Genomic DNA, 60948 nt, shown 5'->3' on the forward strand with positions numbered 1-60948 from the left:
ACATTCAACTGTCTTGCACAGTAATATATATATAGGTAGGTAGGTAGGTAGGTCATTCATTCTCTACATTCAACAATCTTGAGTGGCATAGGCGCAGGAGTGGCTGTGTGGTAAGTAGCTTGCTAACCAACCACATGGTTCCGGGTTCAGTCCCACTGCGTGGCACCTTGGGCAAGTGTCTTCTACTATAGCCTCGGGCTGACCAAAGCCTTGTGAGTGGATTTGGTAGACGGAAACTGAAAGAAGCCCGTCATATATATGTATATGTGTGTGTGTGTGTATCTGTGTTTGTCCCCCTAACATTGCTTGACAACCGATGCTGGTGTGTTTATGTCCCCGTCACTTAGCGGTTCGGCAAAATAGACCGATAGAATAAGTACTAGGCTTACAAAGAATAAGTCCCGGGGTCGATTTGTTTGACTAAAGGCGGTGCTCTAGCATGGCCACAGTCAAATGACTGAAACAAGTAAAAGAGTAAAAGAATGTATATGTAGGTAGGCTCATCCGTCTGTCCGTCCATACTGGGGAATACCAGTGCTGATGAAGGCAATAGGGAATATATTTTTACTTTAAGCTGGAAACAGAATCTTGTATACAGTTAACTGAAAGTTCTAATTCATTTTCTTTCTTTTACTAGCCTATTATGTGGTGTGTTATTCTCGGGGAATTTTGACGTCTATTTTTCAGTGCGTGGTGAGGCACAAGCCAAGCCTTTATTATAATTATGTATATAATTATAATATATATATATATATATATATATATATATATGTATATATATATATATATATATATGTGTGTGTGTAGAGAGAGAGAGAGAGAGAGAGTGGTAGATGTGATGTACAGAAATTGAATATTGAGAAAAAAGTTGGCAGTATTTTGGAAAAAAAACCTTTTATTTCTTCACTATTATTAACGCTTGCATCCCTTTCTAGAACTTGTCAAATAAAATTATGTCAATGTACAAATAGCTTGTTCATTTATATAAAACATGTCTTTTGGGGGTTTTGTTTAGAAGAGAATATTGTATTTGTTTTTGGGGTGAGGTTCCATGATAATGAAGATGGATAGATAGATAGATAGACAGATGGACAGATAGGTAGAGAGAAAGAGAGATAGAATGGGTATCCACCTTCCTATTCACCATTCATTTATTTAGTCTTTTACCATTGTATTGGAATGGGTTTAAAGATGGTGACCTCTTCAAAAAAAAAAACAAAAAAAAAAAAGAAACAGGTTCGGTTTGGTCATCACTGAAAGTCATTTTGCTTTCTTTCTCTCATCCCCCTTCTTTTTTCTTTTTCTTTTTTCCTTCCTTTTCCCTCCTTTCTTTTTATCCTTTTTGAGTTATATTTAGAAAATACCCCTTACAAACATTCATTTTAGGGTGGAATTTTTTGATAAAGTGTTGTTCTGTATGAAAATACATTAGCATAATATTTGCAAGTTAACAATTTAAAAAATCAATCAGTAAATAAAATAAAACGAAAATATATATACATACACACATGTATATACATATACATACACACATATATATGCATATATACACATATATATACATATACATATTCACATATATATACGTAAAGCTAGAACATCCCAATGCTACACATGTATATCTGAATATTTGTAGAGATGAGCCACATTTGGAATAAAGAATTCAAATTCTCCACTTTACCGTCAAACATTCAATTTTAGGGAGAATCCTTTGATGAAGTGTGTGTGTGTGTGGTTGGAAACATGTCCATGTTTATACTGTGTAACTTTGATCATGCCTCTTTCAATTCCATGATTTTGCATTAGAGAACATTAATATAACACTTACAAAATGTACTGTCTATGCTTTTCTTTCAAACATTCAATTTTGGAGATTATTTTTTGATGAAATGTAATTCCATTGCTTTTTGGTACTGTGGATCATCCCGTGCACATTTGTAAAAGGGAAAAATTTTGAATTTTCTGTTGCTGTATATTTCCAAATTCTTACTTAATGGAATTTTGTGTAATTCTTCTTGTCGGATTTTTTGCCTGTGGATTCTTGCTAGTTGGCAGAGGGAATTATCTGTTTTGCCAATGTAATTTTCTTTGCAGTTTGGGCAGGTAATGCAGTATATACATTATGCTAATGTATTTTCATACAAAACTACACTTTATCAAACTAGAAAATCACTCGGTGAGCACAGACCTCCGCCAAGCAGCTCATTTCCACCCATATACATGCATGCTGAAAATCGCCCAATTTCCCAAACCAACGCCGTCAGAAACATAACCTCCTCCCATACTTATCTCGACCATCGTCATCATCAACACTGTCTCTCCTTTCACCACAATCACCGTCAAAACTATGATCACCACAATCAGTTTCTTTACACAGTTGAAAATCCATTATCTGATACTTATGGGACCGAGATTGTTGCAGATTTTTGATTTTTCTAATTTCGGAGTGCTTTATTAAAAAAAAAATTGCATCTACAAAACGGAAAAGTCTGAGGATAAAAACCAGGTCTAAACACAATAGATTATAGACATACTCTGAATGTAGTTCTATATAAATCTTTAATAATTTTTTTTATACTTAAGACCATCAGAAATATTAAGATATCAGCCTCTACCCACGTTGTTATGCTTTGATTAAAAGGTTACAGCATAGATTAGATTACTTAGATAAGTTTTGATCGAAGTTGAGTCAGGCTATGTCTAATTTAATAGCACCATCTGGAAGAGATACACAGTCTGGGGAACCGTAGCCCATTCAAGCAGAGGGTTATTGTTTTCAGAGACATATGTGGGTGCAGGTAGTTTATCTAGTATTTGTTGGGATTAATCATCTAGGTATCATTTGAATGCTGTGAAGTCACTTTCCTCCTCTATGTGTGTCTGGCACGATGTTGAAGAGAGCTGGGCCAATTGAAGTGAAATAGTTCTGTCGTAGTGTTGTGATATGACACGTGCATTTCTGTAGTGGATGGCTGGCACAGGGGCCAAGCTTCGGACGAATTTTAAAGATAGGCAATGTTGATGGAATATTTTCCACATCATACAGATGATATAGAGCTCACAGCAGCAATGGAGGGAACAAAGCCTGAGCTTTTTGAGTCAATCCCAATAGTCAAGGCTTGTCATGTCATCCTCTGCAGACCTCTGCCAAGCAGCTCATTTTAAGATAGATACGCGAGTAGAATTACTAATAGAGAAACGAAAATAAACTTTGGAAACAGCAACGCCACCATAGGTTATGTAGAAACGATGAACGTGTTTTCAAGGGAGATAATCAAAGAACGTAACATCATAATACTTCATGTAAAGTAAATATAACAAATGAAAAATCCTTCATGAATCCATAAAAATTTCCGGATCACTCCCAAAATTTCATCATCTGTTCCTTGTGTCATTACCAACTTTTCCTGCAAGTTTCATTAAATACCGTTCACAACTTTTTGAGTTATTTTGCACACAGACGGACAAACCAACGCTGATGAAAACATAACCTCCTTCCTTGGCAGAGGTAAAAATTCCCTCCAAAAATGAATGTTTGGAAGGGGTATATTCTAAATATAACTCAAAGAGGAGAAAAATAAAGAAAGGAGGAAAAAGGAAGGGGGAAGAGAGAAAGAAAGCAAAATGACTTTCAGTGATAACCAAACCACACCCGTTTCTTTTTTTTTTTTTTTAAGAGGTCACCATCCTTAAATCCATTCCAATACAATGGTAAAGGACTAGATAAATAAATAAATGAATGAATAACGTAGAGCATAGGAAGTAGAATAGTGTCTTACAGCTGTTTCAGCCAAGGGGCCATAGTACCCCACTTTACTTCCATCCGTTCAGTGAACTGAAGCATTTGGTAGATAAGATTAAAGTACTTGGGTGTGCCTCTAGGCTTCGTCAGAGAGTTTAGAAAGTTCATAAGGTTAAGTTATAAATATAAATATATACACACTTTTACATCATCATCATCATTATCATCGTTTAATGTTTGCTTTCCATGTTAGCATGGGTTGAACGATTTGACTGAGTACTGGTGAACCAGATGGCTGCACCAGGCTCCAATCTGATCTGGCAGAGTTTCTACAGCTGGATGCCCTTCCTAACGCCAACCACTCCGAGAGTGTAGTGGGTGTTTTTACATGCCACCGGCACAAGGGCCAGTCAAGCAGTACTGGCAACGGCCATGTTCAAAATGGTGTTTTTACGTGCCACCTGCACAGGAGCCAGTCCAGCGGCACTGGCAATGACCTCGCTCGAATGTTTTCTAACGTGCCACCGGCACAAGTGCCAGTAAGGTGACGCTGGTGACGATCATGCTCAAATGGTACTATTTACATGCCACTGGCACGGAAGCCAGAGAGCTGCTCTGGCAATGATCATGCTCGGACGGTGCTGTTAGTGCTCCACTGGCACAGGTGCCACTCATCGAATATGGTTCAATTATGATTTCGATTTCACTTGCCCCAACAAGTCTTTGCAAGCAGAGTTTAGTGTCCAATGAAGGAGAGGTTGGCATGGGTGCCAGTTGTCGAATTCGGTTCGATTTCGATTTCACTTGCCTCAACAGGTCTTCGCAAGCAGAGTTTAGTGTCCGATGAAGTAAAGATATGCATAAGTGAGCTGGCTACATTTCTGGCAGAGGCCACGGATTATGGTCTCACTAGGCTTGCCGGGTCTTCTCACGCACAGCATATTTCCAAAGGTCCTGGTCACTGGTTATTGCCTCGGTGAGGCCTAATGTTCGAAGATCGTGCTTCACCACCTCATCCCAGGTCTTCCTCTTCTACAGGTTCCCTCAACCGCTAGGGTGTGGCACTTTTTCACACAACTATCCTCATCCATTCTTGCCACATGACCATACCAGGGCAATCGTCTCTCTTGCACACCACAACTGATGCTTCTTAGGTCTAATTTTGCTCTCAAGGTACTTACACTCTGTTGAGTATACACACTGACATTACACATCCAACGGAGCATACTGGCTTCGTTTCTTGCAAGCTTACGCATGTCCTCAGCAGTCACAGCCCATGTTTCACTGCCATGTAGCATGGCGGTTCGTGCACATGCGTCATACAGTCTACCTTTTACTCTGAGCGAGAGGCCCTTTGTCACCAGCATCTTAGGCTATTCTTATTCTAGCAACTACACTTTCAGCGCACCCTCCCCTGCTACTAAATTGGTCACCTAGATAGCGGAAGCTATCAACTACTTCTAGTTTTTCTCCCTGGAATGTGGCAAACGTTGTTTTCTGCACATTTTCAGTGTTTATTGCTTCTGAGCATCTGTCGCATACAAAAACTATCTTGCTAGTTAACCTTCCTTTGATATTGCTGCACCTCTTATGTGTCCATAGCTTACACTGGGTACATCTTATGGAGTTTCTACCTATGCTTTTTCTACAGATTGAACAAGGCCATCTACCTGAAGGGGTTTGTGTTTTGTCTACCTTCCTACTTATTAGGACTTTGGTTTTAGCTAGGTTGACTCTAAGGCCCTTTGATTCTAGTCCTTGCTTCCACACCTGAAACTTCTCCTCTAGTTCTGATAGTGACTCAGCAATTAGGGCAAGGTCATCAGCATAGAGGAGCTCCCAGGGGCATCCTGTCTTGAATTCCTGTGTTATTGCCTGGAGGACTATGATAAATAAGTGGGGGCTGAGGACTGAACTTTGGTGGACCCCTACCTCTACCCGGAATTCTTCACTGTACTCGTTGCCAACCCTCACCTTACTGACAGCGTCTCTGTACATGGCTTGCACAGCTCTCACTAACCATTCATCTATCCCTAGTTTCCTCATTGACCACCAGATAAGGGAGTGGGGGACCCTGTCAAAGGCTTTCTCCATGTCAACGAAAGCCAAATACAGAGGTTTATCTTTGGGTAGGTATTTCTCCTGCAGCTGTTTTACCAGAAATATAGCATCAGTGGTGCTTTTCCCTGGCACGAACCCAAACTGCATCTCATCTAAACTGACTCTCTCCCTAATTAGTTGACCTATGACCCTCTCCGTGACTTTCATTACCTGATCCAACAACTTGATATCTCTGTAATTATATATATATATGCATAAATACATATCTATACATTTATATGCATATGTATATGCACACAAAGGAATCAATTATTATTCTTATTAGGTGTATTATATTATTCTTATTAGATAAAGTATAAACAGAGGAAAGAAGAATTATCAAAAGAGAAATAATAGTGGGATTTAAATAATCAATATATCTTAAGATTATTATAGTTATGTAGGAATGAAAAGGTATATAAATGAGGAATACATATATATTGGGTTGTCCGGAAAGTTCGTGCCGATTTATAGTAGCTTACCTTTTGACTTATTTTAGAACATGGTTTAGTCCATAAAATAGGATTAGACTACACCTCCATTTAGAGCACAGTTTAAGCCATCTTTTCGTGGAAGAAGGTTTATGTTCCTATAACTTGTGTTAAGTCTGTAACCCTTTAAAATGGAAGATAAGAAAGTTCATTTTCGGCACTTGATGCTCTTCTTTTTCCGTAAAGGGAAAAATGCCTCACAAGCAACCAAAGAAATATGTGCAGTTTACAGTGATGTTTCTTTATCCGAAAGAACTGTACGGAAGTGGTTCGCAAGGTTCCAAGCTGGAGATTGTAGCCTTATTGATAAAGAGCAATCAAGCAGACCATCCACTACAGATGATGACCAAATCAAGTCATTAATTGAGAATAACCCACATTGCACAACCCGAGAATTGGCAGAAAGCCTCAACCTATCAAAATCCATTGTTCATGAGCACCTGGTAAAGCTTGGGTACACAAATCGCTATGATGTTTGGGTACCACATGAGTTGAGTAAGAAGAACCTTTTGGAATGCATTTCCATCTGTGATTCACTTTATAAACGGAATGAAAACGCGCCTTTTTTAAAGCAAATTGTGACAAGTGATGAGAAATGGATTATCTACCAAAATGTTCAGAGAAAGCGATCCTGGAGTAAGCGACATGAACCACCTTTAGCCACCCCAAAAGCGGGTCTTCACCCTAAAAAAGTCTTGCTTTGTGTCTGGTGGGATTGGAAAGGAATTCTGTACTATGAGCTTCTCCCAAGTAAACAGACAATTAATTCTGAGAAATACTGCACACAACTGGATGAGTTAAAAGCAGCAATTCAAGAGAAACGTCCAGAATTGGCCAACAGGAAGGGTGTTGTTTTCCAACATAGTAATGCAAGACCGCACGTTTCTTTGGGAACCAAACAAAAATTGCTGCAGCTCAGCTGGGATATGTTACCCCACCCTCCATATTCACCAGATATTGCTCCTTCAGATTTCCACTTATTCAGGTCTCTGCAGAATAGTCTTAACAGTAAAAATTTCAATTCCTTGGATGACATAAAAAGATACCTTGATGAATTCTTTGCCATGAAACCCTAAATTCTGGGAAGAAGGTATTTTCAAATTAAAGGAAAGATGGAGACGTATTGTGCAACAAAATGGTTCATATTTGGTTGATTAAAAATGTAATGGCAAGTATTTATTGACCTTTTTGTTTCCTTTAAAAAATCGGCATGAACTTTCCAGACAACCCAATATATACATATATAAGCTGTAAGATACTATTCTACTTTCTATGCTCTACGTTATATATTTTAATAATTAATGGTATTTTTATATTCTATATATTATATACATAAAACATAATATGTTATACATGTATGTATATTGTTATAATTGTTTTTTTTTAATAAATAAATATACTTAATATAATGTCTAAAAGTTGATGAATACCACCTCTTGATCTCCTCCATTTTCTTATTGCTGCATAATTAAGGGTAAAACAACTTTTTACCCTCACCCATTTATTACATTCAGTAGTGTAATTACCATGCAATGAAAAAACACTTATGTATTAATAATTGAGTATTCTACCTGCAGTATATTGGATAGATATTATCCCTTAGTTGGTTAGATTCACAACCTCTAACTCTCTTGGAATTATATATATATACTTATATATATTATTTATTATTATTATTATATATATATATACTTTATTGATAAAGCTGCAAAGACATCACAAAATCTGTTATTCAGAGTTTCACATTCCTGTTCATTGGACAGTTTTAATCGAGGATCTCTACCAAAACTGTCCGACAAATGATGTCCTTGCTGCTTTATTGATAAAGCATATTACTCTACTTTCAATATTCAAGTGCTATTTTTTCCACCTTGTTTCACACTTATGTGCTTACTCTGGTATGCATGTGTGTGTGTGTGTGTTTGTGTGCGCGCGCGCGCGCGCATGCATTAATGTGTATACAAATACACACTCACTCTCATATATAAAAAAACAAAAGAATTGAAAAAGTATTTCACTACCTTTTATACACATGTTTGCTATCAGACAGAAATGTTAAATCATGGCAATAGTTACTGCCATTATTAACAGTATAAATGCAATCCATTTGGCAAATTGCTGATCTCTCAGTCATCGAGTTTTTCAGGTTTTGAAGCAGACACACTCACTGTAATTTTTAACATCTTCACAGTCAATAAACTCTTTTCCCTCTAAACAGTTTTGCAATGACCTGAAAAGATGATAGTCAGCTGGATGAATGTCAGGAAAAATAAGGATGGATTAGGCAAAACTTCCATATTTAGTGCCATAACCTCTTCCTGAGTGACTTACACAATATATTGTGTTGATTTATCATGTGAGAGCATCACCCCTTTATGACTGACCAACAATGGAAACATTTGCTGCAAACATTTTGTGATACTTTCAATTGCTTTGGTTTAATGCTTAGTGATAGAGGACACCCTTTGTATTCCACCAAACACAAACCATAATTTTTTTTTTTTTTTTGTGAAGTGTGATGCTAGTGTGGAGATGGATTCTCCTTTATCGTTGACTTATGAGTATTATTATCTCCCTTGGACGTCATTATAGAGATCCCACTTTTCATTGCTTTTGGAAGTGATCACGTCAAAAATGGGACACAACGGATCAATGGATTGATAAACAAACGTATTCATATATATATTAATGCATACACATAGACAAGAAGATTGATTGACTGATTGATTAACTGACTCAAAATATACATGCATATAGTACACAGTGAAACTGCAGCTAAGGATATTAAAGCCATTTCATTGTCGTAAGATACGAAGCTGTGGCTAAATATGATAGAAGATATAAGAAGGTCAACGTTCGAAATTTAAGCGTACGAAACTGTAGACAGTCCTGTCCGAAAAAATGCTTGTGTTTGTTTGGGTAAGAAGTACAACTTTCGGATTATCTGCTTAAGGCTGAAAACGGTAAGTTGACAAATATTTGTTTGAAAATATCCTTGGGTGCTATATACTTTAGAATGATATCCGGCATAACTACAGATTTCTCCCCCCTCCCGCCGACTTTGGATGATCATAACTTACAGAAAAATGGATATTTTTTTAATGAAATTTTCTACGAATATGTGTTATATCTTGTAGATTCCGAATATACAAAATTTTACGAGGGGGTGTGGTGAGGAATTTCGGAAAATTCACCAGAGTTCACTTCAATTCGTCTTAACTTTCAAGAAAATGAATGTTTTTAAATGAAATTAGGCATTCTTTCCATATAATTCGATGGACCAAAACACTGAAATCTGCTCTTTCCGTGGCTGTTGTCGACTGTCAGTTGACGAAATGGAAGAAGAAAGCTAATGGGTGGTATGTTTGTGCGTGTGTATGTGCTTGTTCCTCTGTCTGTGTCTGTCCTGTTTTTATGTATTTATGTGTTGTGGACTAAAGATATAACGAAATTTTGCCAGCAATGTCGCATTTTAAATTTGAAGAAAAAGGCTTTTTTTCTTCATGTTTAAAATGCGACATTGCTGGCATAATTTCGTTATATCTATATTCCACAACACATAAAAACAGGACAGACACAGACAAGAACAAATCTCTACAAATATACCTCGAACTATGTAGTTTCGGAGTATATACCAATTTTGGGGGGGGGGGGAAACAATTGAGGGTTAATTTGGCGCTTCTTTAGAAGCGCACCTCTCCAAGAAAATGACGCTTACTTGTAAAAAAAAAGTTAGGAAAATGGGAAATATATCAAAAATAAATTCAAAAAATTAGGAAGATTCATCAATTTTTAAATATTTTATATAAAAAACCCCCCGAAAACGGGCACTCGTGAATATAAACATAAATGTCGGACGATACAGGGGGCGGTAACTTGCTTTTACCAGTGAGATATTAATGATACAAGGGGCCCGACAATATCCTCTGCGAATCTTTTTCTTAAAAGTCAATTTATAACTAATACTATTCTTAATGCTATGATCTTATTACATCCACCCTCTCACCGTCTCCACCTCATCACATAGTGTTTCCACTGACTTCGCCAGCCTTCCAGCTCCTTTTTCACATCTTCCATAAACAAACTCTCTTGCCAGTCTTGGGGTTACCTTCTTCATTTTTGTACATCTACCCTGAATCCATTTCTCACATCTTGTACACACCGCATTTGCCATTACCTTCCTCTCACATACACCACATCAATCCACCTTACTAACACTTCTCCTTTCACCCCACTCACCATCACCTTTGTCTTCCTGAGGTTTACCTTCAAACCTTTGCTTTCAGACACCTTCTATTTCCAAAACATCTCCCTCATCTCACTCATCAGAACAAGGTCATCTGCATACAGTATCTCCATTAGCAGTCCCTCTCTTGCACTCTCCCTCTCCATATCAACCACTATTGCAAACAACAACGGCGACAACACAGATCCCTAATACACACCAACTTTCACTGCAAACTCCAACAGCTCTCATCCAATTCTCACTCTTATCTTTACCCCCTCATACAAATTCATTACTGCTCTCTATATTACCTCTAGTACAACTCTCTTTCTCAGTGCCCACGCAATCACCTTCCTTGGAACCCTTTCGAATGCCTTCTCTAGATCTCGGTATTCCTCCTGCAATCTACTTACAATGAACACTGCATCTATTGTCCCACTTCCTGGCATAAAACCAAATTGCATCTCATCCACATCCACCCCTTTCCAAATTCTCCTCTCCAACACCCTTTCCACTATCTTCATTGCATGCTCCAATAACTTCACTTCTCTATACGCCCCACAACTCATTGCATCCCCCTTCCCCTTGAAGATCATACCACCACACTTAGTGCCCAATCATCTGGCATTCTTCTTCCATCCAGCACGCCTTGCAGAGCTCCATCATCATAACAATCCCTATCTCCCCTCTTGCAGTTATCATTTCCACACGTACTTCTGATTGACCAGCTGCCTTTCCTGTTTTCATTTCCTTCATTGCCTCCACTACTTCTTCCCGACTAACCCTCTCCACTGGCACCCTTTACCACAGCAACTTCCACCCTCTGATTCCATTCATAATTCCCTCCATATGCTCCTTCCGAACTCTTCCCCTGTCCTTCTCACTAAAATTCAACCTTCCATCACTCCACCTCATGCATCTTCCTCCCTCAACATCTCTTCCATCATTTTTCATTGATTTAATAAGCCTAAACACTCTATCTGGGTTCTCATCAAACCAAATCAACCTCTCCTCAGCTTCCTTCCTCATAGATCTCGCAACCATCCTTTTTTCACAATTCTTCATGTTATACATTTTTAAAAAAATGAATTTTTCACTTGTAAATGTGGCTTCCATCTTGGACATAGTACAACCAACAGGATATTCACTTAGTTGCAGGTTTTTGAGAAATCGTGGGAATATTAACAAGTCTATGGTTGCTTTGTAGACCTTACAATGGAATTTGACCACATGCCAAAGAAAATGTTGTGGAAGATTTTGCAGGAGTTGAGATTAAAGACCAATTCTGTTTGCTGTGAAGCCCCTATATAAAAATCTAATGACTCTTCCAGGTAAGTCAAAATCTTCTAACAAGAGTGATAAACGTGGTGCATATTGTCACCTCTCCTCTTTTTCATGAACTGGATTGATATGTGCAGCCATTGTGGAATTGGTAGATAATGGAAATAATTATATTTGTTTTATTATGTGTGGTGGTTCTAGGCTGGGAATGAGGGAGGGTAAATTAAAGAAGACATAGTTGTGAAGGGTAGTAGAAGAGAAAGTGATGCAGCTGTAAGAGTCCTCTGTAATTGGGGAAGGGGGTATGGCAAGAAATGGGATGGTGGAAAAAGATTAGCGATGGTTTATTGTGGAAGGTGTTGGATAGAGTGGAAAGGTAACAGTGTGAATAGTGTAGGACTATCATATTTTAAGTGTTATGGAAAGGGGGAATGAAGAGAGCTACATAGCTGGATAGAGCAACATCTTGTGACGTGAACAGCGTGGAAAGACATTGGGTACAATAGAGGTAGGGGTATGGGAAGAGGAAGAGCAGGGGGATAATGCCATGACAACATTCCAGAAGAAGATACAGTGATGGGATCACCAATAGGAAGAGAGTATGGTGAGAGGTATAGAGAAACAGTGGAAAGGCCTGTAATGAGAGAACAGTTAATGGAGGTCGAGAGAAAGAGTTTTGAGTGATGAAGAGATGAAGTCATGGAGTTTGGAGGACAGAAGGTAATGGGACAGTGAGGTGTGCTTGCGTTAAAGCAAATACATACATGTACATGCATGAGGGTCATACCTTCTTCATTATAGGTAAATGATGGATTACAAGCAGGAGCAATGTGCTATCATTGAATCTTGAGAGAGGAAAGGTGCAAACTATCTTGTATCTACAGAAGAACAGATTCATGTGGACAGATGAGTCACAATGTGTGAGTTTGTTATACAATTGGACTAGGGTCATAATGAATTGCATAAGATGATGGAAGTCTGAGTATTGTTTCCAATACCCCCATGTATGTGTAAAGTACATACCGCAGCAGTTGACTCCTGATTTAAAGGATGGAAAGGTGGATGTGATTAAAGCCAATGATAACATGGTTTTTCTTTATCTGTTTAATAGAAAATGAAAACTCGGCATATTGTTGTGATCCAGAAACAAAATTTTGGGCTATGGAATAGCATCACATGTCTTCTCCAAAGCCTAACAAGTTCAAGAGCCACTGATTAGTATTGAAATCATGTTGACTTGTTTGGGCTGACAAGGGCTGTACTATGAAAAGTGAATAGTACACAGAAACACTTACAAAGCTTAGATATTCCATTAAGAGGACATAATAGAACAAGAATCTGAAGACGACCTATGTTCACCATGATAATGAATGACCACATATATCGTTGTCAACAAATCAGGTAGTTGGGAATTTGGGATTTTAAGTGGTCCACCAGTCAGCTTGGATGTGGTGTCCTCTAACTTTAACCCTTTCAGAGTAATGAAGGACAGTGTTTGGTAACAAAATATAATACATCCTTTGATGCAGGTAGAGGAATCTTTATATTATTGTTTGATTTTTTTAAATGGCATCCAATTTTCCCTCAAATTAACCCCTACAATCCTGAAAAATGATGGATATGTTGGACTAGTTGAAATGTTCAGATAAAGGTTTATATCTTCAGTTTATTAACATTGAAATGTAAAATTTTCATTGTTGAATTTCCTCTTCTTTATATCCTCCTATCTTATACAGTATTTATCATTTCTATTTCAGAATATTGGATGAGAGTGCCTTAAAAGTATCATCAGTTTTTATCTTCTATTAAAGACACAAAAAAGATGTTATGCAGAACTATTCTAACACTGTTTATGTAAATATGTAGTGAATTAGGATGAAATATTTCTTCACATCATTTATTAACAGCCTATGTTTACTTCATTGTCTGAGCTGTTTACATGATCAATTCACAATCTTAGGGAAAATTTCCCAAAAAAGTTTACATCTTCACAAACTGTGAAGCATAAATATAGCAGTAGAATTATTTCTTTGCAAGAAAATAGAAAATACAAAGCAGAACAGCATCTGTACATTGTGGTGAAATACAAAGAATTATGGAGAAAGAAATATGTGAGAACCAGCAAAAATGCAAATCACAATCAAAGGTGATTGATTTTCCTGCTGAGAAATTGAAACTGAAAGGGACAAGTAACCTACCTACTCAAAAATGTAAAAATAGTAGAGAGAAATACTATCACTGTGATATCTGTGGTAAGTCATTCTTTCGAAAGTATGAGGTTGCTATACACAAACGTATTCATACAGGAGAGAAACCTTATCACTGTGAGATCTGTGGTAAATCATTCTCTGTAAATAGTTCTTTAACTAAACATAAACGCATCCATACAGGAGAGAAGCCATATCACTGCAATATTTGTGGGTATTCGTGCTCAGAAAAAGGGGCTTTGGTGCAACATAAACGAGTTCATACTGGTGTGAAACCATATCATTGTGATATCTGTGACAAATCATTTACTCAAAGAAGTAATTTAACTAAACACAATGTTATTCATACAGGAGAAAAGCCTTATCACTGTAATATCTGTGGAAAGTTATTCTCCTCAAATGCTAACTTAACTATTCACAAACGTGTTCATACTGGTGAAAAGCCATATCACTGTGATGTATGTGATAAATCGTTTGCTCAAGCTACTGATTTAACTAAACATAAACGCATTCATACAGGTGAGAGACCATATCAATGTAATATTTGTGGTATATGTTTCTCTGCGTGTACTCAGTTAATCATTCATAAACGTGTTCACACAGGAAAGAAACCATATCGTTGTGATATTTGTGGTAAATCTTTCTCCCAAAGTAGTTACTTAATTCCTCATAAACGTATTCATACAGGTGAGAAGCCATATTGCTGTGCTATCTGTGGTAAATCGTTTTCTTATAGAATTTCTTTTACAAACCACCAACGTATTCATACAGGACAGAAGCCTTACAACTGTGATATCTGTGATAAATCATTCTCACGCAATGATTACTTAACTAATCACAAACGCATTCATACAGGAGAGAAACCATATCATTGTGATATCTGTGGTAAATCATTCTCGCTGTATTGTCAAATAGGGATTCATAAACGCATTCATACAGGTGAAAAGCCCTATCACTGTGATATATGTGGTAAATCATTCCCACAGACATGTGGATTAACTACTCACAAACGTATTCATACTGGAGAAAAACCATTTCAGTGTGATATCTGTAATAAATCATTCACTGTGAATAGTACTTTGACTAAACATAAACGTCTACATACAGGAGAGAAGCCACATCACTGTGATGTCTGTGGTAAATCATTCTCACAAACTGGCAACCTAACTCAACACAAACGGCTTCATACAGGTGAGAAGCCATATTGCTGTGATGTCTGTGGTAAATCCTTTTCTAAAAATTGTTATTTAACTCAACATAAACGCATTCATACAGGAGAGAAGCCATATCACTGTGATATCTGTGGTAAATATTTCTCTCGTTGTGCTAACTTAATTAAACATAAACGCATACATACAGGAGAGAGGCCATATCACTGTGATATCTGTGGTAAATCATTCTCAGAAAGTGGTACGTTAATTAAACATAAACGTGTACATACTGGAGAGAAGCCATATCACTGTAATATCTGTGGAAAAGCATATTCAAAAAAATGTTCTTTGGTTAAACACAAATGCAATCCTACAAAAGACTAAAATTATCCATGTCAAAAGTCATTCTCTGAAAAAAAAAAGAAATTATATATATATATATATATATATATATATATAAAACAATAAATGTATTCACAGAAGAAATAAGATGTGTAGGATAACCTCTCTGAACAGTATATATAGTACTCAATTAGATGTGTTTTGGTGAAATGTCTTACAACTGTAATATTTTCAATAAAAAACATTATTTCTGAGGTGTTGTGTATACGAGGTCTGATCAATAAGTATCCGGTCTGTTGCCATAGTAACGAAGCTAAAGCATGCAGAGTAAAGCTGCTTAGCACAGATTGACCTTGACCTCTGCTGGGCATGTGCACTAAGTTTTAACATTCTAGCTCACTTCTACTGTTTACAGCAGTGCTTTGAAGTAACATGATTGTTGCATTGACCATGACAGAAAAAGTTGTCATGGTGAGACCTACTCAGAGACCTGTGCAGTCTTGATGCAATCAGAGAAATTCCAACATATATGACAGCTATTCCAAAAGTCTACTTTTCCAGTTTCCTATTAGGAGAGGTGGAATGAGTAATATTTACAGCATTTTTCACTTTGAGAAAAAAAGGAGTGGCTGTGTGGTAAGAAGCCTGCTTCCGGTGAACCAGAATGGACGTAAGTTTGTTATGCTCCGTTCATTGAAAGAAAAAAAGAACAAAATAGAGAAGGTCGGCAAGGTAGGTGATTTTGTTTTATTTGAGCTGTGCGTAATTTATTATATTGCAATTTTTGTTAATAAATTCCGTACAGCTCTGGACAATTTCTCCTGCTCTCGGTGGCTGCTGTTTTTGTATATTGCGAATTCTATGGATTTGTTTCAAAAAATGGGGGCGTATCCTCGCCCGAATGAATAGAACCTGATACAGTTGCAGTTACCGTTGGCTGTAGCCTGTATTCGTGTTTGGATTTATTGAATTTATTTTACCAATTACCAGAAAAAAAAAAAAGATTCACGCCAAGGACCCTATCCACATTGGCCAGGAAATTGGATTTTTGCTGTGTTTTTCTTTCTCCGTCTACCTTTCCTGATTTTTTCTTTCTTTTTGAACTGTTTATTTATTTTTTGGACTTCTTTGTCTTATTTTTTTTTTTTTTTACTGATCTGTTAACTATTTGTGTATTTTTTTTTCTTTTGGATTTTTTTTTGATCTTTCTTTGAACTTATAAGACTTATTTCTTTTTGCACATGGCAAAAATAAACAGTGCCGCTGCTTTGGAGTGTTAGGTGGTCCCACCCAAACATTGGATTAAAGATCTTGAGAAGAGGACGGTGGTACTACAGACCTTTTCCAGATCACGTGGTGCCATCGCCCTCTTCGACGAGAATGTGATAGAGGAAGAGTTAGCAGACTACCTGCCAACTATAAAATTTATTTCTCAGCGGATCAAATATGCAACGGTATGGTTGCTGTTTGGTACCCCCGAGGAAGCTGGTAAATTTGCCAGCAGGCCCTTTGAGGGGCAAGAAATTTTGTTTCTCCCCACTTATTGTAGGAGGACAGTAATAAGAGCCTGGGTGTGTGGGCTACCTCCGGGTACAGAAGCGGGATGGATCGGTGATACCATCTGGCAGGGCCTAGGAGATAGCGGGCCTAGGCTCTTAAATGTGAGGATGACGCCTGCTGTTGATTGGGAAGGGGCAAAAGCAATTTTGACCCTATGGACGCCACCGGCCGCAGGCGAAATCGTGTTCCCACTGATACTTGAGGGTCGACCTCCCAGGTGTCACTCCTGCCTGCAGTTAGGCCACATTAAGAAGGACTGCCCCCAGGGCCGTGGGAAAGCCCCGGAGAAGGTGATGGAAAATGTGCCTGCCGTCCCCCCCATTGGAGAGGGAGACGGAGAGGGTCGTGGAGGCTTCCGCCTCCACAAAAAGAAAAGGGAAGGTGAGCAACGACAGTTGCTCACAAGTAAAAGTACAGTCTGCAGGAGAAGAGGAGGGTCACTCGGGTGTGCTGATGGAGGCCCCAGCTCCCGCAGAAGAAAAAAAGAAAAAAAACGGGAGACGGTCGGTGGAAAGCACTGTGCCGCCGACCGAACCCGCGATCCCTCCGGTGGGAAGTGTGCCAGCGGGAACGGTGCCACTGTCAGAAGACTCTTCGTCTGAGGAGGAGGAAATTATCCTCCTGTACATCAGGGGGAAGGAAGTTGAAAGGCTCCTGGATCGTGCATGCGGCCGGGAGAGATCCTTTTCTGCATGCACATCAGCACCAAGATGGCCCTCCGCAGGTGGTTACCCGTACCACCATTAACATGGTCAAGGCCACTTGCAATGAAGTGAGTTATTTATACTTTACTAACGAAGTGGATTATAACATGGACTGTTGCCTGATGGCAGCATCAGAGATGCTGATGGAAAATTATTGATTGTAAATTAATTGTAACCAAAGTGAACAAAGGTTTTTGAGGGGTTACCGATCTGTGGGCGTCGGTGCCCCTCTCATTTTTCATGTATGTCATCCTCATTTTGTCATTAATGTTTCTGTCCAGCCCTAGCTTCTGCTAATCTTTGTAATGACTAAATGGCAAATTTCATGAAATAAAGAAGCTTGCTTCCCAACCACATGGTTCCGGGTTCAGTCCCAGCAAGAGATTGTTAAACATGTTTATGGGAAGAAAGCTATTGAAGAACATCAATACGTCAAAATGACAAACAAATGAGGAGGGTACCAGGTGGTTGTGAGATGTGCTAAAAATAACAGTTAAATAGCCCTTAAATCATGCAAAAAACTTTTTGTTTTTTTGCTGAACATTAGAAGCATCTCTTGAGAGAAAAGCTGAACATTAGAAGCATCAGTTGTGGCGTGCAAGAGAGACGATTGCACTGGTATGGACATGTGGTGAGAATGGATGAGGATAGCTGCGTGAAAAAGTGCCACACCCTAACAGTTGAGGGAACCCGTGGAAGAGGTAGGCCCAGGAAGACCTGGGCTGAGGTGGTGAGGCAAGACCTTCGTACATTGGGCCTCACCGAGGCGATGACTACTGACCGAGACCTTTGGAAATGTGCTGTGCGTGAGAAGACCCGGCAAGCCAAGTAAGATCGTTGCCAGTGCCCCTGGACTGGTTCTTGTGCGGGTGGCACATGAGATGCACCATTTTGAGTGTGGCCGTTGCCAGTACCGCCTGACTGGAGCCTGGTGTTGCCATCCGGTTTCACCAGTCCTCAGTCAAATCGTCCAACCCATGCTAGCATGGAAAGCGGACGTTAAATGATGATGATGTATGAATATCTGTGTGTAGAATACGAATTCACAAAAATTCCACCTGATTCTCTTCTTGATGCATTTATGCACCATGTCATTAAGAAATTATTAAAATTAATCATTACTCATTTTGCCTCAATTTAGACTTTTTTGAAAATTGAAGATTATCAAATTGGACATTAAAGTGGGAAAAATTAATGTGCAATCCAACAGAGAAAAAAATATATCTAGATATTTATTGGCAACTTCAAGTACTATTGGGTCAAAGTTGAGGAAACATTTCATGAAAAAAAGTACCTGTTACCTGACTTTCAAACTCTCACTAATGCAACAGCATCTATGGTGACTAATGTTTACTTCCAAAAATAATGCAACAGTATAAAATAGTAATGTAATGGTTTCAAACAAGTAGTAAAAAATTAATGAGAAAATGGTAATTTCTCATTTTGCCCTGGTTACTAATTCTACCCCGACAAAAAATATTGAAAAAGAAAGAAAGAAAAAGATTTGATTTAATGAAAAACTTGTGAACACAAATGCAATAATTGTAAAACTGAAAAATAAAAAATGCTCTGAGCTGTTGAGAGATGTAATTTGATAATTAAAACAAAATTCGAAATTTAAATCTTGGAACATTCCTTACTTGTCCTTTTGTAAAATAAGACCAGTTTTTCAATGCCTCATTGAAATAATGAAGTTCACAAGTAGCAATTTATGTGTGTGTTGCCATAGGTCATTGCTCAGTCATGCATTGAAACAAGGAATTTGAACTACTTTCTTTCAATCTATTTTTTTATATACATTCATACATGCAAACATACATTTTCAGGAGTGGTAGATTGTTTTCCTTTTCTCTGTCATAGTGACACCAATCCTCAGAAAGAAATTGTATGGAGACTTATGTCGCTAAAGTAGAAAAAATTTAGCTACTTTTGGGACTGGTAACAAACTGGGTTTTTTTTGTAATTGTTGCTAAAATGGAAAAGTTTATGGTTATTTATCATTAAAGAGATTCTATTACATTTTTAAAAGAATTTGAGATGTTTATAATTTGAAAGACAGCCTCTTCATACAAGATTGACAAGACGTTAAAGGAACTCCTTGTAATGCACCATATCCTTCATAGAAAGGGGTTCCCAGGGCAATTGCACCCTTGGCACCTCCATAAATCTGACCCTGCTCGTGTACAGGCATATTGAAGTGCAGCTTGGAGGGATACCCAGCCACCTTCAGAGATACTTGTTTATGTTTCTCCCCACTTTTTCTACTCTTATTTTTGGAATCTCATACAGTTGGGAGCACTCGGTGTTGGTAGAGCCATGCCTTGTATTTTCCTGGTAGCCCTGATCTTTCTATCCTCAGCATTTCTGTGTGTTTCACAGTATTGTGACATTGATTCTGTATTTGATTGGATTGTTTCTCTATTGATGAAATAAACCTTTCCTTGCACTTGCAGTTTGACCCTGTTTGTTATTTTGCCTACCCTGATCACCATACTCAGATTTTTCATGCTTAAACTTCATTCTAACCCGTGTCGGCATGTATTCAAGTGAAATCAGCACCCGTTCCAACTGCATAGGAGTTGTGGTTGTCACTGTAGGATCATCCATGAAATACCTTTTAGGACATTGTTGGCTACATTTATCTGTTGTTGGTCCTTGGACTTCTTATTCAGCAGATGTTATAAGGAAGTTCATTCCTATGATGAAAAGGATGGAGGAAATTGTGGCTGAGCTGCTGTGAAATGTCATCATTATTATTTAACTTAAACTCTTCTATGCTTGCATGGGTTAGATGGGGCTTGTTGAGGAAGATTTTCTACAGTTGGATACCCTTCTTGTTGCCAACCCTCACCTGTGTGTGTAAACATATATGCACATCTGTGTGTGCATGCCTTGGAGTATATGTATTTATGTTTCCTTGTTCATAACTCTAGTAAACATATGGTGCACCCCATGTTCTATTTATTGTTTGGTGAAGAGTGAGGGAGTGCAATGAAAATCAAATGGAACATATCTGGCTCTGTATGGGAAGTATCTGTACTAACTTATTTCAGCTAGAAAAAAGTAATTTGCCTGCCCCTCCACCAAAACTCTCTTTGACTACCTCAGGAGTGAGCAAATAGCAATGGTGTGAGCAGAATTGTAATAAAGGTAATTACAGTATCCCATAAAATATTCAAAACATTAGATAGTAACTGGTATCGTGGCTGTTACATAATAAGGACTGGTGGAGAAATAGAAGGAACATTTATAATGCCTGACAATATATTACCTGTTAAAATAACATAATTAATGCTGACCATTTCAAAAGATATCCTAGCCACATCATGATAGCTTCTTTGGAATTCACGTTGATATGGTACAATATCTGTGACAAATCATTTACTCAAAGAAGTAATTTAACTAAACACAATGTTATTCATACAGGAGAAAAGCCTTATCGCTGTAATAACTGTGGAAAGTTATTCTCCTCAAATGCTAACTTAATTATTCACAAACGTGTTCATACTGGTGAAAAGCCATATCACTGTGATGTATGTGATAAATCGTTTGCTCAAGCTACTGATTTAACTAAACATAAACGCATTCATACAGGTGAGAGACCATATCAATGTAATATTTGTGGTATATGTTTCTCTGCGTGTACTCAGTTAATCATTCATAAACGTGTTCATACAGGAAGGAAACCATATCGTTGTGATATTTGTGGTAAATCTTTCTCCCAAAGTAGTTACTTAATTCCTCATAAACGTATTCATACAGGTGAGAAGCCATATTGCTTTGGTAAATCATTTTCTTATAGAATTTCTTTTACAAACCACCAATGTTGTGAATTCTTGGCAGAGAGGAGGAAGAGGAGGAGAAGAAGAAGAAAAGAATGTATGAGTAGTATGATAGTAGTAGGATGTTAAATGGTCAAGTGCTTTGTTGTGGAAGGTAGTAATGATTGAATTCTAGAGATATCTCTTTTGAATGTATTGTTTTTAATATTTGCGTAGGTGTTATTCTAAACAGCAGTAGTAGTAAAGTAAGGAAGGAGGTGGTGGAGAGGAAGGAGAAGGGGAAGAAGAGAAAGAATAATAAAAGAATGCAGGAGTGGTATGATAGTAGTAGGATGTTAAATGGTCAAGTGATTTCTTAGCTGGTAGGAGTGGATTCATATCAGTAAGTAAAAGCCAACTAGACTGTTATCTGGGTAAAATTGTGCCTAGAGGAAAGGGTACCACATGAACATTGTGTATAAATATCTAAGTTTTGCTGCTCCATGGGTAATCTCATGGCAGACTCTCTCTCCTGCATTCCAGGAGACCACCTTTCTCTCACAGTTCCTGTCATGTGCTGTTAATGCTTGGCAATGGAGATAACTTCCTATCTATAAAATCTAGCACATTTCCAAATATCACACCTCTACCCATCTCATTTCCAAACATAGTCACTTAGGTAAGGTGGAAGTCAATAATGCCTATTGCTGCATCAAAGTTTGGCACCACTCGCTGACTTACATCTGTCAATGCATTTATAGGTTGTGTTTTGGCTCCTAGTTGATGGTTTGTGATTGGCAGGCCCAGATCCTCTTCATTACTATGACTTGTACTCCTCTGCCTTTCCTCCTTCAGGGCACACACGTGCTGGTCTGTCCAGACAGCGTTTCAACTTGGATGCATCACAGATGAGTTTCTGATTGGCCAGTGTCCCTGCGATCATCTAGCCTTTGATTTCAGTTACTGTGAATGGTTGGGCATTGAAGGGAGGGTCAGTTGTTAAATTTCTCCTGTTTAATGAGCACCTGGTTGTCAACACGTATTTGGTGCTCTGTGGAATGGTTCCATCTATTAAAGTTTTTTTTCTTTGTTTAGCATCCGAATCATGCTGGATTGTGCATTGCTCCTGCTAATGCTGATTTCACGTGAGGCACATTGGTTGATACAGTGTGATTAAACAAGCTCTTTCAGCTGGGCTGATACCAGTTGTACTGTGTAGAGTTGCAACAGAAAGTTGTGGACTGCATGTCTGGGGTCCTGTTCCTCAATGTAAGTAATGTGGGCTACTTTACCCAACATCTGCATAAAGGTTTTGGCAAGTCCATTGAGCTCAGATTGTTGTCGATCAATTCGCCTATGTATGAAATCTTGCCATTTGGCATATTTCCTGAATTCCTTTGACTGGAAAGTAGTGCTGGTGGGGGTGGGCAGCAGTCCATTATCATTTTCTATCACCCCTGGAATTCTATGGGTGCTTAATACTCTATGAAGCTTTGGAATCAAAATGGTCCACTGAGATTGTTAAGAGGTAATGAGTGGCGGCTTTGGTAGTCGTAGGCATTGAATCGCCAAGCTTGTACTTGACAACAAAATTTAAACCTTGTAGTTTTACCGGGCAATTGTTAATGTCTGCTGGTCTGTCATATCTTGGGTTGTTGTACAATAGGAGCGGCTGATGGTTAGTGATTAGAATACACTGTATCCCAATCCAGAAACATCTTATTGGCAAGAATTCTTGTTATGGTAGCAAGGCTCTTGCTTTTGACAAGGGAGTAGTTCTCTAATGGAAACTGATCAACTTGTGGAGTTGATAGGCCTTCATTTACTTGTTTGCGGGTAACGCTGCATAACTGTGGAAGCCACACCCTCTACATCTCTGTCTACTTTTAGTTGGGTTTCAAGTTCCGGCGAAAAAGCGCCCATAACTTTTCCATTTGCTGGGGCGTGTTTCTACTCTACTGCGGGCTCACAATCATGAGTCCAGTTAAATTTCTGCCCCCTTTTCAACAAGGTATGAAGCACAGCCGTTATGTCACTGAAAGTTTCTATGCCTGTGTGGCCGATGAAATATACGTTATACTGACAAAATTTGCATAGGGAACCTCAGGACAGAAACTTTTCCTCTGCGTATTCCAAAAGATCACCATTTACATTCCCCAACAGTTCATGTCATGCGCCTTAAGGGAGATAACTCCCTATCCATAAAACCCGTAGAAGATATAAAAATATGTCAGAATTTTAAGTAGATAAAACCCTTGAAAATCCCAGTCGAACAATAGTTTTGGTAGTTTGGTAGAAAGGTACAATATTTTGATTCATTGTTTACAACTAAAAACGGTAAGTTGATATAGATTTGGGTAATTTTTTATTTTACGTTTGTAAAATCAGTTTTTTTTATAACAGATATTTCCTTCAGTAGTTCCTAATGTTTGAAAAAGTGATTTCAGTCGAAGTTTGCCAACTGCGGAAGAATTCTGTTTTGTTGTTTATTTGACACTGTTAGTATTTATTTTTGTCTAGCCCCCAAGTCAATCCTGATCGAGTAGAACTGATGTCCAAAGACACTTGGCTGTCACCGAAGAAGGAAGCCAAAATCTTTTAAATAATAAGTTTTATAATTTTTTTTTTTCTGAATTGTAATTGCCGTTGCATGAAAAAAAGGAGTACTAAAAAAAAAAACTAATTTCTTGCCCCTTTCCTTTCCATATGGAGTGTGATAGCTACAAAAAGATTACGGCATGGTGTGATTTGAGGAAGATTCGGCCGCTATTTCTTCAACGCCGTGCCCCGTGCATAGTGCAGTGTTATGAATTATTATATCCTATCATTAATTGCTTTCTACAATAGTATTGAGTAGAAATGCGGCATAGTGTCGAATGACCTTGATAGATGGATACTATCTTTACCTAATATTAAACAACGCGTCTTAATCGTTGGACAGCCGTGATTTAGACGGCAAGCAAAAATAAAGTTTGAACTGATTTATGACATGCAGAGAGTAAATTATATGGCCCGTGACAATGTTTAGCCCAGACCCTGCTCGACTCTGTAAAAAAAAAAAAAAACTTTAATAAAATACATCACTAGTGTGCAGTTTTATAATTCTATGTATTTTTCGGCGCTCCTTTAGTAACGCACCTTTCCAAGAAAATGAAATGCAATTAAAAAAAGAGTTTTGAAAATTGAAAATATATACAAAATAATGATGTATGCAAAAAATTACCAAAGATTCATCCATTTTAAAATATTTTATACTAAATAAACAAACGGAAAACTCGCGAATATAAACAAACATATCGGACGATACAAGGGGAGGTAATTTGCTTTTACCAATCGGGTATTATTAATGATACGAGGGACCCACTGAGTTATATGTTCTATAATTTAACCGCTTCTTTTGCTAGTTATCTCCCCCTTAATATAACCATACTGAACAATCACCTTAAATGATATTACCCTTCATTTTCTTATACACACCGATCCTAAAAAGGGGTTTTCTCCCCTTGAAATTTACACGTATTCTTTCGAATGGACTCTTAATATGTGCTCTACTGGAAACAGCTGAAACAGTGCAAACTTTCTCTCAAGCTTTTGTCTTCGGTCCAGATGGAGGATATGTAGACGGAACCCTTCCCCCCTTAATTAATTTTTTATTTTTACGGAATCCGACGTTTGAGGCTATGGAGATTCCGAATCTGAGAAAAAAAATTTCAAAAATCGCAACTTCGAAATTTCAATCCCCACCTCCCTATTTCTTCATTTTTCATTTTTCCCGGAATTTTTTTTTGGCAAAATACGTACAAAAATACGGAGATTATGATTCTGAAAAAAAAAAAGATAGTGGACCTTTATGATTTGACGGGCAACATTTTTTTATGTAGTGTTTTTGGTACCGAAACACTTTCAAACTTCGTATACTTGTATATTTTGTGGTATAGAACAGATAAAAAATTTTGTATTCGAAGTGAAAGTGTAGCTGCTAGAATAAGAATAGCCTGGGCAAAGTTTAGAGAGCTCTTACCCCTGTTGGCGACAAAGGGACTCTCACTCAGAGTAAAAGGCAGACTGTATGACGCATGTGTACGAACAGCCATGCTACATGGCAGTGAAACATGGGCTGTAACTGCTGAGGACATACGTAAGCTCGCAAGGAATGAAGCCAGTATGCTCCGTTGGATGTGTAATGTCAATGTGAATACCCGTCAGAGTGTAAGTATCTTGAGAGAAAAGCTGAACATTAGAAGCATCAGTTGTGGTGTGCAAGAGAGACGATTGCGCTGGTATGGACATGTGGTGAGAATGAATGAGGATAGCTGCGTGAAAAAGTGCCACACCCTAACAGTTGAAGGAACCCGTGGAAGAGGTAGGCCCAGGAAGACCTGGGCTGAGGTGGTGAGACAAGACCTTCGTACATTGGGCCTCACCGAGGCGATGACTACCGACCGAGACCTTTGGAAATGTGCTGTGCGTGAGAAGACCCGGCAAGCCAAGTAAGATCGTTGCCAGTGCCCCTGGACTGGTTCTTGTGCGGGTGGCACATGAGATGCACCATTTTGAGCGTGGCCGTTGCCAGTACCGCCTGACTGGCTCCCGTAGGATTTTCGAGCGAGATCGTTGCCAGTGCCCCTGGACTGGCTTGTGCGGGTGGCACATAAAAGACACCATTTCGAGCGTGGCCGTTTTCATGCGGGTGACACGTAAAAGCACCCACTACACTCTCTGAGTGGTTGGCGTTAGGAAGGGCATCCAGCTGTAGAAACTCTGCCAAATTAGATTGGAGCCTGGTGTTGCTATCCGGTTTCACCAGTCCTCAGTCAAATCGTCCAACCCATGCTAGCATGGAAAGCGGACGTTAAACGATGATGATGATGATAATGATGATGAAGTTATTTCACGTTAAAAATTGTCTTATTTCGATAATTTCAACTAATCACTGACGTCTATTCAGTTGAATACAGTTACTGCTGTGACGGTGTATATGGTATTAATCCCCATTAGTTCTGACATTTCCGATTAACTAGACTGTTCGTAAACAACGGGGAAAAAGCCATCAAAATACTTGAATATTGCCTGTACTTGTTATTGGAACTGCCACAATTATTAATGCACCTCCACCAAGTGCTTCATTTCCTAGAAATAGCAGCCAAATCTTCTTCAAATCAAACTCTAGTTTAGGGTTAGGGTTCGGGTTTTAGAGTTAGGGTTGGGGTTAGGGTTATGAGTGAGGTTATGGCAAAAATATACACACACAGATACGCACAGCGTACTTTATTATATAAACAATATATGCGTATAAATTACGATTAAACCGGATGAAATATGTCACAGCGAATAACACTCTTAACACCGGTAAAAGTTATTGTTTATGAAAAGAGCACTGACTGTATTCAGCTGAATAGACGTCAGTGATTGGTTGAAATTACAGAAATACGACAACTTTAACATGAAATAACTTGCGATGTACAATTTTTTGTTAAGAAGGCTAAGAGAAAAAGTTGTTTTGTATGACACATTCTACCAGTGTCCCAAGTTTGAAAGTGTTTCGTTAAGAAAACAAGTGTTGGCCGTCAAATCACAAAGATCCAAGATTGTTTGTAAAAGTAAATCTCCATAGCCTAAAACTTTGGATTCCGTAAAAAAATTTTTTTTAAATTAAGAGGGGAAGGGTTCCGTTTACATATCCTCCATCTGGACCTTATACAGCATAGAGATAGGCAAACGCTGTCAGAAAATGAACAAATGATGTCTTTTTCACATTTTGTGTGTGGACGTCTTGATCATAAGGATCAACAAAATGTTGGTGTCATCACCTTGTTCGTGTAGGTACCACCATTAAGGATACCGATGTTATATGCTCACCATCCATCGCTGACTATGTGAGACCCAGGCAAAATCCACCTTTGTACCAGCTCAGTTAAAGTTTCTTCTGTTCGGTTAGGTACTTTGGTTAGGTACTTCGATCAAAAAATACTTTCTTGAGACTTTCTATGCCACCGATACTCAATGTCCCTTTGTGTCTTTTACTACTTATCTCCCCCTTAATTTTTATTTACTTTTTTTTTATATAACCCATAGCTTCCCACCGGTGGGTGATTTCAACTTACAGGTGGGTGAATTTCTTGAAAATGGTGGGCGATTTGAGATTTTGGCGGGTGATTTGAACATTTTGTGGGTGACAATGAAATTTTAGAAATTAAGTCTGCATTTACTTATATCTAGGCATGCCTAGAATAAGGATGCACTTTTATCGATTTGACTATTCGCATGAGTATTAAAAATGTAGACTTGTTTATTGATCGAATATTTTTGTCGCAGTCATTAAGATGGTTGTCATGCGTGCTAAAAATAGCAGCCAAATACGCCTAGGCCTTAAATCACACTCCACTACAATTTTTCTTTTTTTTTTGGCATAATCGTATGAAGTCCTGCATGCAGAATTCAAATTTGCAAAAATTTCCTGAAAACTCCGAAAACTAAAGTTATGAGGAGTTGTATGTTGTGCATAATTCTGGGGTTTCATATCAAAACACAGGTGCTATTTTCAGGATGTTGACAAAATGTGCAGTCATGCACAAAATGACAGCTTTGAAATCCTGTTTCTTAACTTAGTGAAAATGACCAAACTTTAAACCTCTATAACTTTTTAAAAACATTTTTTCTGGAAAAAGTTGAATAGCTCCAGCAATTTAGCTTGGAAAGGTACATTAATGTGCCAAATTTTAAAATTTTCGATAAACTTCAATTTTTGAAATGCCGGCAGCCAAACAAACTAGATCCGTATTTACTCCAGTAAAGACATGTCATCTGAACTCTGCTCCATTGACTTCTTCTTTTCTTTGGGAATACCATACTGCCTTTCTGACACCATCTGTAGAAATTTGTTTTTACATTTTCACTTTACTGAAAATTTGTCAACAGTACAGTAGTGATTATTTATCGTTTGGATTTATTCCCTCTCTTCAGAAATGTCAGTTACCAATGTTCCTTCTTTGCCATCAAACATTGACCAACAAAGCAATGAAACCTTCACACTTGAAGTATCACTTTGATGCAAAGCTTTCTAACAAGAAGTACAAGCTGTTATCATACTTTTTGCAACTGAGTTCCTCTTTCAAAAAGCAAATACAAACATTCAACACACTACTCCAGGAAACTAGTAAACAAGAGACTGACGGGGTGATTGCATCGTACAACATTGTATTGCTTATTGGTAAGTCTCGGAAGTCTCACACAATTGGAGAAACATTATTTTGCCCAGTTATCGAAGAGGTTTTGTCAACCGTTATGCATGAAAAACGCAATAACATTATGAAGAAGATCCCACTTAGTAATAACACAATTTCTTGAAGCATTGAAGAAATGGCCAACGATGTCAAACATCAGCTCATTAGTATTCTCCAGCGTTCTGAATTTTCTATACAAGTGGATCAGTCAACTGTTGTTGATAATCAATGTTTGATGATGGTATATGTTCGGTATTTCAGCGAAGACCTTCAGTCTTGTGAGGAAATGCTGTTCACAGAGAAATTGCCGCTTTATTCAAGAAGTGCAACTATTTTTCACACTCCCAAGTCTTTCCTTCTTGAACATAATATCCCACTCAGTAATAGTCTTGCCTGTGCATCTGATGGAGCCCCTTCGATGATAAGAAGATACAGAGGTTTTTCATCTCTCCTAAAGCGTGAAATTTCCCACCAGATAGTAACTGTTCATTGCTTGGCACACTGGCAGTATTTAGTGGCAAACAATATGAATGGTAGGTTGATTGACGTGCTACAGTTAGTTATCAAGACTGTGAACAAATTGAAGTCCAATCCCTTGTCTGATCGAATTTCCGTCTACTATGTCTGAGAAATTATGAGGACCATACTAAACTCTTATACCATACTGAAGTGTGGTGGCTGTCAAAAGGAAACTGTGTTTTATGCTTTGTCAAACTGTTTCATATAATCATATCTTTCTTTGAAGATACTCCACTATCTGCTTCATTGATGGCTGCAAGGTGTGATATATTCACAAAATTAAATGATTTGAATAAGTTATTGCAAGGAACCAGAAAAATTATCATAGATTATAAATCATTTATCATTACCTTCATTTTGAAATTGGTACTGTATAAGACTAACATTTCAAAACGTCAGTTCCATCAATTTCCACAACTTGATTCTTTGAAAGATGAATTAGTTGATGAAGATTTAACTACATATCGCAGCTATTTACAATCATTGCACGATAACATGGTGGAACAATTTCAAGATGTTATTGCACTGAATATTCCAAATTGGTATAGCAATCCGTTTGAGGTTGATGCAGTCGATTACAAGGATGACGTTCAGTAGGAATTGATAGAATTACAAAATGACAGTGATACCACAACGCGATATGGCAAAGAAGGTTTGTGGTACCATCAGAGTATATTGAATTCCTATCTCAGTCTGTGGAGATGTCTGAAATTACTTTTGCTTACCTTCCCTACCTCATACCTTGTTGATTCTGGTTTTAACCACGTTGGAACTTTACTTTCCCATAAAAGAATTGGACTGGATTGACACAATGAGGAGACTCGTGGCTAAAGTTGACAAGTTTGAAACCGAATGTATCTGCACTAGCTGCATCGCACCAGACACATGGTTCTCATTAAAAAGTTTTATTCTTTTCCTTTATAATACAATCATTAATTATTTTTGCATCGGTAGTTTTGATCAATGGTTCATTTGGGGAAAATGAAAATCAGTGTAAAAGAATGTGTAAGTTTCCAGAAGTTAATCTGTCTGAAAAATATAGAGTTAATGTAAGAATTTTATTGACACTAATGGCGAAACTAAACCCACAATAAGGGATTTGTAAACAACTGCATATTTAGTACAAATGGCACTAACAGGGCAACGAGTCTACGATATACTGTGTGTGTCAAATGATACAAGGGTGGGGGCTTGGGGATTTTATGTTGGTGGGGTTGTGTCAGGTTTTTTTTTTTTTACACAGGTGGACGATGGAGCATTCTTTGGGCAGTAGGTGGGCGATATTGCAATCTGGCGCGAAAAGTTTGGGAAACACTGATATAACCTGTTTTACATCTGCTCATATCTGCATACTGATGCGACCGTTGCAAGACAGTGTAGGAGAGAGAATAGTGATGTTGTAGGAGAGAAATGTGTTCGCATGGATGATGGTACGCTTGCATTAAATGAGGATGCAAAGAAAGAGGTCTGGAGATGCCACTACGATAGATTGCTTAATAAAGAGAATGAATGGGAGAAAGAGAGCCTGCCTTATGTCGACCCAATAGAGGGACCAGCTATCCGAGTTGATAGTACCAGGGTAGATAAAGCAATTAAGAGTATGAAGACCGGGAAAGCCCCCGGCCCATCAGGAATCACTGCAGAGATGCTCAAAATATCTGGCAGTGTTGGCTATAGCCTAGTCACCCGTATTACGAACCAGGTGATACACGAAGGAGTCATACCCTATGACTGGTGTAGCAGCATCATAGTCAACTGCTACAAAGGTAAAGGGGACGCTTTAGATACAAATAATTACAGAGGCATCAAGCTGTTAGATCAGGTTATGAAAGTTACAGAGAGGGTCATAGCCCAACTAATTAGGGAGCGAATCAATTTAGATGAGATGCAGTTTGGGTTCGTGCCAGGTAAAAGCACTACTGATGCCTTATTTCTAGTGAGACAGTTGCAAGAGAAATACCTAGCCAAGGATAAACCTCTGTACCTGGCTTTCGTTGACATGGAGAAAGCCTTTGACAGGGTCCCCCGATCCCTTATCTGGTGGTCAATGAGGAAACTTGGGATAGAAGAATGGCTAGTGAGAGCTGTGCGAGCCATGTACAGAGATGCGGCCAGTAAGGTGAGGGTTGGAAATGAGTACAGCAATGAATTCCGGGTAGAGGTAGGGGTCCACCAAGGTTCCGTCCTCAGCCCCCTATTATTTACCATAGTCCTCCAGGCAATCACAGAGGAGTTCAAGACAGGTTGCCCCTGGGAGCTCCTCTATGCTGATGACCTTGCCCTAATTGCGGAGTCACTATCAGAACTAGAGGAGAAGTTTCAGGTGTGGAAGCAAGGTCTAGAATTGAAGGGCCTTAGAGTCAACCTAGCTAAAACCAAAATCCTAATAAGTAGGAAGGTAGATAAAACACAAACCCCTTCAGGTAGATGGCCCTGCTCAGTATGTAGAAAAGGAGTAGGTAGTAACTCTATAAGATGTACCCGGTGCAAGCTATGGACACATAAGAGGTGCAGCAACATCAAAGGCAGGTTAACTAGCAAGTTAGTTTTTGTTTGTGGCAGATGTTCAGGTGCAATAAAGACTGCAAACAAACAGGAAACAACTTCTATCTCATTCCAGGGTGAAAAACTAGAGGTAGTCGATAGCTTCCGCTATCTGGGCGACCAAGTTAGTAGTGGGGGTGGGTGCGCTGAAAGTGTAGCTGCTAGAATAAGAATAGCCTGGGCAAAGTTTAGAGAGCTCTTACCCCTGCTGGCGACAAAGGGACTCTCACTCAGAATAAAAGGCAGACTGTATGACGCATGCGTACGAACAACCATGCTACATGGCAGTGAAACATGGGCTGTAACTGCTGAGGACATACGTAAGCTCGCAAGGAATGAAGCCAGTATGCTCCATTGGATGTGTAATGTCAATGTGAATACCCGTCAGAGTGTAAGTATCTTGAGAGAAAAGCTGAACATTAGAAGCATCAGTTGTGGCGTGCAAGAGAGACGATTGCGCTGGTATGGACATGTGGTGAGAATGGAGGAGGATAGCTGCGTGAAAAAGTGCCACACCCTAACAGTTGAGGGAACCCGTGGAAGAGGTAGGCCCAGGAAGACCTGGGCTGAGGTGGTGAGGCAAGACCTTCGTACATTGGGCCTCACCGAGGCGATGACTACGGACCGAGACCTTTGGAAATGGGCTGTGCGTGAGAAGACCCGGCAAGCCAAGTAAGATCGTTGCCAGTGCCCCTGGACTGGTTCTTGTGCGGGTGGCACATGAGATGCACCATTTTGAGCGTGGCCGTTGCCAGTACCGCCTGACTGGCTCCTGTAGGATTTTCGAGCGAGATCGTTGCCAGTGCCCCTGGACTGGCTTGTGCGGGTGGCACATAAAAGACACCATTTCGAGCGTGGCCGTTTTCGTGCGGGTGACACGTAAAAGCACCCACTACACTCTCTGAGTGGTTGGCGTTAGGAAGGGCATCCAGCTGTAGAAACTCTGCCAAATCAGACTGGAGCCTGGTGTTGCCATCCGGTTTCACCAGTCCTCAGTCAAATCGTCCAACCCATGCTAGCATGGAAAGCGGACGTTAAACGATGATGATGATGATGATGATGATGATCCCTATCTCCCGAGCTGGGTTTTGAAACCGTATTCTGGTTGTTGGTGACAATGGCATTTCCTTTGTCTTGTCAACAACCACGGCTATTTTTAGCGTAGGAGTGATCGCTGCCACTTTCCGGTCAGCGAAAGTTCAGAAAAGCAGGATAGGAATTGTACTGAACTGACCCAGCTTTGGAAGAGGGTAAGGTAACACTATTTGGGCTATGGTATTTGTGAGAAATACGAGAACAGGAATTGGCGCAAAGCAGTTGAGTGGTAGCAGGTAGCCGAAGCAGTCGGGGACAGCAGTTTGCCCGAGGAGTTGGTAGCAGTCGAGTTGGATGAAGTGAAGATGAACAGTGATAAGTCCGACAGACAGAGGCCGAGAGAGTGAGCACCTATAGTCGGCAGAAATGCATAGAGTCTCAGAGAGAGAGGGACAGAGAGATGGAACTGTTGTGGCCGCCAAAAGAGATAGTCGTAGTCAGTTGTTTACTTCTTGGATCGTACGGTGTTTGTGAAAGAAAGGAAGTTATTACAGCAAAGGTTTATCTAAATATTCTTCCAAGAAAATGTATTTGTCGTCATGATATATAAAGAAAAAGAACTGTTAACTGTGATGTTAACTTAAAAGAGAAAGAAAAGAAAGAACTTTTACATGTGGTGTAACTGAAAAGAAAAGAAAGAACTTTTAAAGGACTCGATGTGCGAACTCTTGTTTGTGTAACGATTGCAAACCCTTGATTATGTTGCATTCGCCATTATATGCTATTGAATTGTTATGTAATGTTTTATTCTGATGTTTGATGTAAAAAGAAAGGGTTAGTTCCACTACCCAACGTATGGTCTCCGTGTTGTTTCTTCCTCCCCTCCTTTTGCCTGTGTTGTTCTTCACTGCGTGCTCCGGCCGGGGCTTATTGGTGGCCGTGGCGAGCGAACCGACTCACTGAGCGTTCGACGTTCGCGCGCAAGCGAGTTCTCTCTTCGTTAAGGAGGTGCTTTGCGTGTGGGTGTTCGTAACAATACAAACTTTAACTTCTCATCTTCTTACCTTTACTGTTAATGAGCTGAATTACCCGGCGTTGCCCAGGTTACTGCTGTTCTTATTCAGATTAGTAAACAATAAATATGAAGATATATTTTTTTTTCATAATTATTTCAAAATATCTGTACTTTATTTTAAAATATCCAAATTGGGTTAATGTTTACAGTATTACCCAGAAACGAAAAAAAAAGTGCTGACCTGAGAGAGATGAAATATGGGCATATTATTCTAATCTGGCATCAGATTTCTTCTATAAGGTTTTAGGAGTTGAAAAGTTAGTGATCAAATCAGAAAAGATAACTATTTCTTAAGATTTTGTGCTCTGTAATAAAAATTACTTTACACTCTTCAGTAGAAGTACACTGACAATATATAAGTGAAGCACAGGAGTGGCTGTATGGTAAGTAGCTTGCTTACCAACCACATGGTTCCAGGTTCAGTCCCACTGTGTGGCATCTTGGGCAAGTGTCTTCTACTATAGCCTCGGGCCGACCAAAGCCTTGTGAGTGGATTTGGTAGTCGGAAACTGAAAGAAACCTGTCGCATATATGTGTGCGTGTGTGTTTGTGTGTCTGTGTTTGACCCCCCAACATCACTTGACAAAAGAGACCGATAAAATAAGTACTAGGCTTACAAAGAATAAGTCCTGGGGTCGATTTGCTCGACTAAAGGTGGTGCTCCAGCATGGCCACAGTCAAATGACTAAAACAAGTAAAAGAGTATACATACTAATAAATTTCTGCATACAGATACCAATATATACATGCATTTCCCACATATCCATTATATCTAATCACCCATCTCAGCTATGTGTTTAATGCCAGAAATAGTGCCGGGGTGAATATAGTTCCAGAGCAAAATATAATGACTAGAGAACTCAAAATTACGCACACTTATAAACTGAGGATATAATCATTAAAATGATTATATCAGTGGTTAGTGTATAAAAAAACATTGGTCCTCCTTAATTACAATTATATTTTTGTAATTATATACTTCAATATATATCATCATCATCATCATTTAACGTCCGCTTTCCATGCTAGTATGGGTTAGACGATTTGACTGGGGACTGGCTAACCAGATGGCTACACCAGGCTCCAATCTGATCTGGCAGAATTTCTACAGCTGGATGCCCTTCCTAACGCCAACCACTCCAAGAGTGTAGTGGATGCTTTTTACATGCCACCAGCATATATGTATATAAAAAATAAAAACAAAAAATGGAACAAGAATGTAACAGGTGACAACAAAACATTCAGACAGATGATTAAAAAAAAGACAGGAAAAAACAAGGACAGGTCATTCGCAGCTTTCAATCATTAGTCGAGAAGTAGAACATCTTTGCAGTAGATCATCTTTCAGCCAGTTAATCTCAAGACTGCTGTAATCTGGCTGGCCCCAAGAAAATCTAAACTAAGAGCACTAGATTCTTTGGAAGAAAGCAAGCGAATGTATACGAAACCAAGGACGAAAAAACAGAGAAATGGAACACAATTATAAATACAAACAACAGGACAGGTGTTTTTCGACTAAGGACAAATTAAATTAATCTGGCATGTGTGGAAGTGAAGCCTTATGGCAGGAACATAGATGAAAGTCATGGGAAGGAATATAAGAGATGCTACACGGATAGTAGTCAAACCAAGAAAGAAAGGCCATGTGGAAGGAGAGGAGAGAGGTGTGGGTAGAGGGATTGAAGAATTAGGGAAGAGAAAGAGAAAAAAAGGAAAGGGACAGAGTGAGGGAAAGTGATGAGAATGAAGGGAGTGCCAAGAAATGTGAGAGAGTGTGGGAGCAAGATGAAGAAAAGTGGAAGGAACAAAGAAAGTGTGAAAGGGGCTAAAGGAAAGAGTAAGAGTCATACAGAATTTATATATATATATATATATATATATATATATATATATGTATATATATATTTGTACTTACATACAGGAGACCAAAAGTGTACGCATGCCACTATATGTATATATAAAAAATCAAAACAAAAAATGAAACAAGAACATAATAGGTGGTATTACCAAATCCATTCAGAGTTATAACAGAAGACACTTGCCTATGATGATGTGCTGTGTAGTGGAACTGAGTCTGAAATTACATGATTGGGAAGCAAATTTAACTGCTTATCTATGGAAGCACCTATGTACACAAATGCATAAATATATGTGTACCTTCACAATGATATGCAGTTATACATACAATTAGAAGTCCATTTTCTATCCTGATTTGAGTGTTTTCCTTCAGTTTTGTTCTTTAAGATACAGAAAAAACCTACTGTTGAAAATTACAAAATATTTCACCTTTTTATGGAAAATGATGAATAAACTGTGTACGTAGTATTGGTTGGTGGGAATATATCTACAACTATCTTTTCTATTTTCACCCACACTTGAAGTAAAGCAGTTTTTTTTTTCTTTAGAGAACTCTTATGCAAATGTTTATAAATTTTAGTGGGGGGAAAAGTTTACCTTTCTGGATATTTTTTCAGTGTATACAGAATATGTACTGGAAATTCAGCTATTTTCATTCATTCATAGCCTAAGATACCAAGCAATTCTACAATATTAAGATTCTTTTTACTTATTCTCCAAATCATAGCTTCTTCACTTTTAGATCTACCATATTTAATTCTCTTCAGCTTTATTTTATACTAATATATAAAGCAATGAGCTGGCAGACTCGTTAGCATGCCAGGTAAAATGCTTATCAGCATTTCACCCATCTTTAGGTTCTGAGTTCAAATTCTGTTGAGGTTGACTTTACCTTTCATTCTTTCAGGGTTGATAAAATAAGTATCAGTTGAGCACTGAGGTCAATGTAATCAACTTACCTTCCTCTCCCAAAATTGCAGACCTTGAGTCATGGTTTGAAACCAATATATCTTTATTCTAACAGTTTCCTAAAGTGAACTTTGAAAACTGCATCTTGAGATTCCTTTTTTTTTTTTCTAGAAATGTTTTAATTGAAGTCCATAAAAATTAATATTAATCAGCACATTGTTCAGTTACAACCTCCTACAAATTCAATTGTCATTATTCACAAAAAGAGATTTATACATCTTTTAATGTCTTTCTTTTTTTATTCAAATATTGTTTTTTGTTTATCAATTTAATACTTCTGTTTGATTTATCTGACATAAAATTTGCAGCATCCCTGATAACAACCTGTCTTTGATAATAGGCCTGCCCCATCAGAACTGACTTGGGTATAAATACTGGTATGACAGTGAATCATAGAGAATCTGTGTGTGGTTGTTTAACTGGCTAGAAATAGAGGGTAATTTTATCTCATATCACTGTGTTGAAATGTATAAGGAAATATTAGAAAATATAGTCCTAGATATTCTTGGAGGTCATGGAAAGAGTGATAGCATTATTATTCTTCTGACTATATGACAAATTGAAACAAAAATAATACCCGTAAAAAGATGAATGGTCATGGTTTGGTTGCTTTTAATCATAGGTCTGTTCAATTACATCTGTCTGGATAGCAATAACTTACATCTGTCTGGATAGCAATAAAATATCTGTTTAGTCAAGGCTAACATGGAGTTAACAATAACAAATTACAGAGAAGGACTACTTAATTGCTTGATCTTCTAAAATAACACCCAACTTTCTTTCAAATCACACATTACAATTCTGAAAGGAGATGGATATATTGGATTAGTTCAAATCTTCAAATAAATTCTTGTCTTAAGTTTATTAATACACAAATGTAGTAAAATTTTCATTGTTGAATATCTATTTTTTAATATCCCTCATTTCTTATGCAGTTCACTTTTTATTTCAGAATGTTGGATGAGATTGCCTTAAAAGCATTTCTAACTTATGATCCATCATCAGTTTTCATCATTTATTACAGACAAAAAGATGTTCTGCAGAACAATTATAACACTGTTTATGTAAATCTATGGTGTTTCCAAAGGAGTTTGCAGCTTCTTCAGAAACTGAAAAACATAAATGTAGCAGTAGAATTATTCATTTACAATATAACAGAAAAACACCAACAAGAACAGTGTCTGTACATTGTGGTGAAGACAAAAAATTATGGAGAAAGAAATATGTGAGAACAAGCATAAATGCAAAAGAGTGATTGATTTTCCAAGTGAGAAACTGAAAGTGAAAACATACCACTGTGATATTTGTAAAGAGTTATTCACTGAAAAAAGTAACCTAGCTACTCAAAAATGTACTAATAATAAAGAGAAACACTATCGCTTTGATATCTGTGGTGAGTTATTCTCTTGAAAGGCACTAGGCACACTAGACACACAGGAGAGAAACTGTGATATCTGCGGTAAATCATTCCCTCAAATAAATGGATTATTTCTTCACAAACATATTCATACAGGAGAGTAGCCATATCATTGAAATCTATGGGAAATCATTCTCTGTAAATAGTTCCTTAACTAAACATAAATGAATTGACACAGGCGAGAAGCCATATCACTGTGATATCTGTGGTAAATTATTCTCTGAGAAAGGTACTTTAACTCACCACACACATATTCATACAGGTGTGAAACCATTTCATTGTGATATCTGTGGTAAATCATTCTCTTGAAAGTATGAAGTGACTATGCACAAATTTATTCATACCAGAGAAAAACCTAATTGCTGTAATATCTGTGGGAAATCATTCTCCACAACTGCTTACTTGAATATTCACAAATGTGTTCGTACAGGTATGATATATATGGTAAATCATGCTCTCAATCTCTTGATTTAACTAAACACAAATGTATTCATACAGGAAAGAAACCATATCAATGTGGTAAATCTTTCTCTTGAAGCTCTTACTTAAATTGTCATAAATGAATTCATACAGAAGAAAAGCCACATTGCTGTGTTATCTGTGGCAAATGATTCTCTTATGAAACTTCTTTTACTAACCACCAACATATTCATAAAAGACAGAAGCCCTATAACTGTGATATCAGTGATAAATCATTCTCTTAAAATGATTCTTTAATTAAGTATAAACACATTCATACAAGAGAGAAGCTTTATCACTGTTGTATCTGTGGTAAATCGTTCTCTCTATCTAGCCAATTAAGAACCCATAAATGAATTCATACAGGAGAAAAACCATATCATTACAATATCTGTAAGAAATCATTCACTGTAAATTGTACCTTAACAAAAACATGAGCATATACACACAGGAATAAAGCCATATCACTGTGATATCTGTGGAAAATCATTCCCTCAAATTGGTGGCCTAACTCAACATAAGCGCATTCATAGAGGAAGTGCTTTAACTAGATATAAAGGCGTACACACAGAAGAAAAGCCTTTTCACTGTGATATCTGTTGTAAATCATTCTCTGCAAGTGGTAACTTAACTAAGCATAAATGTTTACATACAGGAGAGAAATTATATAGTTGCAATGTGTGTGATAAATCATTCTTGAAAATGCTAAATTAACTAAACATAAACGTGTACATATGAGGGGCTGCTGAAAAGTTCCTGGCTTTAAGGATATTGCAAAAGGGTAGAGCTGTTACCTTTACAGGGGAGGTAGGACAACTATTGAAGAGATATGCAAAATATCATGATGGTATACAATATATCTTTCTCTTTTTTGCAGATTTAACATATGATGGCAGCTCCCACTGTGGATTTTAGTAAAATTGAAGCACCAGCAATCACAAAGTTCCTCTTTTTGCAAGGCAAAGGAGCGGTGGAAATCCATGACGAGATGAAGAAAGTCTTGAAGGATGGCTGCCCATCTTATTCCACAGTGAAAATCTGGGTGTCAAGGTTTCAAACTGGTCATTTTGAGGTCATAGATGAACCCCGGTCATGTCAGCTAACTTGTACCAAAGAGAAGCCATATCACTGTAATATCTGTGGAAAAGCATATTCTAAAAAAAGTTCCTTTGTTAAGCATAAATGTAATCCTACAAAAGACTAAACTTCCATGTCAAAAGTCATTCTCTGAAAGCATATATAAAACAATAAATGTATTCACAGAAGAAATAAGATGAGTGGAATAACACCTCTGAACAGTATATATAGTACTCAATTAGATGTGTTTTGGTGAAATGTCTTACAACTGTAATATTTTCAATAAAAACATTATTTCTGTGGACTTGTGTATATTCACTCAGATTTCTGGAAGGAATGTTAATGTTAACATCTAAAAGAAGATGCTTCTTTTCTATTCACCTTTGCTGAATGCAGTTTTTACCAGGAGGAACTGGTGTCATCATACAGTATTCAATGGTCATTGGGTATTCTAACCCTCAATCATAACACCCTCCTATTGGTAGGTCAGAAGAGGTGGTCAAATCGCTGCTCAACACCTCCTGGCTTGCAGGATAACTTCTCTCCCTTGCTCCATAAACAGAAAGTGGTTCTTCCTACAGCCTCCCCCATCCTGTGCACAGACACCTTTCACTCTTTTTCTCTTATTCCAATGCTTGTAAACATCTTGCATACTTATTGAGCAGGGAATCCCCTATGGCCAACTTCAAATGTGAATGGCCATAACTGCCATCCTTCTCCCTGTAATCTTGCAGAAGGCTCTGGTTTTGGCACACTTCCATTCAAAGGCTTCATTGTACCCTTTTGAATGCAGGACTGTAGACTGGTTCAAGATTATTTTCAATATCTTATCTGACCACAAACTATATCTGGGTTCAGGGTTGTTCAGACAGCACAGAGAAACTGTAACCTTTCTCTCAGCTCAAATTTCATGTTTTGTACTTGGGACCCATGTAGTAGACTTCTTGTCCTTTTTTGCTGTCCTTGCTGGCTTTTCTCCTTTCTTCATGTACTTGACTGTGGTGTTGTTCTCTCCTGGTGTTCATGCTGGAGTCTTTCCTGTTCCACAATTTGAGCAAGTGTTTCAAGCACATTGTCATGGCGTCACTTGTGTCTTCTTTTTGCACCCTGAGGTGATATGTGCCATAGTACTACTTGCACCACAAAGTCTTCACAGCTGACTGCCTTTCATACTCTATCAGTGCAGGTTTATTGGTGTTGCGAGTTTGTCAAACACCACTTGTAGCAGGAAGGAAATTTGGAAAGATTCCAGTTTTCACAGGTCTGTCCCTGTGACATTCCTTTTGTATGCAAATTGGAGCTGTATGTATTCTTTGGTGGATTGCTTCTGTCAGCTCACTGTCTACTCCCTAATAAAAGAAAGTATTGGTCATCTGAAGACAATGTTCCAAACATTTTATAAAATGGCATGAGACAAAACAGATTTGAGAATATATTGAGAAATATCCATTTAGTGGATAACACCAATGCTTCAAGAGACGATCGTGCATTCAAATTCAGACCTCTACTTGACCACTTACAATAAAAATCTAAGGAACAGTGTGGTTTGAAAGAACATCTCTCTGTTGACGAAAGTATGATTCCATATTATGGCAAGCACTGTGCCAAACAATTTGTAGGGAAGTGGTTATACATCATTAGGTGTATTCCGCTTCCGTACATTAAATTTCTTGAAGAAACAACAGAACGCAGATTCTGAACTATCAACACAACAATATTTATTACAATAGAATTCAGCAGCACTTCGCCCTTTGGTTACTGAGACGCCGTCAATGATGTTGCGTGGTAATTTGTCTAGCTCCAGAGTTGGAATGTTGGAGAGAGGCTGCTTCGACGTCCAGGCCCTTCGCCAGCCAGCGAGAAAGAGAGTGAAAATAGGCGCGAAAGCTTGGATGTTGATGACTACGCATGCGCATGAGACTCTTCCTGTATTCCTTCCGGAACTAGTCCCTGCGCATGCGTGGATAAGCTTTCCGGAAATGTCGTCTGCTATTAAGGCGTCACTACATGGCTCCCCCTCGAGTGCCAAAAGCACGAAAATAGAAAATTGGAGTGGCGCCTGAGGCAAGATGGCCACCGAAACCACCCACAAGATGTGGCACAAACACACACAAAGAAAAATCAAAGAAATGATGTACACTTGTGAGATACATGCATGCAATGTACAAAAGAATTGACAATGACAAAACAACCGTGATGACAACTGTCCAGGAAACTGGAATCACGCGATGTAAAAGTCTGATTTTTTTTGTTTTTTTCCTGAAAGGAAAGAAAATATATGAGTGCACAAGTGTGTGTGTGAGAGAAAAACACAGAACATAGTAAAAGTGTCTGTAGAGAAAAATCCAGTTCGTATAAGAGTTACACAAGATTTAGAATGTTCATACGCAGGAAGTTGCGGTCAGGGAGCAGAGCTGTAGTTGAGCGTCGATGCTGGGACCTGTGTTACCTGGTACGGAATATTCTGGCTGGTTAGTTCTGGTCTGTTGATCATGAGTGGAAACATCCACTCTAACAGGGTCGAGATAAAACTGCGCTTGTTGAAGTTGGTGTTGCTGGCGACGACAATGGTAGACAGTACATTGGTGGTGAAGACGTCGGTGCTGGAACTGGCTGTAGCTGTGTTCTGTATGTGTGTTTGCGATTGTGTATGCATTGGTAAAGATGTTGACAGTGGTGTGTGTGGTGGTTGTGACAGGGCGTCTATTTGAGAGATACCGTTGAGTAGCATTGCTTGAAAATGCTGTCATGAATTCAGAGCTGCGAGCGAAAATGACCAAAAGATCCCGTGCAAATGAAGATAAGCCAGAACTCTTCCATTCTCCAGCCGAGAGAAACGGAGAGGTGACGAAAGATGCTAAACTGGGAACAAGTAAGCATCAAGAAATGTTATGTACTCACTGAAATGTAACTGTGCATTTTACTGCTATTTTCAGCAAGTAGAGGACGCTGTGTAAGAATGAACTGACGTCTCGTGAAACATGTAGGAAACTGCTCAAAAAGTTCTTAGGATGAAATAACCGTGAAGTTTTTTGTGTGAAAAAACCACAAAAGTCTCAGCCGCAAAGAAGTCTTTGGTTATAGGCTTTGGAAGTCATTGACAAAATAAAAAACTTTAACGTAGGAAAATTTACTTAGCTTTTCACTTGTGATGGATGAGAATGTAGAGGCAATCCTGAAGTTGAACGTCGTGAAGCATACGAATTCAATGGCTGTTGAAATGAGGTCTGTAGATCTTTTAGCTCGGAGTAATGCCGTATTTACTTATGTCAGCGGCGGCTCGTGTAGTATTATTGGTCGGCAGATCAGAAATTTTGGTTGCAGTTGTTCTTTATTCGGGGTCACCAATTGTAGGAAAGTGGTTGAACCGAATCACGTCGGGGTCACCAATTGTAGGGAAGTGGTTATACACCATTAGGTGTACTCCACTTCTGTACATTAAATTTCTTGAAGAAACAACGGAACGCAGATTCTGAACTATCAACACAACAATATTTATTACAATAGAATTCAGCAGCACTTCACCCTTTGGTTACTGAGACGCCGTCAATGAAGTTGCATGGTTATTTGTGTAGCTCCAGAGTTGGGTTGTTGGAGAGTGGCTGCTGCGACGTCTAGGCCCTTCGTCGGCTAGGGTGAAAGAAGCGGGAACGTTTGGATATCGATGACTACGCATGTGCATGAGACTCTTCCTGTATTCCTTCCGGAACTAGTCCCTGCGCATGCGTGGATAAGCTTTCCGGAAATGTCGTCTGCTATTAAGGCATCACTACAAATTTATAAAAGAGAAACCAATTTGGTTTAGTTTCAAAGTTTGGGCTCTTTGTTCTCAGCATGGATATAGGCATGCTTTTTTGACCTCTGCACTGGCAAGAAAGATGGTCCCAATAAAACCGAAAATGCATTTGGCCTAGGTGGGGACATTGTCCTTGATCTCATTGATGCTGTAGGAATACCAGACAATAAAGGTTTCAAAATATTTTTAGATAACTATTTCACAAGCATTCAGTTGATGGAGAAACTTTTTGAGAAAGGAATATGTGCGTTGGGAATCTGCAGAGAAAATAGGATGGCTAGATGTCCTTTCAAGACGCAAACTGAAATGAAAGCATGCCCCAGAGGAACAGCTGACTTCAAATCCACTTCAAATATGGTCGCTCTGAAATGGAAAGATAATAACGATGCTGTTCTGCTATCAAACTTTGAAACCTATAAAATGTCCACTGTTAAGTGCTATGGTAGGCCTCAAAAGAAATATGTTCCAATTCCACAGCCTGAAAGCATCCAAAATTACACCAAATATATGGGATTTGTTGACCTTCTGGATCATAACATCGGTTCCTATAGGATTCGTATGCAGCAAAATAAATGGTGGTGGCCTATTTTTTCATATTTTGTATCTGTGGCAACCCAAAATACATGCATCTCGATGAATAGAGCAGGGCATAAAATTACATTATACAATTTCATCAAAAACATTTCTCTAATTCTATTGAAAAAGTATGGCACTCCAAAGTTTCAAAGAAAACGTACATCTGTTCATGTGACAGACAATGCAAGACATGCATTGGATTGAATATATTCCAAATGAAAGAAGATACAAAGAGTGCTCTGGGAAAAGTCATTTCATATGTGAAAAATGTGATGTAGGAGTTCATCCCAAATGTTTCAAGAAGTATCATGTTCAGTAAAGCTGTATAGTTTCATTTCAAAACAATATATTTTACTAAATAAATTTTCAGTTTTCATTGATATCTTATTTATGTGAGCAGGAATTATTCTTATAATAAAGTTATGGTCAGATCTGATACTTTTATTAGCCTCTAAATAAGTAAATTGCACAGTTAACAAGCTTATTAAAGATTCATATGCACAGTGCCTAATGTCTGCTATAACTGACGGATTATTTCAGGAAATATCAAACAGATTTCAATGAATTTTTTTTTCCAGTCGTTATTTAGGTTAAAATAATAGTATCTGAATTTTCAGGCAATTTCATTCATTAGAAAAATTCGACACGAATGGGTTAAGTACATCAATTGGTCACACATCATAAGGTTCAACAGAACTTATTGAAGCCCACCAACATGCACATAGTAATGCCATGAGAAATAGCAAGACTAAGACACTGTAACAGCCAAGCACCCTCCCAAGTATCAACTGGTACCTAGGTAAAGTGAGTCGCTGACAATGGCAAGAACTTCACTATCAGTGGTACAGTTCCTCCAAATAATTATATTAGAATGAAATTATTTTAAAATTACTATAGTCAATAAGTGATATTTATTTCATTACAGAAGTAAAAACATTTAACATTGTTCTTCTTGATCTGGCTGAACCCATATCGAAAGACAGTGCAGCCTTGCTTGGTCAACTTTTGTATTAGCCATCGTCAGAGGGAAAAGGGTGCAGAATTGGGAACCAAAAATCAATATATTAATATGCTAAGGCCGAAATGTGTTATGATGTCATGTAATTAGTTGAAGGGAAAGGCAAAGAGGTAGAGAGGTGTTTTTAAAAAGTTAATTGAAGGGAGTGATATAGAGAAAGAGAGTTAGAAATAGAATATTTAGCAGAGAGGTGATGTTCAGGTGGTGAGGTTAAAGAAAGGCAAATAAAGAAGTGTGGTGGTGGTGGTGGTGGGGGGGGGGGGGGAAAGTAGTGACATTATTGCCAGCCAATTCATTAAGCTGTCATGTGGTTAGTGGAAGTGAAAGGTGAAGAGAAAGAAAGAAATGATAAGGATGTGAAAAGGGGAATGACATGATTAAAAAGTTTGTTGAAGTAAGAAGTAGAGAGAAAAAGAGAGATATAAAGTGTTTAGCAAATGGAAATTTTAAACATCATCATCATTATCATTTAACGTCTATTTTCCATGCTGGTAGGGGTCAGACAGTTTGACTGGAGATGGCTCTAGTCACAAATGAATGGACAAATGAAAGAAAAAGGCATGGGTGCCTTTCACATGTCACTGGCAAAGGTACCCTTTATGTGTCACCAGCATGGGTCCCTTTCACGTGACACTGGCATTAGCCACAACTATGATTCCACTTGGCTTGATGAGTCTTCTCAAGCACAGCAAATTACCAGAAGTCTTGGTCATTTCTCATTGTCTCCATAAGATTCAACAACTGAAGCTCATATTTCACCACCTCATCCCACATCTTCCTGGAACTACCGCTCCCACAGGCTCCCTCCACAGTTAAAGATCGGTACTTCTTTATGCCGCTGTCCTTGTCGATACACATCACATGATCATATCATTGCAGTCTTCTCTCTTGCACACTCCATCTGATGCCTCTTATACTCAATTTACCTCTTAGGATGCTTACATTCTGTCATACATACACACTGACATTGCACATCCAGTGGAGCACCCTAACTTCATTTCTTTCAAACCTTTGCATGTCCTTTGCAGTCACAGCCCATGTTTCACTGTCATGTAGCATGGCTGTTTATACACAAGGATCATACAATCTGCCTTTCACTCAGATGGAGAAGCCCTTAGTTACCAGCAAAGGTAGTAGCTCACTGAGCTTTGCCCAGCTCATTCTAGCATCTATGTTCTGAGAGCATCCTCCTCTACTGCTAACTTGTTCACCTAAGTAACAGAGGCTATCTGCTACTTCTAAGTATACCCCGACCTGGCATTTGACAAAGTCTATTTTCTGTACATTCCAAGTGTTTATTGTACCTGCACATCTGCCACACACAAAGATTACTTTCTCTGTTAACCTTCATTTGATACTGCTGCACCTCTTGTGTGTCTATAGTTTGCACTGGGTACACTATGTAGAGTTTCTACCAACACTTTTTCTGCATATTGAGCAAGGCCATCTCCCTGAAGGGATTTGTGATGTCTGTTTTTGCACTTACTAAGGCTTTGGTTTTTGCTAAATTAACTCTCAGGCTCTTTGATTCCAGACCTTGCTTCCACCCCTGAAATCTCTTCTCTAGTTCTGGTAGTCATTCAACTATAAGAACGAGGTCATCAGCTTAGAGGAACCCCCAAGGGCAGCCAGTCTTAATTTCCCCTGTTATAATTTGGAGGACTACGATGAACAAAAGGGGGCTGAGAACCGATCCTTGGTAAATTCCTATCTGTACAGTGAATTCATTGCTCTATTCATTGCTAAATTACACCTTACTGACAGCATCCCTGTACCTGACTTTTACAGTTCTCACTAACCACTTACCTATCCCTAGCTTCCATATTGCCTGCCAGATAATGGAGTGGGGAATCCTGTCAAGGGCTTTCTCCATGTCAATAGAAGCCTAGTATAGAGGTTTATTTTTGCTAGATACTTCTGCAGCTGTCTTACCGGGTGTATAGCATCAGTAGTGCTTCTCTCTGTTTCAAAACCAAACTCTTTTCATAACTAGTTGAGCTATGACCCTGTCTGTAACTTTCATCACCTGGTCCAGCAATTTGATACCTCTGTAATTACTTGTCTAAGGCATCACCTTTGCCTTTGTAGCAGTTCACTATAATACTGCTACACCAATCATTAGGTATGATTCCCTTGTGGACAACTTGATTAACAATATAGGCAACTAGACTATATACCACTTCAAAACATCATATATTATTGTGACTGACAAGAAAATAACATTTTAATATTCAGTTTTTTATATCTTTTATTTGTTGATTCACAATTATCTATCTTCCACATCAATAGTTGGATGGAAGAAGGAAGGCCTACAGTAGATATGGTAATAAGCTTATCATAAATAGAAGGGTAGATTTGTCAATGAAAGTGAAATGAACTGACTCAGCAAAATAACTATGGATGTTATTATTTTGTAAAAAATTTTTATTTGAACTTTGTATTAACAGCAAGAAAGTAGATATAAACAAACAACTGAATTGAAATGAAATAATCTTGGTTGGCAAACAACTTAGACTGAGCTTTGATACCAAAAATTATAATGATGGTGGTAGTTGTGGAGGTGGCAGCGGTGGATGGATTGTGAAAAGTGTAGTTTATTTTTGATTGAAGCAAATTTTTTGTGTTGCTTATCACTTAATTGCATAAGTGCAATTATTTATCATCAACTTGCTTGAAAATTGATAATTGTTTAAAGAATATGTATGACAGATGATGTAAGCTAAGAAGAGAAAGAACAAGACAATATAGACAACAACATAAAGAGAAACAGAGGGTTGAATCACTAAAACAAGCATGGGGGTATCAGCATGTAGAAGGGAAAATATGAATCAAAGAGTACAGAGTATTTACAACAGATGAGCAAATGTGTTCAAGATAGAATATAAAATGAAAATGAGAATGTCAAAAAAAATATATATAGTTACAACACTGGTGATGTGAATATTCTCTGCAATCATAGTTAAACTCTTAGGTTTATAAATGAACTTCTGAATTGCTGGGAGGTCATGCTCCTTCAATTACACCCTTATCCAGAAGAACTGAAAGGTGTTTTTAAATATAAATAATGTTGAATATACAATTCATAAAGGAACACTAATCTTTACTGCTCTATATAAACTTACAATCATCTAAGAAATTTCATATTTACCATGGAATTTCCATGGATAGTGCTAGTAAATAGTATATATTGAAAAAATATTCCTGTTGTATGAAACACAGGAATAGTGCAAAAAATAAGGGAAAATCCCTGCCTAATTATTTGCAATTTTCCTTCCCAAAAGGTGTATGGAAGCTACACCAAAACTTCAATGTGGTGTGATTTGAGGAGGATTTAGCTACTATTTCTTGTATGTTGAGCTCTGCATTGAGCAGAAATGTGAAACATATGACTTCTAGCCCTAGTTTTATCTAGAAAAAGACAACTTTTGTTTCATTTTGAATTATATTTCTTGACATGTTTTCAGAATCTTATGCCTGACTATAGTTTTAACAGTTTCTGATTAATCAAATCAATGCATTTTGGGGAATCTTTAGTTACTTCAGCCAATGAAAAAGAAGTTTATAAACCCATATACTACTTATTGATGTCATCCATAAATACCTTCCATTTTCTTATATATGCTGAGCATAAAAGAATATTGTTTTCTTTCTCAGATTATCTGCATGTTAGGAGATCCTTAAACCAAGGTGCCATGTAAAACATATTGGTCAGATCCTAAAACCAAGGTGCCACATAAAAAGCATTGGTATGGGCGCTGCTGCCACATAAAAAGCATTGGTGATGGTGCCACTTAAAAAGCACTGGTGATGGTGCCATGTAAAAAGCACCCAGTATACTCTGTAGAGTGGCTGGTGTTAGGAAGAGCACAAAAACCTTCCAGGAAAGCATCCCCAACATCACCTCCCAAAACAATGGGAAGGTAAACTTGGCTATCTGCATTCTCTCAGGTATGTCACTGCATAGTCTGAGACATGCAGGATCTCTGCTTGACTTCATAAACATGCTCTTTATGGAGAAAATAGTGCTCAACCCAACCTCTTCTTCACAAATAACATGGTACTCATACATAATGTTAAGGTGACTCCAACAATTTTCTCAAATCATAACTGAATAGAACTAACAATGTATGGTCCACAGAAGACTATGGACATGCAGGCTACTAGAAACATCCAACTCCTCTGTAACCTGAACTTTCACAAAGCTGACTCAAAGAGTATTTGAGAAAAAGGTCATGGAACAAACCTGGTCTACCAGTCTCTCTACACAAGATATTGGCATAAAGCAGCAGCACTTTATGACAATCATGCACAACATAGGCAGTAAATTTGCTTTAGAGAGAATACCAAACCTATAGAAAAATATACTTCTCAGGGATGGGATGATTCTATTCAGACAACAAGTGACAATCTCAAACCATCTAAATGGGTCACTAAAGGATAACAAACGAACCTGTCTCAAATTACCGTTACTTGAGATTGAAAATGAACTCAGACACTCCCATGAAAAGGAGAGGGCAGAAAAAGAAGCCAGGGCTGTCAAAAATATTATAACAAATACTAAAGCCTTCTACAGATATGCAAAAGAATCTGCTTCAGTACAGTACAAGATAGGGCCATTGCTCAAAGAAAATGGCTTGCCACCTGCAGACCATCAGAGGATCAGTGGAATACTGAATGTGCAATTCAAGAGTATTGAACGATCTTCCTCTCAAGGCCCTCCCCATCCTTGACAATGCTTCTGCTCACTTTCCTAACTTTGAAGATGATATCCTGGATGAATCTAAATTCATTGAAGTTCTATAACTTTCACACAACACCACCCCTATCTTGCAGCCCATGGACCAACAAGTGATTTCTGATTTTAAGAAATTGTACATCAAACACTTGTTTCATTGGTGCTTTGAAGTCACTGAAAATACAAATCTAACCCTTCATGAGTTTTGGAAGGAGCACTACAACGTTGTTAACTGCCTGAAAATCATTGATATAGCCTGGCAGGGTATCACGAGGAGAATGCTGAATTCCACATGGAGGAAACTGTAGCCTGACTGCGTATCTGGAAGAGACATCGAGGGGTGTGAGTCTGAGACACCTGTAGTCGAGGAAATAGTGTCTCTTGGCAAGTCCATGGGCTGTGAGGTTGACAATGGGAACATTAACGATTTCTTCGAGGAACACTCAGAGAAGCTGATGACAGATGAACTCCTGCAGCTTCAGGAGCAACAGCATTCTAATGTGGTGGAAGAGATTGGTTCACCGGCGGAGGCCAGTGTAGCAGAGAAGGCTATCTCTACGAGTGACATAAAGGCAACGATGGCAAAGTAGCAGTATGCTTCTGAATTTGTAGAAAAATATCAGCCTGAAAAAGTATCTACAGGTCATGCAGCTGCTTTATTTAATGACACTGCTCTGTTGCATTTTCCTAACATTTTGATGTTTCTAATGAAACAACCTACAAGTGTGAAAAGTGAAGAAAGTGCATCTTTTGTTTTTATAATTGTCATTTTCCTTGTAACTGCACCTTTTCTGTTTTAAAATCCATAAAAAATTATTTTTAGGTGTTTTTTCTGGTAGGGTGGGGTAGGGGAAATGGAACGAATTAATATTTTAATTCATTTCAATGGGGACAATTGATTTGTAAAACGAGTAAATCATAAAACAAGCTCGGTGATGGAACAAATTAAATTTGTACTGCAAGGTATCACTGTATAATATAATAAATGATAAATATTAAATGCAAATGGCGGTACTTTTTGGTTATCTCACCCCCATTAAAAACTTGGGTTATCTCCCCCAACTGAAAAAATTATTTAACCCTCAATAAAACAAAACAAAAAAATGAAAAATTAATAAATACAAAAAGTGAAAAGATTAAACATCTTATTGAATCTGATAATATTTTTATAACAAACCATACAAAAGTGAAAAAATTAATAAACATGAAAACTGAAAAAATTAAACATCTTATTGAATCTAATAACATTTTCATAACAAATCATACCTTGCCTATTGAAGAGGCCAAAAGTCAACAATGTGTTGAAGTACTGAATCAAAAGGATCTAACCCTTTTAACCCAATCTGTTGTTGCCATATAAACTCAACTTTTTAGTGGGAAGACAACCCAGTTTTTTAATGGGGGTGAGATAATCAAAAAGTACCATTAAAAATTATGTAGTTTATATAAAGAAACTTTCTAAAATATATTATCATAACATAATCACCGTAGAAATTAAATAAACGCTGAATTAACCAGTTATCCCCCAACAAAATTTAATCATAAGAACTTCATAAATGACCTTTTGTTAATTACTCATTTCCATACTAAAATTAAAATCAAAATTACTTAGTTTTTTTTAGAGGAAAAATCCCATTGTAATGTTTATATGCATTTATTGTTTCACAAAAGTAATTTACAAAGTATGTTTTAATATGGTGTACAATAAATATTATTTATGCAAGAATAATTTTTACATAAACAAATAAGAATTTCTTATTTTTTAGGGGAAATAATTCACTTTAAATCAATATGTCTATAATCTAATGGATTCATACTTATGAAGGAATAATATAACACTAGAATTATATAATATTTAGAATAGGGTCTACTTTAAAATTTAATTCAAATTAATATAATTACATTTAAGATCATTCAATATAAAATAACATAACATTTATTTCTTTATTGCCCACAGGGGGCTAAACATATAGGGGACAAACAAGGACAGACAAAGGGATTAAGTTGATTACATCGACCCAGTGCGTAACTGGTACTTATTTAATCGACACCGAAAGGATGAAAGGCAAAGTCTACCTCGGTGGAATTTGAACTCAGAACGTAATGGCAGACGAAATACCGCTAAATATTTTGCCCAGCATCCTAATGATTCTGCCAGCTTGCTGCCCATAACATTAAAACTTCTTAAGGACTTTACTATCATTATCATAATTACTCTTTTCCTACACTAAAATTACTTAGTTTACTAGAGGAATATAACATATTGTAATGCTTATATTATACATACATGCAAATATATATATGTGCCCTTCAGCTGGGGCTACCTGATGGACAGAAAGACCGATTTTATGACACCCTCTTGCAGACTACTTCGTTGATGAATGACAGGATGGTGACTTCAATGGACATCTTGGATAACATGCAGGGGGCTTCCATGGAGGCTTCCATGGAGACTATGGTTTTGGCTCCCGCAATGAGGAGAGAACTAGACTGCTGAAGTTCTGCAATGCAAATGATCTTATGGTTTGCAATACTAACTTCAGGAAAGCTGCCAGTCACCTAGTCACCTACCGTTCTGGCAGACACACTAGCCAAATTGATTACATCCTCGCCAGAAAAAGGGAAAGATGGCTGCTTATAAATGCCAAAACCTTCCCAGGTGAAGAATGTACCTCACAACATAGATTAGTAGTTAGTGACTTTAGGATCAGGGCTAAATGGATGCCCAGAAGACGACCAGCATGAAGGAGAAGGGTCTGGAAGCTTAAAGAACCTGCAAGTGGACAGAGATTTAAGAGATGTATTACTCGAAGCCTTTGATGAAATAGAAGGGGATATAGCATCACATGATGTGGAAGACAATTGGAGGTTTCTATGGGACAACCTGCTGAGGGCCACTGACCAGATCTGTGTATGATGCAAAGTCCCCTCTCGACCCAAGGTAACGTGGTGGTGGAACAATGTTGTTGACTGAGCTATTAGGGAAAAGAAACAGGCTTGGAAGGACTGGAAGAATGGTGATAGCAGGTAATTATATCAGACTGCCAGAAAGGAAGCTAGGAGACAGGTTTATTTAGCCAGAGAGGAAGCAGATAAGAAAAAATTTGTCAATGTTCTGCACCGTGAGACTTGAGGTATTTTGTGTTGCAACACAGCGTGTAAGAGAGAATGGTGATGTTGTAGGAGAGAAATGTGTCCGCATGGATGAAGGTTCACTTGCATTAAATGAGGCTACAAAGAGAGAGGTTTGGAGATGCCACTATGAAAGGTTGCTCAATAAAGAGAATGAAGGGGAGAAAGAAAGTCTGCCAAATGTTGACCCAACAGAGGGACGAGCTATTCGAATTGACAGTACCTTGGTAGATAAAGCAATTAAGGGTATGAAGACAGGGAAAGCCTCCAGCCCATCAGGAATCCCTGCAGAGATGCTCAAAATATCTGGTGGTGTCAGCTATAGTCTAGTCACCCGTATAGTTAACCAGGTGATACATGAAGGAGTCATACCCAATGACTGGTGTAGCAGCACCATAGTCAACTGCTACAAAGGTAAAGGTTATGCTTTAGTTACAAATAATTAATTACAGAGGTATCAAGTTGTTGGATCAGGTAATGAAGGTCATGGAGAGGGTCATAGCCCAACTAATTAGGGGGAGAGTCAGTTTAGATGAGATGCAGTTTGGGTTCATGCCAGGGAAAAGAACCACTGGTGCTATATTTCTAGTGAGAAATACCTAGCCAAGGATAAACCTCTGTACCTGGCTTTCGTTGACATGGAGAAAGCCTTTGACAGGGTCCCCTGATCCCTTAGCTGGTGGTCAATGAGAAAAATAGGGACAGATGAATGATTAGTTAGTTCTGTGCAAGCCATGTACAGGGATGCTGTCAGTAAGGTGAGGGTTGGCAACGAGTACAGTGAAGAATTCTGAGTAGGGGTAGGGTCCACCAAGGATCAGTTCTCAGCCCCCCCCCCCCCCATTCATCATAGTCGTCCAGGCAATAACAGAGGAATTCAAGACAGGATGCCCCTGGAAGCTCCTCTATGCTAATGACCTTGCTCTAATTGCTGAGTCAATTTAGGTAGATGGGCCTGCTCGATTTGTAGAAAAGGCGTAGGTAGAAACTCCATAAGATGTACCCAGTGTAAGCTATGGAAACATAAGAGGTGCAGCAATATCAAAGGGAGGCTAACTGGGAAGATAGTTTTTGTATGTGGCAAATGCTCAGGTGCTGTAAACACTGAAAATGTGCAGAGAACAGCTTCTGTCACATTTTAGGCAGAAAAACTAGCTTCTGTTACCTAGGTAATCAAGTCAGTAGCAGGGGTAGATGCTCTGAAAGTGTAGCTGCTAGAATAAGAATAGCCTGGGCAAAGTTCAGAGAACTCCTACCTCTGCTGGTGACAAAAGGCCTCTCACTCAGAGTAAAAGGTAGACTGTATGATGCATGTGTGTGAACAGCCATGCTACATGGCAGTGCAACATGGGCTGTAACTGCTGAGGACATGTGTAAGCTTGCAAGGAATGAAGCAAGTATGCTCTGCTGGATGTGTAATGTCAGTGTGCATACACGACAGAATGTAAGCGCCCTGAGAGTAAAGTTGGATTTAAGAAGCATCAGATGTAGTGTGCAAGTATGGTTATGTGTTGTGAATGAACGCGGACAGGAAAAAGTGTCACACCCTAGCAGTTGAGGGAACCTGTGGAAGAGGGAGACCCAGGAAAACCTGGGATGAGGCGGTGAAGCACAACCTTCGAACATTGGGCTTTACCGAGGCAATGACTAGTGACCGGGACCTTTGGAGATATGCTGTGCTTGAGAAGACCCGACAAGCCGAGACCCTAGCCCATGGCCTATGCCAGTAGGTATAACCAGCCCAATTATGAATACCCCTCATTCATTGGACAATAAACTTTGCTTGTGAAGACCTATTGAGGCAAGTGAAATCAAAATCAAAATCGCTGATGTGGCTGATGACAGTACTGCCTGATTGGCACTCGTGCCAGTGCAATGTTAAAAGCACATCTGAGCGTGATCATTGCCAGGGCCACGGATTGGCTCCCGTGCCAGTGACACGTGAAAAGCATCATTTGAGCATGATTGTTGCCAGCATCACTTTATTGGCACATGTGCTGGTGGTACATGAAAAACAACATTTGAACATAGTCGTTGCCAGTGCCACCGGACTGGCTCTCGCACTGGTGACATGTAAAAGCACCCACTACACTCTTGGAGTGGTTGGTGTTTGAAAGGGCATCCAGCTGTAGAAATTTTGCCAGATCAGATTGAGCCTGGTGCAGCCTCTGGCTCACCAGTCCTCAGTCAAACCATCCAATCTATGCCAGCATAGAAAGTGGATGTAAAATGATGATGATGATAATATATATATATATATATATATATATATATATATAAAATACCTATAGACACATATACATGCATACATACATATACACATACATACATAGATACATACATACATATATATATATATATATATATATATATATATATATATATATATATATATATGGAAGTTATGAGAGGTAATGGTGTCAGTAAGACCCAAAGGTGTCAGGTAATGCTGAGTAAGTGCTATGGATAGACCAAAGTTAAGCTCCAGGTTCGGTGATTATGCGAATAAGGAGTCCAACGTAAGTTATATATCAGCGTGTGTATATATAATAATTTTTTTTTCAGAATGAGATAAAAAAAACCAAGGCTGTGAAGATTTTAGAACATTTATAAATAGAAAGTCTTACAGCTGTTTCCAGGATATTTATTATATTACTTCATTGGAGACGTGTGAGAAAATGGTTAAGTAATAGTTAATTTAGATAAGATACGAAATAGAGAGTGAAGTGGAGGAATGAAAATAGATGTGAGATATGCAGGGATATTGCATTTGTAGATCTATTATTTTCGCAGAATGGTATACATATAAGATTCCAATACCTTGTGTGTAAAATCCAATAGTATCTAAAATTGGTCATTCCAAGTATAGAGTTTGTACACAGTGCTATTGAATCAAATTCCAACAAATATATTTACATAGGGTTGACCTCTAACAAAATTAAATTATGTGTGGCTCAACATATGAATTCTTTTAAAAATAGAAATTTAATTAATTCTACTGGCCTTAGTGAATATATATGGGAACTAAAATCTAAAAATATTATGTACAATTTAAATTGGGAGATAGTTTGTAAAGCTAAATCTTATCGAATAGGTAGTGCTTTTTGTTTATTATGTACTAATGAATTTAAGGAGATATTAACTGATAATAAAAAATTAATTCCCTAGATGAACGAAAAATTAAATTACTTATATAATAAGTTTAGCTAATTTATGTATTTATATAAACCCTATTTTATGTTACTAATTGTTTTAGTTATGATTTGTAGTAGTAGAATGTGTATAAATTAGCACGAGATTACAAAGGATATATTACATATTCAGAATAAGATTAAACTAAGGTGTTTATAAAATAAATAAATTAATTAATGAAAATAGTTTAAATTATTGTAATTTAGCTTCATTTTTGTATATTATATATAATGCATTTTACATATTTTAGATTTAAGTTATTTAGACTTCAGAATTTTCAAGTAAATGATATACTACAGTTAATTTTTTTCTTATTCTCACATCTAAAATACATTATGTCATCTTAACGGTTTAAATACATATTTCTATCTCGTTATTCCATCATGCAATATATTTCTTATAAATGCTAAGTTCAACGTATTACGTTTAAAATTTTAGTTTAACAGCAATTCTTCGTTAAGATAAGTTATGATTTTATTTTAAGAAATATTGTTAAAGGTTTTTTGATTATTTATTGTTAAAACAAGTATTTTTTTAATATATTTATTTGATATTTATTATAATACATACATTGATTTTTATTATTATTATTATTTATACTTTATTTTAGACCTGACGAGTGACTATATTTTTGAATAGATTTAATTCTAGATTGATTTGATTATTAATCAAATTGGTTTTATTAGTTATCTATTTGAAAATATAGCCACAAAACGTGCATAGTCATTTTTATACCATTTACTAGTTATTCTTTAATGTACTTTATTGATTTTTAGAATAATGTTTTTAATATATTTATTTTCTAGAGGGTATGAATTACATTCTTCATTATTAAATTGTTTAATAGTGGTTTTTCTCTAAATTATATACATATATTTTATATTGGGAAATTTGATTTAGTTTTGCTAAATTGAATTTTCCCCTGTAAGTTTTGGATTTTATTCCCTAATATTTTATATATATATATATATATATATATATATATATAAAGTAGTTGTATACTGCCAACTTAACGTGACAGTTCCAATAAGGGAATATACTACTGCTATTTAGCCCTAGGAAGCTGGACGGCTTCCTGACGGCCTTGACACATTTCCTGTGTCCTTATGTTTGCAAGGGGGAGACAAACTCCTCCACCCAGCCCACCCAGCATTCAGGGACATGTTTCTGAGTCTTTGCTCATCATCAGCCTGAAGTAGTATGAGAAGCTGGTTGAAGGAGTTTGTTTAACACTCGCAAACATATACTGAAAACTAAATACTGTTTATAAATTAATAAAGGATTGAACCAGTGCATGTGTTTATTACCGGCATAATGCCTCTCCCAAGGTTTAACTGTATTTCTTTCAACACACGTATCCACATCAAGAATCTTGCACACAAAATACACATACGAAATATATATATATATATATATATATATATATATGTGTGTGTGTATGTATATATGCATATAAATTAAGGATATAATCATCAATAATATTAGTACGCTAACTCTTTATTTTTGTACATACCTATCGTGTTTGTCAAACTCACTTCAAAGGAAGAGGTAAAAAGGTTGAAGGGAGAGGTACAAAGAAAAAGAGAAATAAAAGCTGTTAAGCTGAAGAGTTGATGTGTGCGGAAAAGCAGGTGAGAGGGGAGGGACAGAAGCAGAGGAAGTATAGTTGAAGTGAGAGGCAAAGCAACAAAGAGGAGGAAGTAAGAGGGAATGAGAGAGAAAGAGGGGGAGGTTGATAGCACTGAGAGGTAAGAGAAATATAAAGCGTTAAATGCAGGAGGACAGTTAGAAATAAGGAGACATAGAGGAGGAAGGGGGAAAGAGAGAGATTTAGAGAGATAGATTGAGTGAAGGAAAGGAGTGGATAGAGAATAATAGTGAAAGAGAATGGAACCATTCTCATACAGAAAATGCTGGCCATTGAAAATATGGAAATTGCAAAGAGGAATGTTACTTATATATCTATCTGTTTGACAATTATTCTGTCTGTCTCTCTTTCTCAGCAAATAGCTGTGGATGTTACTGTTACTTTTCTACAGTTGAAGGGCAAGGTAAAATGTTTATCAGTATTTTCAGAGTTGACTGATGCATACATCGAAAGAAAAGTAGATACATAGATTGAATGAAAAAGAGATACATACACACATTGTTAAATCAAAAGTGGGAGACAGGGTGGACACAGAAAAAGTGAGAGACACTGTAGCTACATAGATCGAAAGAAAAGTTGATACATAAACACATTGTTAAATCAAAGACAAATAAGTACTGCAAATATTAGATGTCAGTTTCACTTTTCTTTACCACACAAGGATAAAATTAACTCACAAGTAACTGAGTACTCCACAGACATGCATACCATTAACATAGTTCTCAGGGAGATTCAGCTTCATGCAGAATATGACAAGACTGGCCCCTTTCAATTACAGCTACAATTCGTTTTGGCCAGCTGAGTGGACTGGAGCAAGATAAACCTTCAAGTGGTTGGAAGAAAATGAAAAAGGATCCTATGAAAAAGGGCAGGAAAATCTTTTTAGTCGTTAGGGTCACTATGGGTGTTAATCCGGTCCTAACAGCGGCATTTGTGGGTCTCACAGACCTGGAGGCTAAGCCCCCAGATAAATATCAATGCACAAGCTGTTGTTATCAAACTGAACACGAATCAGAAGCAAAGTGACTACATGACGGAATAGCAATTATTTCATCTTAGCTTTCACTGCTTATACTAAAAACAACATTTTTGCCTTACAATATGGAACATTTCCTTTTCTTTCACTCTTTTTAAAAAATGGTACTCTGTTGGTTACGACAACGTTCCTGTTTATCTAATCAATGGAACAATTTGCTCGTAAAATTAACGTGCAAGTGACTGAGTACTCAACAGACATGCATACCATAATGTAGTTCTCAGGGAGATTCGGCTTCACAGAATGTGACGAGGCTGGCCCCTTTGAATTACAGCTACAACTCATTTTTGCCAGCTGAGTGGACTGCAGCAAGGTGAAGTACAGTACCTTGCTCAAGAACACAGTGCACCGCCGGGAATCATACTCATGACTTGACAATTTCGGGCTGAATACCCCTAACCACTGAACTACACAACTTCACTCTCTTAACTGTAGAGAAAAGGAGTGAAGCGATAGAGACAGAGAAAGGAAAGCCTCAATCATTTGAAATGACAATTAGACTGAAATACAATCAATCTTTTCTAGCTTCTTTACTTTTAACAATGAAGAAGAGGGGAAGACATTTAGTAACAAATAGAGGGAAGGTCTTTCAGGTGTTAACATTTTCATTCTGGGAGTTCTAGAACAATTGACTGTGAGGTCTCTTCTTTCCCCAACCCCTGGTACTTATTTGCCTTCTTTCATAGTTTTTCATGTCTTTTAGTTGTGGGGAAAGACCATGTTTTTCTCAATCGTGTTTAATATTTCCTCCACAAACTACAACAAGTCCCTCTCTTCCTTTTTTTTTTCATACAAAAACTAATGCAAATTTCAAACTGGGTATAGCTGTGAAAGGAGCCCAGAAAAATGGGTAATACTCTCTACAGGTGGCTACACAAAATTCAACTCTATACTTTAAAGAGTGTCTTTTACTATAGCCTCAGACTAACCCAAAGCCTCGTGAGTGGATTTCATAGATGAAAACTGAAAGAAGCCCGTCATATATATATAAATATATTGGGTTGGCAACTAAGTTCCCCCTGTTTTTTTAAATTTTGAAATTTATTGCATTTTTAAATATTAGAATCATTTCGAGAATTCTATTTTTGAATCTATTTTGTTTTTTTCTAATTAATTTTAGTTTATTTTCAGATCATTAAAATGGAATGTCAAGTTAAGAAAAACGTGCATTTCCGACACCTTCTTTTTGCTTTTAATCAAGGTTCTAAGGCTGCAAAAGCTGCTTGCAACATTTGTGCTGTGTATGGAGAGGGTGCCATAGCTGAAAGAACCGCTCGTGATTGGTATGCCAAGTTCAAAAATGGAAATTTTGACCTCAAAGACGCACCTCATTCTAGCTGTCCAGATGAGTTCAATGAAGAGCGATTAAACCAACTTTTGCATGAAAATTCTCATCAAACGACAAGGGAACTGGCAGAGAAAATGGAATGCTCCCACACTGCTACAGAGAAGCATCTTCACTTGATGGGAAAGGTTCAGAAGTATGGAACATGGGTTCCGTATGCTTTAAGTGACAACAACAAAAATCAACAAGCCATACACACAACGTTGTTTTACGTGGATGAAGATCTTGTTTCACGCGCGCTGTCACTTGTTTACCAGGGCTAAACCATTCCTTACTCTGCTTTACATTGATGTACAGACACCATTTTACGTCGCCAGTAATGATCCGGTAAAGAAATTGTTGCTTGTGTCCATGAGTTGAGCAGTGACGAGCAAGCAAACCAGCGGAGATTGTGGCTCATTGATTTTTGTTGTTGTCACTTAAAGCATGCAGAACCCATGCTCCATACTTCTGAACCTTTCCCATCAAGTGAAGATACTTCTCTGTAGCAGTGTGGGAGCATTCCATTTTCTCTGCCAGTTCCCTCGTCGTTTGACGAGAATTTTCGTGCAAAAGTTGGTTTGATCACTCTTCATCGAACTCAACTGGGCGGTCAAAATTTCCATTTTTGAACTTGGCATACCAATCACAAGCGGTTCTTTCAGCTATGGCACTCTCTCCATACACAGCACAAATGTCGCGAGCAGCTTTTGTGGCCTTAGAACCTTGATTAAAAGCAAAAAGAAGGAGGT

At 37.9% G+C, this 60948-nt stretch overlaps 2 protein-coding genes across 4 annotated transcripts; both read left to right on the forward strand.

The window, feature by feature from the left end:
* Window positions 1–8920: 8920 nt before the first annotated feature.
* On the forward strand, window positions 8921–40043 carry LOC106868286 (uncharacterized). 3 transcript variants are annotated; one of them, XM_052970588.2, is made up of 4 exons: window positions 8921–9296; window positions 11711–11889; window positions 13597–23901; window positions 39540–40043. In XM_052970588.2, the coding sequence occupies exon 3, from the start codon at window positions 13935–13937 to the stop codon at window positions 15579–15581; it is 1647 nt and encodes a 548-aa protein (XP_052826548.1). In that variant the 5' UTR covers window positions 8921–9296; window positions 11711–11889; window positions 13597–13934; the 3' UTR covers window positions 15582–23901; window positions 39540–40043. The 3 variants fall into 3 exon arrangements, with proteins under 3 accessions (XP_052826548.1, XP_052826549.1, XP_089213535.1); XM_052970589.2 differs by having other exon boundaries at window positions 11717–11889; XM_089357409.1 differs by having other exon boundaries at window positions 11766–11889.
* LOC149134055 (protein ZBED11-like) lies at window positions 28315–28911 on the forward strand. The gene has a single exon (XM_089358179.1). The coding sequence runs from the start codon at window positions 28315–28317 to the stop codon at window positions 28909–28911; it is 597 nt and encodes a 198-aa protein (XP_089214305.1).
* Window positions 40044–60948: the final 20905 nt, after the last annotated feature.

Source organism: Octopus bimaculoides, chromosome 9, assembly GCF_046866305.1.
Source record: "Octopus bimaculoides isolate indiv1 chromosome 9, ASM4686630v1, whole genome shotgun sequence".
Taxonomy (NCBI): domain Eukaryota; kingdom Metazoa; phylum Mollusca; class Cephalopoda; order Octopoda; family Octopodidae; genus Octopus; species Octopus bimaculoides.

Coding starts and splice junctions, on each gene's coding strand:
- LOC149134055 (XM_089358179.1), top strand. CDS start 28,315: ATGCCGGCAGCCAAACAAACTAGATCCGTATTTACTCCAGTAAAGACA.
- LOC106868286 (XM_052970588.2), top strand. CDS start 13,935: ATGGAGAAAGAAATATGTGAGAACCAGCAAAAATGCAAATCACAATCA.